Below are 69,669 nucleotides of genomic sequence, written 5' to 3'. Positions count from 1 at the left end.
CTCCCCAAGGCTGTAGATCCACCAGGAATCTTGGCCTTAGCCCTGCATATCTCGGGACATGAGTAATGTCTGCGCTGCTGCTGCTGCTGCTGCTCTGCTCCAACCAATGCCAGGCTGACTGGCTGGATCTTCACCCTCCCCTCCGTGGGGCTGATCCTGCTCCCACTGGAGCCAGCTGGAGCCTTTCCATGGATCTGCCCCACTGCTGTGGTTGTGTGTCCTTGTAGGGCACACGGAGCCTCCTCCCACCGTGCCAGGAGCTCGAGGTTGGGACACGAGGGCAAAGCTTGGAATCCACAGCTATTCCTCAGAGGGGATGCAGCTCCTATTTAAGGAAACAGAAATCCAGCAGGGGGATGGTTTTATGACTAGGTCTGGAATGAGGCAAGGAAAAAATAATGTGAGCAGTTCAAACCAAAGAGGGTGCGTTTTATGCTTCACTCAGCCCAGACCTTGAGAATTCAGGGGTGGCACTGCCAAGGTACAGCCCTAAATGTGCCCCTGGGAAAAGGTTTTTTTCTGCTGACGTTGCAAGGAGGACACTGGGGAGGTCTCACTGCAGAGCCAGACTTTGGTGTTGCAGCTGCTGTAAAAGATGAACACAATGAGGGTCCTGCCCCAAAGCACAAAGCACTTGGAGTTGAAATATCCTGAGTGCCCTTTGGGCCCTTTGCTGGGCCATGGGCTGGTGCAAAGGGCACAGTGAGAGGGTAGAGAGGTGGTGATGGGTGACAGCAGAGCAGTGCTGACATCAGATGGGGTTTCCAAGAGGCAGGAATGAGCAGGGCTTGTGTTTACAGGCTCTGAGGGCTCCTCTGAGCACTCTGAAACACAATCCCACCCTCTCCCACCCTGGAGAGGAATAAGGATTTACAGACTATGAGTGAAATTCTAGTTTGGATAAAACCAACCTTGATGAAAGGGCTCTACATCCATCTATCTGTGCTTGGCCTCCCTCTTCGTCCATGGGGAATATTTTGGGCTTGATTCCTCTTTATGACTGGCTGCCCCTCATTTTGGGTCTGTGTTGCAGAAAACAACAGAGAAAAACAACCCCCTGACCCTGTAAAGTTGGGATGTTGGGGGGGTAGAAAGGCAGAAAAATGTCAACAGGCAGAGAAGAACCTGAAACTATTTCTAATTCATTTTTTTCTCAAGGTTTCAAGGTATGTCCCTCCTGCTTTAAATTTTCCACTTAGTGGTAGATCCTCAGCAGGGACCAGCTGCTTGTTTTTTGGGATGGAATCCTGTTCCCACTGCCAGTGGAATCGCTATGGATTCTCCCAGCACAGGAATTGCAGCAGCTGTGCTGAAATCTGTGGGTTTCACACTCTGCAGGGGGCCAAATATTGGCCTCAGCCACAGTTTTCATTGAGCATTTTATGGAGGGAAACTTTCCAGTTGTTCAAAGGCTGCATTAAAAAATGCTGATTCTGCAGCACTTTTAATTCGGAGCCAAATTTAAGGTAATACTCACCCTGTGCCCGTGTCAGAATCAGCAACATGGATACAAACTGACAAAAGGTTTCTTAATAAAAGCTGAGAAGGGAGGTCAGAGGGTTAAGGAGCTCTGGAAAACAGAAATCCTTAAGATGTATGTCTGGTTGGTTTTGTCTGAAGGGGAAAGTTGCCTTGTCTGAGCTTTTGAAGTGACAGTTTGCAGAACAAAGTCTGCTCAGAGAAAGATGGAGAAAATCCTCATTTCTGAGGATGAAAATGGAACTGAGACTCCACCTCAGGGCACAGGAGACAGCAAGTGCCTTTTGGTTTGGAGGAACTCACCCCTGTGGATTCAGAAGTCAAATACTTGACCCCAAAGAACAAAAATAAAGATTTTTTTTTTAATCAGTGCAAATATAAAAACCACACATCAAGAGGCAGATTCAGTGGATTTCCTGGTGAGGAGAGTTGGTATTTCTCTGTTGATGCCCTGCACAAACCTCTGATGGGCCATTCCTTGTAGAGAACTGGAGTGAGAGTGTTCCAAAATATTCAGGAGTGAGAGAAAATCCCTGCCCTGCCTCCACACAGGGAGCTGATGAGTCCAAGACTTTGCCTCCTGCACTGTCCTTTCCTGAAAATTTTGCTCTTTCCTGCTGCTGTCTGGCCACTTCTCTCCCCCACCCTTGGAAAAAAAAAAAGTTTTCTTGTTTCTCCCTTCACATCTTCTGGGCTGCTTGAACTGCTGATGTGTCAGGATGGACAAGGACATCCCAGCTGGGAGAACATTAAAGGCAAGAGTCCCTTGGGTGGTGACTTTGCAAGGACATGGCAGTGATATGGAGCCAATGCACCAACATCTTCCCCAGCCAGAGGAGAAAAGGTTGGAGGCTCCTTCTTTTGGAGAATGAGCCAATGGTCATTCCTCTTGGATTACAAGTTAAAATTTCTTTTGAGGAAAAAAACATATTTAATTCTTATTTTCCCTTGGACTTATTGTGTAGGAATATAATAGGAGTGTAATTGCCTTAAATCAGACATAGACCATGGAGGAAACAGATGCTTATTCCTTTTAGAGATTAGACAACCTTACAGATGGCTCAGTAGGAACAGAGTAGGAAGAAGACAAAATATCTCATACACATCAAGCAAGTTACAACTTTGCTCAGGAAATAAGTGCATTTTATGACTGATAGAAAAAAAAGTTGTGGCTTTTTTTGTTTGGTTTGGGTTTTGTGGGAGCATTTTTGTGTGGGGGGGTTTTTTGGGGGGGGTTGTGTTTATTTTTAGGTTTATTTTAATGCAGGCTATGGCAAGAGTTCATTCATTTTGAAGCTGTCACCCTCTCTGACCACTGTACTTTGGCCTGCTGCACCTTCTGGGTCTTCCTAGTAGTCTGAAAGAGGAGAAAAGAGGGTTTTTCCTGAAAGTGCATTCAACACATCCACAGCAGCAGCACCAGCAGCTTTCCTTGCACTTACCACTGGAGTTTCTGAGTTCAGGATTTTTCCAGGAGCTGCTGAGCCTCACCTGGATGGACTCCCAAGTCTGAGCACCTGGGGCTGCTCCCCACACTGGATGAGTCCCCAAAGCAGCATTTTTTTTTGTGCTTCCAGAGCTGCCCAGAGCTTAGGAGAGGTGGGAACCTCAAGGCATCCTCCTGGCCTCTGCTTTGGGGGGGATTTTCTGCTTCATTAAAGCCTTGCTGCATTAATGGGCTGTGCGTGAGTTCAGAGCCCGGTGTGCCGAGCCCCTGCAGCTCCTGCCTGCAGCTTGTTAGTGGGATTTTCCAGAGATTAGCAAGCATTGATTCCACTGGGAAGCCTTGGGGAAATGCCATTAATCCCTCCTGGCTGCTGTGCCAGTGGATGCTGCGGGAGGGACCCGGCAGAGAAAGTTTTTCCTATATAAAACTGCATCAATGGCAATGCAGAGCTGGTGGTTAATGGGGGGTTGTTGAGGCAGACACTTCATTTTTGCCTCTCCCAGGTTGGCTGAGCCTCGGAGGCCTCGCACAAAATACAGATACAGACTCAATTCTGGCTTCAGGTTCACTGTGGTAACTCCCATTAACTTCAACAGGCTCAGACAGGTATATTAGAGATGGAATTTTACCTGTATTTTAACTCTGAAGAGTTGTGTGTGTGTGTGTGTGTGGAGAGGGAAAAGTAACCAGAATAATTCAATTTCCCAGACAAAAGGTGGAAAGTACTAAAATTAAGTAGAGGAGGAAATTCAATTTTCTGGTTACAAAACAGAACATTCTTGGTAGAATTAATGAATGAATGTCGAGTTCTGGGCCAGTGTTTACAAACCAAATCTCCCAATTCACAGGTGGGAAGGGACAAGAAAAAGTCTCCTTCCAAATGAGCTTGGAAGTTTATATTTTGAATAACTTTTTACCAGTTCTGCAGGAGTCAGGGATGGGAATGCTGCTTTCAGCAGCCTGTTCTGAGTGCAGGGAGGTTGTCACCGATTTGGTTTCACACCCTGTGAGACCAGCAGAGCTTCACCCCAGGGAAGGCATTATCAGTGGGACATCAGCAACTGCCTAAACAGGGAAACAGGGAAACTTAGAAAGGGAACAGCAAAGTGCCTAAAGAAAGACAAGTCGTCTGGATAGTCCAGACATTGTTTTCTTATCTTCAGCTAAACTGGGGAAGTCGATTTGTTGGTTTGGACAAAAAAGCCCTTTGTACATTGTGGGAGGAGGAGACCCTGGGGGAGGAGAACAATGGGCTTCCTTTGACACCAGGATTGATGACCTTCAGGAAGCCCATGTGGATTGCTCAGTGATTGAATTCCAGCCTTGCTTTATCTCATTATATTACAGACTCTATCATGGGCCTTTAAATGGCCACAATCTCTTTTACCACAGTAATTAAATAACCACTGCTGAGAATAATGGTAGTTTTTTAATGGGCTTTGCAACATCCCTGTGGATCTGCCCCTCCAATTCCCAGGCTCCAGAGGTGCCCAAACCCTGCTGGCAGGAGTCTGTGGGAGTGGAGAGCTCTGCTGCTCCTCACCATTCCCAGCCAGCAGTGGGATGGTTGTTGGCAGAGAAGAATAAGGAATGGGGCAGTGCTGGGTACCATCAGTAATGGCATTGGATTTGGGGCCATTCAGAGCTGGAGAAGACATAACTGGCAGAAAACTCTGCTAGCGAGGCCAGAGGTACCAGCAGCTGCTTCCCAAACCCAGCCAAGCCTTTCTGAACCTGCCAGCAGAACACCAGGCTCGCTGCTCCCCCTCCCAGGTCAGCATCCTGCAAAGTCCAGGCTTCTTTCTTAATGTGCTTTAGGCAACTTTGCCCTTTCCCTTTTTCCTCCTGGTGTTTATTTTTGGGGAGATGCCAACTTGCCCACAGCTGTGGATCTCCTGGCAGACCTTGAGTTGGGGCTCAAGAGCTGCCCCCACACTGGCAAGCTGCTCAAACAGGCCCCTGTGAAGGTCAAAGGAGCTTCAGGGATGTTTCCTTGCACACTTTTAAAAGCCCAGCTGTAATTTCTGGGAGATTTCCCTTTGCCTGTCCCCAGGGCTGGACCAGGAGGGAAACTCTGGGTTGCTGATTGTGGTTATGGGCACACAGCCCTTGGATGCTGAGCCACCAAGGACCTCCCCTTGCACAGACGCTGCTTTTTTGTGCTGAAAGGGAGGAATTCCAGAGATCACAAAAGTGAGAGAACTGTCAGCAAAGAGCCTGTGGCTCAGGGAAAGGGGAAAGGGAAAGGGAAAGGGAAAGGGAAAGGGAAAGGGAAAGGGAAAGGGAAAGGGAAAGGGAAAGGGAAAGGGGAAAGGGGAAAGGGGAAAGGGAAAGGGGAAAGGGGAAAAGGGAAAGGGAAAGGGAAGGGGAAAAGGGAAGAGGGAAGAGGGAAAAGAAGGGAAGGGAAGGGAAGGGAAGGGAAGGGAAGGGAAGGGAAGGGAAGGGAAGGGAAGGGAAGGGAAGGGAAGGGAAGGGAAGGGAAAGGGGAAAGGGGAAAGGGGAAAGGGGAAAGGGGAAAGGGGAAAGGGGAAAGGGGAAAGGGGAAAGGGGAAAGGGGAAAGGGGAAAGGGGAAAGGGGAAAGGGGAAAGGGGAAAGGGGAAAGGGGAAAGGGGAAAGGGGAAAGGGGAAAGGGGAAAGGGGAAAGGGGAAAGGGGAAAGGGGAAAGGAAAGGTAGCTGCAGGGACCACCTCTCTCCTTGGGGCCCTGCCCTGCCCTCCACCTCTGGCAGGGGATTGGGGAGGGCCAATGGGATTCCAGAGCAGTGACAGAGATTTGGGGATGGGAAGGACTTGCAGAGATCCACAGGTTTGTCAATAAAGGCTGTGGGAGGGGTTTACAAAAGATGCTTTCCTAGAAAGAGAACTCAAATTGCCAGAAATTCCTCCTCACCATCACTACTTTGATGTCATAGCAATGTCACACTCTAATTATACTCCATTTTTTCCTGATTTTGTTCAAAATAAAAGAAAAAAAGTTTGTGACTTCTCCAGCCTGTGAGAGAGGAGATGGGATCCATCCCACTCCAGATGTCCCTTGGAGATTATCCCCATCAGACCCCACAAATAACACCAGCCATGGATTGCCCCCTATCACTTTAGATTTCCCTCAGTTCCATTTGAATCAAAAAGTGGTTTGTTGCTATAAATTCATGCTTTTCTTGTTATTTTTTTCCCTGTCAGGTTGAAAAGCTTAAAAGGAGCAATTCATTTTTCAGCTAAAGTTTTTCACTGAACTTCCCCAGTCAAGAATTGGGACCTTTGTAACAGATTTCACAAGCAACTGCTCTCTATTCTTTTGCAAAAAACTCAGATTAAAGGTATCAGTGGCTTAGAATCTCCCCAGAAACCATAAATAACATGCAGTTAATTCCAAGGAAACGTATTTTGAAAAAACTCTCAGCTTTGGACAAGGCTACAGGGTGGTGGGAAAGGAAAGGAAACCCAAGCACAGTCTCCTCTTGCTCCCACTCCTTTCATGATATTTTACCTTGACATTTGTAATTTATCAGATAAATGGTTTGCACCAGATCTGGAGTATTTCCAGTGGTGACAGAGGATGTGCAGCATCCAGAGGAACACTTTGGAGCCTTGTTCCTTCTGTCTTTGGCTCAAGGACTATTTTCCACTGTGAATGACACTCAAAAATAGCTCCCAGGAGATGTTGGGCTAAATATAACAACCCAAAGAAGGTATTTTTATAAAAAATTACCAAGATATTCATTTCCCCCACACATGACAGAGGGAGCTGAGGTGGTTCAGAGCCTTTACCTCTCTCAGAGGCTTTTTTTGTGCAAAAGCTGCTTCCTGGAACCCTGGAGTGGATGTTGGATCTCCAATATTGACCTTCCACCAGTTACTGGTGGGAAAAGCAGAATATTTGGCTTACAAGCACAAGTCCCACATCATTTCAACCCTTGGTAACATCTCCCCTCAGGTCCTTGAGCTTTCCTACACCTCAGGTCCCTCTCTTGGGTACAAACCTTCCTTTGAACTCAGGCTCAGACATGGAAAGACAAATGAGCCTGTGATTCCATGGATCCAAAGAGGGGATCTCTGCCTGTGATTCCATGGATCCAAAGAGGGGATCTCTGCCTGTCATTCCATGGAGCCAAAGAGGGGATCTCTGCCTGTAACTTCATGGAGCCAAAGAGGGCATCTCTGCCTGTCATTCCATGGAGCCAAAGAGGAGATCTCTGCCTGTCATTTCATGGAGCCAGAGAGGGGTTCTCTGCCTGTGATTCCATGAATTCAAAGAGGGGATCTCTGCCTGTGATTCCATGGAGCCAGAGAGGGGATCTCTGCCTGTGATTCCATGAATTCAAAGAGGGGATCTCTGCCTGTGATTCCATGAATTCAAAGAGGGGATCTCTGCCTGTGATTCCATGGAGCCAAAGATCTCTGCCTGTGATTCCATGAATTCAAAGAGGGGATCTCTGCCTGTGCCTTCATGGAGCCAAAGAGGAGATCTCTGCCTGTCATTCCATGGAGCCAAAGAGGGGATCTCTGCCTGTGCCTTTATGAAGCCAAAGAGGAGATCTCTGCCTTACACATTTTCTTCCAACTTCCTCAAGAACTCTGAGCTACATCCTTGGCTTGTCTTTTAAACCCATGTCCTACCTCAGGTCCTTCTGCCTCCATCACAAACCAAACATCAAAGGGCTTTCATGTGAAGACAGTGGGGTTTTTTTTTCACTTTTCTAAAGCAAGTCTTTCCAAGAAATCCAAATTACAAGCCCAGAGAATCCCGGTAATCTCCAGGTGAAGGTCACTGGTGGGTGTGTAAAAGCTGAGGATTTTGGTTGTCTGAGGCTTTAAGTACCTTAAATAAGTCCCACTGAAGGGGGGACTTAAACTTCCATTTTTCTGCTTTGGGATCTTGGATCACAGAGCACACAAAGGGGATGTGTCAGGCTTCAGATGAACCACAAGGGCAAAGTTAATCTGCTTAGAAATGTGCAGCTGACTTGATACAGATTTTCTGGTGCACAGATCAAAGCTGTACACTGGGCTGGCCTGGGTGGAAGGGATGCAGGAAAAAACTATAAAAGGGCATTAAATGTACAAATATTCCCCTATATCTGATAAAGGGATAGGCAAGGCAAGCAGCAGGGAGAGGGGAATGCAGGAATTTTGTTGCTGTCCTGTAACTGCTTCAAAGTGACCCCCCCAAACTGCCTTGAGTAGTTTGCTGCCAACTTCTTTCACCTACTTGGGAAAAATGGGGCTTGGGGAGAAATGGTTTGGCAGAAATGATTCCAGATTGGAGAGGATGGGCTGGCTTTTGTATTCCCTGGGAGAATCCAAAGGGCTTGGGAATCAGGTGACAAGCCATGTGGCTCTCTGAGGTTGTGCTGAAATTAAAGAGGAAAAATCAAACTGGCTTTGTCATAAACCAGGACTCTGGAGCCTTCCCCAGACAGGCCCCTGACAGCAATCAATAACTGGAAAAATGAAGCCAATTGTTGGCAGCAGGATTTAATATCCCTTTGATGTGGTACTTGGCTTTATTTCTGTGCCTGGCTGTCATCTGCTGGGACGAGATCTGGGAGGAGCGAAACAAAATCCAATTTTTGCTGGGCTTCCAATATGAGCAAGTTTGTTTTGTGACTTGAGGTGAGATTGTGCACTCCACAGAGTAACTGCTCAGTCCTCTGTTTGTCCCCCATCCCCAAACCCTTGAATTCCTCTCACAGCTTAATCATAGCTCTGCTTTGACCTGGAAAACAAGATGTGTCTAACGGATTTTTCAGGATTAACTTTTCCAAGGTGCATTATTTAACTCATTACTCCAGTGCTCAGCTGAACTGTCAGATTTGCTCTTTGTTGTGACACTTGGAATAATCTCCAATTAGACACAACAGACTCTGCTGGGAAAGCAGACAGAAAACAGGTAGTGCCCAGTGCTGAAGCTTAAATGGGCACACTGAGCCAAACATACACCCAGGGGTGCCCTGCCAGTCTGAGGGGCAGTGCCCAGAGTTCTGCTGCTCCCACAAAAACAGCTGCCCCCTCTGGAATGGCCACAGTGATTCCCTTGGCTCAGGGAGACGCTGGCACTGCCACTGCTGGGTGGGCACCAGTGGCACAGGAGCATCTGTGGGCTCAGGGCACGCCAAGAAGGGAGGCTCACAAAGGGTGCTGGGGGGTATCCTGGTGCACAGGGGCTCCCCAGGGTGCTGGGGGTGCAGGGAGGGAGCTGCAGCTCCTGGAGCTGGGCATGGATGGGACAATCCCCAGACTCTGCTGGAACCTTCAGGTGACCAGTTAAGTCTGTTTGTTCTGAGACTGTCAGAACTTCATAACACAGAGGGGTTTGGGCTGTAATTTCAGCCCTCACATCAAATGTCACTGTAGGAATAAGTGACAGATCCCTTCCATGGGCACTGGGCAGTGCCAGCCACCCTCCCACACAGCCCTGCAGCACCCTGAGGGCTCTGCCCATGGCCCAAGGCAGCAAACACTGCGGCAACCTCTGCTACTGCAAGTGCAAGACTTATCCCTCTGACTCGCTTTAAACTCGAGTTTAAACACTTTAAGCCAAGTAGGATTTCCCAGTCTCACAGAACTGCTGCTGCTGCAGGCACTGATATTAATCAATGCCACTGGTCCTAATCAGTGTGGCAACAGCTTCATCTGGAATTCAGAGAGGTGAGGAGCAGATGTTTTCATGTTTTGTTTACAAACTCCCCTTTCTTCCCCTCAGGAAAATGTGTGTTTAGTAAATACCTCTGATGACATGAGCAGGTTTTATTGTTCCACTTAAATGAATGTCACCGACTTAATTAGTTACACATTTCCCGAGCAGGAAATGGGAAGCCATTCGAGCTACTGCATTAAACCCCCCTCAGCTGCTGCTTCTTTGCAGATGATTTCAGTTTGCTCCATCTGCCTTTCCCTGGGAGTGGGTTCAGCAGAGAAGCTCCAGGGATGGGCTCACAGAGATGTTTGCAGGTCCTGCTGTCCTGCCCTGTGTGCCCACCCCTGCAGCAGGAGCCCTGTGCCCTTCCCATGCTCAGCCCTCCCTTCCAACCAGGGCATGGCCCTTTGGCCAGCTGGGATCAGTTGTCCTGGATGTGCCTCTTCCCTGCTCCTGGTGCCCCTCCCCAGCTCCTCATGCCCTCTCCCAGCTCCTGGTGCCCTTTCCCAGCTCCTGGTGCCCTTTCCCAGCTTCTCACACCCTCTCCCAGCTCCTCACTCCCATTCCCAGCTCCTCACTCCCATTCCCAGCTCCTCACGCCCTCTCCCAGCTCCTCGTGCCCCCTTCCCAGCTCCTCGTGCCCCTTTCCCAGCTCCTCGTGCCCCTTTCCAGCTCCTCGTGCCCCCTTCCCAGCTCCTCGTGCCCCCTTCCCAGCTCCTCATGCCCCTTCCCCTCTCCTCATGACCCTTCTCAGCTCTTGGTGCTCCCTCCCAGCTTCTCATGCCCACTCCCAGCTCCTTGAGCCCATTCCCAGCTCCTCATGCTCCTTCCAGCTTCTCCTGCCCCCTCCCAGGTCCTTGTGTCCATTCCCAGCTCCTTTTGCCCATTCCCAGCTCCTCCTGCCCATTCCCAGCTCCTCACTAGTGGGGTGGGTGAGGAGCAGGAACCAAAACATCTCAGAACTATCAGCAGTTTGTGGCACAATTCCAGAACACAGCCCCAAACTGGAACCTGTGAGGAAAATTCCTGCTGTCCCAGACCAGAGCAGCCCACCTGAACTCCCTGGCTCACCCTGATCCTTCTCCAGAAGCAAAACCATTCCTCTTTCCAAACCCTCCATCCTCTGTGTCCTTCCAGCCCTCTGGTGTCACCTGCAGCTCAGCAGGTCCCATCCAGCCCTTCACTCCACACTTTGTGTCCAGCACAAGGAGAAGCAAAGCCACAGAAAGAGCTGGAGAGGATGAGCAGATGGGGAGGGGGGTCAGTTTGCTGCAGTTCCTACCAATATGCTCAGAGATAACGAGCATGATGTCCTGCCCATCTCACTTCAGTGCCGTGGTGAAATAAGCTGAGCCATTTAATTAATGAATATGCTTAAAACAAGGAATAGAGGGATAAAAATCACTGAGAGCTGCAGTGATTCTGACAGATGCTGCAAGTAAGGTCCTGTAATTCCTCAGGGAAAGATTGTAAGGAACTGATTGTAATGCAGTGATTCCACAAACAGGCTCAAGAGTTGGACTTGAGGATCTCGGAGGTCTTTTCCAACCCAATGATTCTGTGATTCTTTTGGGGGACTCTTTTTCCTCAATCCTTCACTAAGACTTCATTCAGGGACTTCTGAGACCTCTCAGCAAAAGCTGGGAAGTGTTTTTTTATAACAGCATATAAAAATGAGGCAAGAATAATCACTGGAGTTTGGATTAGTGAGCTGAGACAGGATCTTGGTCCTTGAGCTCCTGGTTGTTGAACACATGAAAGACCCATCCAGACAGACACCCCCAGGGGTGGTGGGTCTGGAGCACCTTCCTGGTGTCACAGACTGACAAAGGACCAGGGCCAAGGGCTTGTGGTCCTTCTGGTCCAAGGTGATCACTGAAATTCTTCAGCTCTGCCCCTGCAGCCTGAGAACAGCACACCTGGAGACCCCAACTCCTCCTCAAAACAGTTATCTGTGATTTATGTCACCTCTGGCTTTTAATCCTCTTCATAAATCAAACCACAGAGTTTTCTGGTTTTTTTCAGAGGGCCCCAGGTAGTCACACAAAGTTCAGGATGAACTCTTGGACTCCCTAACCCTGCTCTGAGAGTCTCACTTGAAGCTCAAAGCTGTGCAAGTATAAACTGCACATTTCTGCAGTGGAAGCCTCGAAGCTCAAGAGTTGCTTGAGAAATTTGCCATTTGAGGATGAATGCAGAGAAAAGTGCTCGTTTTGAGTGAGGTCTGATTTGTTTGGAAATTAAATCTCTTTGCAGTTTGCCAGTTATGGGTAAACCTCCTGTAACCCCACATGGCATTATCATTTCTATTTGGGAAGGTGGTGAAAGCTGAAAACTTCCATTTCCTAATTTCAGAAACTTGTTTTCTTTCTGATTTGATAACACCCTCTCTTTTCTTATGCTTCATTTCTCCCATTTCCAGTTACGACTGACTCTCCCATTACTTCAGGACTATCAAATCCTGCCAAAAGATGAATTGCACACAAATAGATGTTTGCTGCTTTGCTAGTGCTGCTCAGCAGTAACAATCCAAAAGGCATCCAAAAGGCTCTAAAAGCCACTCAGAAAGAGAGAGAACATTCACTTAATTTATTTTAGTGATGCTGTTAGTGTCATCCTCAAATGTCACCCAGCATTTTCTCTTCTCTTAAAGGCAATTGAGGATCTGACTGCAATTCTGTTTGCCATTTTGCCACAACTGTTGGTTTAGCTTGAAAGGATGAGTGTTTTTATTGTGCAGAAAATGTCACAACAGAAACAGAACCCGAAGATCCTCCAGTTCTGGAAACACAGCCCTGCAAACTGGAACTGACCTGGGATTCAGATCCATACTGGAGTCAGACTGGCAGCCACCTTTGCTGAGACACTTAAGAGTGTTTTTTGCAGCTGAAAGGCAAAGGGCTGTTTTATTTTTATTTTTAATCACATAACGTTTAACCTGCTATTGATGCATGGCCATTTCTACCACTGAACATCCAGCTGAGAGCAGAAGGCACTACAAGGACTTCAGGAGACCTGTGAACATCAGCTGGATATCTGAATTTCTCCCAGAAACCCAGATGGCCTCTCCTGTTCTAAAAGAAACATCTCTCCATATTTCAAAGGAAACCTGGAGCATCAGCATTAACACAATATCATTAAAAACTACTTTAGGATGAATTTCCACAAGAGCCATTGCCCTTCCCCACAAACAACCACCCCACAGGAGAAATAAAAGGACTGTTCTGCTGACCAGGCAGCTGAGTGTGTCCAATTTCATCACATCAAGCAGTCTTTCTTCAGGGGTATAAAGTCAGCACAGATGAAAAGGAATTATTGAACAGGCTTGTAATTAGCCAAAGGTTAAGGGCACACACATCCCTTCAAATGATGATGGAAACACACAGTTTTATTTAAAACATGCTCAGAAAAAACCTCATGATGTACATTAAACACAGGAACAGCACTCCAGAAAGAGGTTGGGGGAAAATAAAATGTTTGCCAAGTCTCAGAGGAACCTGCTGGTGGGAGATGTCTCACCTGCTGTGCCACCAAGGAAAGACCCTCCTGAGCAGTTTAAGGGAGAGAGAATTAAAAAGAAGTGAAAACCAGGTTGTTGGAGGAGCTGAGCATTTAGAGAACTTCTGTTGGAGGCAGTGTGGAAATAAACAAATTCTTGTCGACACTGCCCTCGTGCTGCCTTTTAATTGAACTACATAGATCAAGCAGTGCCACAGGGAGGAGGAAAACAAAGCCGGGAGGAATTGCAGGGAGTTCCAGGAAGGAATTAGGGAAGTCACGATGGAGCCAGGACACAGATGTAAATATCGTTGGGCTGGGCACAAGGATGGGATGGATTTCCACAGCAGCTCCTCCAGATGCCTTCACAGATCATTCCCCTCATCAGCCCCCACCTGCTTTTCTCTGTGTCCTGTGTGTCCTGGGTGACGTCCTGGGTGATGTTCTGGGTGACGTCCTGGGTGACGTCCTGGGTGACGTCCTGGGTGACGTCCTGGGTGACGTCCTGGGTGATGTTCTGGGTGATGTTCTCAGTGATGTCCTGGGTGATGTTCTGGGTGATGTCCTGGGTGACGTCCTGGGTGACGTCCTGGGTGACATCCTGGGTGATGTTCTGGGTGATGTTCTGGGTGATGTCCTGGGTAACGTCCTGGGTGACGTCCTGGGTGATGTCCTGGGTGATGTTCTGGGTGATGTTCTGGGTGATGTCCTGGGTGACGTTCTGGGTGATGTCCTGGATGACGTTCTGGGTGATGTCCTGGGTGATGTTCTGGGTGATGTCCTGGGTGATGTTCTGGGTGATGTTCTGGGTGATGTCCTGGGTGATGTTCTGGGTGATGTTCTCAGTGATGTCCTGAGTGATGTTCTGGGAGGCATTCTGGGTGATGTTCTGGGTGATGTTCTGGGTGATGTCCTGGGTGACGTCCTGGGTGACGTTCTGGGTGATGTCCTGGGTGATGTCCTGGGTGACGTTCTGGGTGACGTTCTCAGTGATGTCCTGGGAGATGTTCTGGGTGACGTCCTGGGTGATGTTCTGGGTGATGTTCTGGGTGATGTCCTGGGTGATGTCCTGGGTGACGTTCTGGGTGATGTTCTGAGTGATGTTCTGGGTGACATTCTGGGTGATGTCCTGGGTGATGTCCTGGGTGATGTTCTGGGAGACATTCTGGGTGATGTTCTGGGTGATGTTCTGAGTGATGTTCTGGGTGATGTTCTGAGTGATGTTCTCAGTGATGTCCTGGGTGATGTCCTGGGTGACGTCCTGGGTGATGTCCTGGGTGATGTTCTGGGTGATGTACTGGGTGATGTACTGTGTGATGTTCTGGCCCCTCCTGCACGAGCCCCACGTCTGTACGTGTGGACAACAGGACAACACCTCCACATGGAGCTCCAGCCAGGGCTGTGCAGGGTGTGTGGCTCTCACACAAACCCCTGAGTCCCTCTTGTTGGGGCCTGATAATTCTCCCAGACCCAAACACAAACTCAGACTCTGCCTATGGGACCCCAGAGAAAAACCATTTGGTTACAGGCAGCATTTTACCCACAGTGAATAAAACCCAAATAACCTCATTCCTTGCCCAGAGCTCTAACTGGAGATCCCAGATGCTACCAGATGATAAACAATTATAATCATCATCTTCTGAACAGACCAAAACCCAAAAAGCAACACTTGAGTGCCACTGAAGTCAATGGGAGCTTTGCCAGAGCCTTCAAGCTGGCAGGATTTCACCCAACGTTTCTTTCACATTAGATTTAATTAGTGGTCAGTAATGAGGCACTCTGAAAATTCTCCACATCTGGGGAAAGAGAAACATGATTAGATTAGAGTGTGCAGTTATAATTCACAAATAGGATTGTTAGAACTCATTTTCCTCTGCTTTTTTCTCCTTCTTTGCCAGGAATAACACAATTAAAGCCAGCGACTCCACACAGAACTGAGCTGGGAGAAGGTGGTGGGGAAGGAACCTGCACAGGCTCCTGATTTGGGGCCTGATTTAGGGCTCTCATGGCAGACTGGAGGGAAAGCTGATTAATTCATATCTGGGGCTGCACAGAAGATCCCAAATGAACCACAAGCCACCCAAGAAAGCGCCCTCAGATGGCAAATAAATCAAGAGGAAATTAGTCAAAAATAAACCACCCCTTCCATCAGGTTAATGAACAGAGCCCATTCTTCTTGCCAGGAGTGTCCTCAGCTGAATCAAATGAGGTTGTGCTCAGAAAACCCCAGGTGTGAGGGCACCACAGGGACATGGGTGGGTGACCCACAGAAAGCACCACGGGGGTGACACACACTCTGCAGTGCCATCCATGTCCCACCACTGCCTGCCCAGGGCAAGTCATGGGCTGCCTGAACCCTCTCAGGAAGGTTCTTTAAGCTTTATATTAATTCATCACAACTCTGAGTTCCCACCTGACTCACTGGATCGGCCAGAGCTCTCCTGTGAGAACCTCCAGGGACTGGAGACTGGAGGGAGGACAACACCCAACTCACCTTCTGACCCTGAGCTGCAGGGAAAATATCCAAACACTCCCCCAGAAGGAGCTGGGGGAGCAGTGGCTGCTCCAGAAAAGGGATTCTGGTGAAAATTCACTTTGTGGTCCAAGGATTGGGGGAGGAATAAACACCAGCAGAGTGGGCGGGCCTGGCTGGCCTAAAGATGGTCAAGGGACAAGCTTGACAAGAAAGTTCCACACATTCAAAGAGGGTGATGAAGAGAAGAAGCTCAGAAATCTGGTGCATAATCTTCATATTCCTTGGAAAAAAAAAACCTAAACAAACCAAGTTTTTATTTGAGAATTCAATAGGAAGCTGTTCCTTTGATTGCCTAAGGAAAAATTCTCTTGGTCTTATCAAGCTCCTCTAATATTCCAGAGGGTCAGAAAAGAACTAAGACTACAAACTGAGCTCAACATAATGCTGTGACATAAACCCAGAGTCAGACACGAGCTGCAATAATGGCTGGAAATATGGATTTTGGTTCCATTTGCCTCCCTGGGTAAGTGCTCCCTGGTTTTCATTAGCATTTGGAAGAAATCCTGCTGACTCCAGAGCGATTAGGAGGGGAAGGCAGGAAATGTAGCCTGGATTATGGGATCACTGTCTGGATTAAGCTGCCCAGAGCATGGCTACAACCTTCACTTTCCCAAACACTCTCCACTTGTGAATGCAAAGGGCTGGACACCAGAGTTACAATTATATTATTCTGTCCAGCACTTTATTTTCCCTTTCCTTTCCCACAGGATTACTCCCTTTTCTCAGAATAATAAGCAATAAAAACGAGCAGGCTGTAAAACCCAGTGATGTGGGTGGATTTCCCTCCAACCTGCTTGGATCAGCCAATGATCCAGGTCACAGCTGTGACAGACAGACAGGCTGCAGTCCCACAAGGGCAGGCACAGACTGCCACACTCACAGGAAGGATGACTCTAGAGGTAGTTTTCTTTAGCCAAAATTGACATTTTCAGATTTTTCCTGCCCTTCAAACACCCTTTGTATACCTGGGGGGTGTGAAAATGTGGTATTTGTTTCACCTTCAAACACCCTTTGTATACCTGGGGGGTGTGAAAATGTGGTATTTGTTTCACCTTCAAACACCCTTTGTATACCTGGGGGGTGTGAAAATGTGGTATTTGTTTCACCTTCAAACACCCTTTGTATACCTGGGGGTGTGGAAATGTGGTATTTGTTTCACCTTCAAACACCTTTGTATACCTGGGGGTGTGAAAATGTGGTATTTGTTTCACCTTCAAACACCCTTTGTATACCTGGGGGGTGTGGAAATGTGGTATTTGTTTCACCACAGAGCCCAGAAGTGTTGAGTTTCTAACCTGCACCAAAATGAGCAATTACATCCAGCACCACTGGCAGATCAAATGTCATAAATAGCCTGCCCTGGAGAGATCACATTTCATCCTCATCAAGGGATAATTGTGAATATCCACCAATGTCACATCCACAGGGAGAAAGGCAACTTTGCATTTCACACACAATCCCAGGTGCTGATGAAAACTGCAGTCCCTGTTGGCTGTTTGACACAACTGGGCTTAGGGTGACACTTCAGGCTCCAAAAGTGATGAGCAAATGTCATTCCAATATTTCATATTGTTTCTGGAAAGAGGCACTCTGGTACACAGAATTCCTGCAATGGGGACTTGATCCTTAGAGACACCACAAATCACCTCACATCCTTCAGGACAAACAGAGAGAGACTTCTGAGACAGTCCCTCCAGGTATAAATAAAAGTTTCTTCCTGTACAAACCCAATACATATTCATAAACCTCAATGCATTCCTTGGGAAAACGTGGAATTTATCACCTGAATGTGTCACAGCCTTTCCCTTTCCCAGAACCTGCTGCACCCCGAGGAGCTGTACACTTAATTTTGCTGGTTGGACAATATTATCTCCCAGAATTGTGCTCTGTCAGTGCCTGGCCAGGCTGTGCCACCCCGGGAGTGAATCTCTGCAGAGCCCAGTCCTCTGCCCAGCAGGAGCAGAGCTGGGCAGGATTAAGTGCTGCAGCCTTTTCTCAGCCTCCAGGTCTGAGCACAAAGATGTTTCCCTCCAGCAGCAGGGCAGGGAGTCTGAAACTTGAACAATTGCATCTTTTTCCCTCCAGACTTTTTCACTCCAGTGTCAGAGCTTGCCTGTCCTCCCAATTATTTTAACTCCTGGGAGAGCAATCACCCCTCCTGATGGAAGTGATGCCAAAACTCCTGGAAGCACCAGCATGGCCCAAAAGAATATAAACCCTTCTCCCACTTTCTCTTCTTAATCCCCACTAAATCCCCTTACATTATGCTGAATTAGATAACAGGGAGGGCATTAATATTTCCCCAGATAAGAAATAAGCTGCCCTCAGTTAAACAACCCCTCTTATTTATGGCCCTGTGAGTGACAACCATGATTTAGGAGATGCTGCATTCCCTGCCTGGTTTGCTTTGGGTTTTTTTTTTCCTTTTAAAATATGACTGCATATTTCAACCAAACTTGTGAAGCTGGGGCCAGAAGTTATTAAATGGGAAAAGCCTGCTGGAACAAAGCTGATCCAGAGCATGGATTGAGGAATATTATGTAACTCTAAAATGTTTCCCCAAAGCAAGTGAGTGGTGCCCTGAATCTGTGCAGATGACATCACCGCCTCCTAAGAACTTAATTCCCACAGATCCATTGTATCTTATTATTATTTACAGGGAGAGCACTGGGTGGGATTGTCTCCAAACACAGGCTGTGGGCAGCCATTCAGCTTAGCAAGTGCTGCTGCCTCTCAGGGCTTCAAGAAGTGGCTTTATGGGCTTCTCTCTTCTTGTCTCTGCTGCCAAGAGGTGAATGGATCCCCTTTGGATTCACCAGTTGACCCTTGGAGATGGGTTGGCTTTTCTGAGCAACACTCACCTCTCAGGAGAGTTTTTGAACCAAGGTGAAAAAGGATCTTTTTTGTCCAAAGCAACAGATGGAAACATTAAACCCCTAATTAGAAAAGTACTTTTGTTTGAGCTGATGGGTTAATCAGAACTGTAACTATGGATAGCACAGCCCCAGGCAAAAAGAAATTCATGTGGCAATTCAGCAGGAGCTGCTGATGGAAGAATTGCCAAATAAACCCCTAAATCTGCTGTTCTGAGGGGCAGCTCTGATGGCCCAGCAGGTAAATTAATGGCCAGCTGAAGGTTCAGTGCTCCAAAGGTTCAACAGAATATTCATTTTCCATCAGTAACCACATAAAGGAGGAGTTATGAGGAATCCTTTGTACCTGTTGGAATTAGCAGGATCTGGGATAACTGCCTGTAATCATTTCTTTGATGAATGAACTTTCTCCCCTTGGCAGAGAGCACATGTTGTACTTTTTCTGAACATGCTTATTCCTTTAAATTGTTTGCTCTATCATTGTCTCAGCAAATGGATTGCCAGGAAATAAATACTTATGGTTATTGAATCCGCATATTTAGTCACAAAAGGGCACAATTTTTTGCTCCTGAATAGAAATTTCTTCTTCCCCTGCAATATTTGCTGGGTGTTTTCTTGCAGAACTGAACTCTCCTGCAAATAAGGATGGAGGAGAGACAGCAACAGGCAAAACCAGAGTTTCCCAGACACTGAACTCTCCTGCAAATAAGTGTGGAGAAGAGACAGCAAAACCAGAGTTTCCCAGTCAGACACTGAACTCTTCTGCAAATAGGGATGGAGAAGAGACAACATCAAGCAAATCAGTGTCCCAGTCAGACACTGAACTCCTGCAAATAATTGTGGAGAAGAGACAGCAAAACCAGAGTTTCCCAGTCAGACACTGAACTCTTCTGCAAATAGGGATGGAGGAGAGACAGCAACAGGCAAAACCAGAGTTTCCCAGACACTGAACTCCTGCAAATAAGGATGGAGAAGAGACAGCAAAACCAGTGTCCCAGTCAGACACTGAACTCTCTTGCAAATAAATGTGGAGAAGAGACAGCATCAAGCAAATCAGTGTCCCAGTCAGACACTGAACCTTCCTGCAAATAATTGTGGAGAAGAGACAGCAAAACCAGAGTTTCCCAGTCAGCCCATTGCACACTTTTATTTCTGCTCAGTCACCCACTGCACTGTGTCCTGCTGACACCTTTCACTTCAAATTGCACCCACTGCTCTCAGTCCACCCCAGGTCTCCAGGCTGGTTCTTGCCAAAGGAACGAACCTTCAAGCTCCCTGTTCCCCCCTGCAATTCCAGCAGCCTCGCTGGAAGTGCAGCTGCAAAGGTCTCACAGCCCCATCAGGGAGATGCCGTTCATCATTTCCATCCGCAGCGTTTCAGCCTGGCCAAGGTGCGATGCAGACACGGGGTCTGTGTGTCTGTCCGTGCGTCTGTCCGTCCCTCCCAGCGCTGCCCTGTGCCCTGCCCGGCCCCGGGCGAGGTTTGCCAGCCTGGCCAGGCTGCTCCCCGTGTCTAATCCTGCGAATCAGCGCCGCTAATCCCCTTAACGCGCCGCACATCTATTTTTAATGAGTGCCACCCCCTCGGGGACTTTGGGCTCCCCGTTCCAGATGTGCAGCCTCTGGCTAAGGCTTGACTTTCACTGGGGGCTCTGTAATCCCTCGGGATTATTCACTGAGATTCCCTCTTCTTTTTACATAACCAAAGGGACCTTTCTTATTTATCATCAGGAGCGAGTGGTTTCTAAATTCAGGCCAGAAAAGCTGTTCTGATATTTATCCATTTATAAATACAATATCCTGAACTCAGATAACTGGGCTCCTAATTTTCAGCTTTACAGAAATTGTCACAATTAAATCTCAAATAATAAGATATTTTTTCAACAGATTTTTTGGGGGAAAAAAACCCCAGATTTTACTCCCAGCCCAACCCTTATATAACTCTTCAGGATATGATTCATACTACAATTCATGGGATGACAACTGCATTTTGAAAGACACACACACAGAGACATTGATGTTGTCTGTCAGCATCTCAATTTTCTGGGAAACATCAACTCTCCCTGCCTTCCTCTGACTGAAGGGAGAAATCTGTCAATGTTTTTAAAGTCCAATATGAAATACCTCCCTTGCCACAAGAACTGAGTGGGAAGGGTTTTTTTTTTTCCTGTTCCCTGAAGAACTGTAAGATTTTTGGAAATGTTTCACGTTGTGCATCAGGACAATCCGTCAACACTTTCAAAATTCTCCAGGGAGAGAAATTCAGATTTCTCGTTGTTGGTTCCATGAAGCTGAAAAGTTTCATTCCTGTAATTTGGTAACATTTTGTTCCCATTTGGAGCTTTGCATTTTTGAGATGGTGGTATCTAAAATATTGAAATGAAAAATCATTGCCTTCCAAAATAAGCAGTGATTTTCTTATTTTGACAATGATTTTTAAAATCATTAAAATATAAGAAATTCCTTTAAAAATTTGTCATTCACCAAAGGCAAAGTCGGATTAATCTCAGGTAAGGGATTCTCAGGGTGGGTGTTTCTTTAGGAATCAGTAGGTCTGTGGACTCAGTTTCCTGTGTTAGAATGTCTAAATTAAAATGGTCCACTTGAACAGGAGCCAGAGAGAGCTCCTACACCTTGGCATTGTGTTCCCAGGGCAGTGCCCAGGGGAGGGAGGGCAGCTGGCTCTGCTCTCTGGTTACTGAAGCACTCGTACCTTTCTACCCAGCAATCCTCCAAATAGTAAATGTTCCTCATGGTTTCATTCAGGAAAATGCTGCTACATGATTTTATTTTATGGAAGTTGGAAGTTTACGGGGATAAAAGTTGTATTAATTTTGACTGACTCACTAAAGTGAGGAATAGCCACAAACATCTGCTCCATCACCATCCAGTTTGGCTTTGCTAAACTCCTGTGTGTGTTGCAGTGAAGAACCACCATCTGTTGCTGAGGACTTGCCCTTTCCATCTTCTGTGCCTCTGCTAACAAGGTCTAAAAAGCAGGAAAATCCAGAGAATGACTTGGAGGAGGAGCAGGACCAGCCAGAGCTCAGTGGAAGGTGTCACATTGTGGGTCAGAACATGCAGGAGTCACTCCCAGCCACCCCCAGAACTCAATGAGTGTTCTTGGAGAAGCTCTGGCTGGGGAGCCACCCCACAAACATCTGTGATATTTGCCACATTCCTCCTCAAAGGGCCACGAGGACATGGGGCGTGTTTGGAGGAAGGGAATTGGCTCATCTGAGCAAACAGGGGGGTGAGACCCAAATGAATCCAAACCATGAAACAGGAAGAAAACCAACCTCAGTTCTGCATCTCTCGGTATGTTTGTGTCATCTGGCTTATATTTCTACTGTGAAAGGTAAACTGTAAGATCCACCAGCAGCTTTTTCTGGCTGCTTCCAGCTCTGTTGGTATAATTATAATGGATTTGGAGAATGCACAGTATCTCCCAACCTTCCCAGTCAGGCTCCAACCCAGCACAGCTCATGGGTGAGAACAACATTTACCAACACAGGCCAATTTTGGGGGTTATGGAAGGCCCTTTGTCTTGACCAGCCAAAGATTTCCCCCTGTGTTTTAGTTCAGCCTCAAACATTCACTGTGGATCCTGCTATTTTCATTTTCCATCAATTTTGGTCAATAATGGACCTCAAAAATTAAAAAAAAAAAAAAGAAAGAAAAATAACCCAGACAAAATCCTTGGCAAATTGTCTCCATAAAAACACCCTGTTGCCCAGACACTGAATTAAAAATAAACCACATGCAAGATAGAAATAAAGGAACAATCTCTTGCCTTCACTGTTTGTTTTGTTCATATATTGGCTGTGTGTTGTGCAAAATATTATTATTCACCCCACCCCAACACTATTTCTCTCTCTCAGCCCTGAAGGGCCTTGGGATTTCAGCAGCCACTTCTCCCACAGTTGTTTCAGCCTTGCAATCTCCCTGCTAAGCAAATGCACCTAATCCAGTGACAGATTGGGCTCTTCCTGGGTGGACAGAAGGAATAATCAAGTGGAGGGCAGAAAATCCCAGACACCCATCTGACTTTGCTGCCAGAGCAACCAGACAGTTCCCTCAATGACAGGGACATGTCAACAGACAGCACTGGAGTGGTGACTGTGGGCTCAGCCCTGTCCTGACACGGGGCTGGGCTGGGCCAGCTCAGCTCTAATCTCTCAGCTCTGTGCTCAGGCAGGGAGGGAATGCAAAGCTGTCCTGCAGGATGATTTTTGGGGCAGCAGAGATGGGGTTGGTCTTTATTTCACCTCTCACCCTGCGTTTCTTTGGTGGTTCAGGGGGATCAGGAGTGGAGGGCAGACTTTCTCCCTTCTAGTTTTTCAGAGGCTGATTCTTTTTAAAACAAGGTGTGGGTCAGGGGGGTACAGCTCTCTGACCTGGGGCTCCCACAGCAGCACCCCCAGAGCACAGGGAAGGCCAGCAGGTCCCTGCTGGGAGAAGCTACAGCACCCTGCTACCAAACTCACCCTTCCTTCCCCTGTGGAATTCATGAAAACAGGACTCTGCTCCCTGTTCTGTATTTTCTCTCATCACAATGAAGCCAGACCACGAGGTGTCTGTATTTCTGCTCAGAAATCCTCCCTGTGTTAGTCAGCAAGGGCTCCCAAACCCTGGGTGGGGAAGCTTCTGCCTCATGCAGATGATCAGACACAGCAATGTGCAATTCCAGCCCCTTCTCAGCACTCAGGGGCACCCCCAGAGGAGCTGCCTCTCCTCCCAGTCACCCACAACAAGAGAATTTAAGCTGATCTCAACTGATGAGCTCCAAAACTTGAAGTCTTGACTTTGTTGGAATAGGTAACAAAGCACTCAAGAGCTTAATGAAGCCAAAGCTCATCCCAGTTCCCTGTTTTCCAAGTCAAGGGCTCTTCCATCTGTATATGTAAACAAGAGATGGTTCCTCCAGGTAGAACTTCCAGCCTTCAGAGCCAACAAACTGCACTTACCCAGGAACTTCCTCTGTCCTCCAGGTGAGTGAGTGCAGCAACAGGTGAGCAGATCCTTCTGCTGTTCCCAAATCCAAACAAATTCCAAAAATTTAACATGTTGTCTTCCCCTGCTTTATAGTCACTGCTCTAAGTGAGACAAATCACCTGTCCAGAGTGCCTGGATGGAAGGGAATTAAAACATAAAGGCAAGGAATGTTCAGAGGAAGGGCCTGGGACCTGCAGGTAGAGGGGTGATCCTTAATCCCCTGAGATCCTCCCAGGCTCCAGCTGCCCTGCAGGGAATGAGGGAGGTCAAGGCCTGAGCAGCAGATCTTTGGCACCTGAGACATGGTTTCCTAAAAACCAAGTTGAAAAGATTTTCTTCTGGCCACCACCACTCTGAGTGAACATCCACCTTCCTGCCCATGGCCTGCAGTTTGTGATGTTGTCTCCTTGTGCCTGGGTGGTTGTAGGTCTTTGCAGCCTGCCAGATCTCCCCCTTTTTTCTATCTCTGTTATCTAGCAATTTAAAAATAATTTTAAACTGTTTATTTAGCATAGTGGCACAGAACTACCTTTTCAGCCAAGAAATTACAAATATTTCAAGAGATTTTTGTCTCCCTTGTTGTGTTTTTCATTCCCTCATCAGCAGAGCCTTGCTCAGTGCCTTAAGGAAAAATAATGTTGCAGAGGTTTCTGCATCTCTCACTTTCAGATTTTTTTCCCCCACTCGTTTTTCTCTATCCCACGTGATTTGTTTTTCCTCCTCCTTCTCGTTTTATTCTGTTTCCTTTGATTTTCTGTCTCCTTTATCTCCTCTGGCTCGAGCTACAGGTGCCCTGCAATGCCCCCCAGCTGCTTTTGCTTTGCCAATCCCTGCAGGGAGGGAAGAGCAGGAGGGGAGGGAATGCTGCAGGTCTGGAATGGGAGGGAAAAGGGAAAGCAGGAGCCAGAGGTGGCAACCTGGGAGGGGCAGAAACACTGAATGGAGCTGGGAATTACAACCAGGGAAAGTCAGGGGGCTGAGGGTGAAAACTTGCAGTTAATTCCAAGCCTCCTGGACTCCTCACTCCCTTAGGATCTCCCAAACTGAGTTAAATCCTGTGATCCTCAGGCAGGCAACGTTCCCACTGCCTTGCACTAATCATCCTGCTCTCCTCACACCTCCTGGAGATGCATCAGGCCCTCTTTCCACGATAAAGAAATGATTTATTCCAAACTGACACACCAGATGGACTCCAAAGAGGTTCATTCCAACACCCATCCTTTATTATTATTTTTTTTTTCGAGGCAACCCCAGTAATAAAACTAAATGCCAGGGGCTTACAGAAAGCAAGTGTTTGATTACATTAACAGCCAGCTTTGCAGCCAAAAGTGACAACAAATTAAATAGCCATCTGAGATGTTAAATAACAAAGCCATGAATGCTGCCACAAACTGCCATCTGTGCCTTGCTCGGGGAAGGTTCAGCCCCCAAAGGCACCGAGCACCTTCTCCCAGGGCCAGCAAAGGGGGGAAGGAGAGGTTGGTTTGCCACAAGTGGAGGGGCAGCACAGCCCAAGAAACAACTCACAGAATGAACCCTGAGCTTTTTGACTGCAATAAAGGCAGAAAATCAAGTTGAACATTTAATATATATGTGAACAAGCATATCCTTAAGTAAGGCAAGTGATGAGTCGCTTCCAGTTTGCACTGGTAGGAATAAAGTCCTGCAGCAGACACAGACAGTCTCTACTACTTTATAACAGTTAATATTAAACCTGGAGCAATAAAATGATGGTAATTCAGAGAAAAGATTGGGCATGAATTTCTCCCATGATTGTTTTAGCAGCCCCCACGAGCAGGGCTCCTCCTGAAGGGTGATTTCATGTTTCTGAGGTCCACGAGCTCCCTGGGTAAAGTTTGCTCTGCACAGAGAAGTGGTTGAAGAAACATCAGTTCTGACACACCAAATGCCACTTCTGGAGGTCTCTCAGCTCACTGTGCAGGTGTTCAAGGCCTTTCCACAAGAGGCAGCTTTGTGTGAAAGTATTTCAGCTGAAGTCATGCTGCTGAATCCAGGGAAAAGCAGAAATCCTGAGGTTCTCCTCAGGTGTGAATGACCTGCCCAGCCTGGGAGTAGCACTTTTATTGTACAGAGTATTTGCTTTTCCAGCACACAAGATTAAGCCAAATAGACAATATTCTCAATTTTATTTTCTACTCTTCGGTGCTTTCCCCTCTTTAAACTTCAGGTCCAGCTAGTTGGTGGTTCTAAGAGTTTTAACCCATATTAAATAAAAAAAAAAAATAAATTCAACACTAAGATTTCATTGTTGCAATGAAAAGACTAAAAAGGGATTCTTAATATACAGAACCAAGCAGGAGATGCAAGAAGAGAATATCTTCATTTTTTTATCAATGAGGATTAATAATGAAGATTAATTTGTGATTTAGTGGCAGGTGTTGGCAACACTTTGTCAAGCACCTGCTCCATCCATATGAAACTCTGGTGGGCTTGTTTGATTTGCTCACAGGAATTTAAACACATGAACAACCTCCTGAACAAGAGCTGTGTGTAGCTTCTGATCTGGGCACTTGCCAGGCTGGTGGCATTTCAAAATTCATCCCCTTCCCCTCGTTCTGGCCCTCTGAGATACTCCCATTGGGATGAAATCATAATCCAGTCCTTTTGTTTTGCTTCCAGAGAAGGAGGAGGGGGGGAAACAAACCATTATTTTTTTGATTGGGAACACATCTCTGGAGCAGAAAATACTTCTGATCTACCTCGGTTTTTTTGGTCTATTTTTCCATTTCATGACTTAAATCTTGATACAATATATGAATAGACACAACAAAATCCAATGGGAGATTCAGAGCAGTGAGAAAACTCATCAGCTCTTTGGGTGACCACAAGCTGTTGCCACAAGGTTTAGTAACTGGATATCTTGTTCCCTGCTTGCATGTCTGGGTTTTTTTCTTTCATTTATAGGTGTTTTATTAAGCAGACAAGAGTGGTCAGAAATATGAACCTTTCCCTTGATTTCAAGCAAGAATTAACACCAAGAAATAAAACAGATTCTTCAGTTATTGCACAGGCTGAGTGTTGCAGGTCTCTTATAAATGTGCAGCTCAGAACTCTGAATTCAGAGCAGAAACTGGAGCTCACTGTGGCACATGGTAAAGGGGAGGTGAATAATTTCATTAATTAACTTCTGCCTTCCTCACTATCCTCCCAAGGAACAGGGGACAGGACTGGAGGAAATGGCCTTAAGTTGAGCCAAGGGAGGCTTAGATTTGATAGTAGGAAAACATTTTGTCACAGAAAGGGTTGTCAAGCATTGGAAGGGGCTGCCCAGGACAGTGAGGGAGTCCCAGCCCCTGGAAAAAACCTGTGGATGTGGCACCTGAGGACACCTGAGGACGTGGTTTAACAGTGACCCTGGTGGTGGTGCTGGGTTGGTGGTTGGACTTGATCTTGGAGGCCTTTTCCAACCTTAAAAATTCCATAATTCCACAATTCTGCTGCCCCTGAGCAGCACCAGGGATGTCTGAGCATTACAAATCAGAATAAATGCACCAGAAAAGTTCCTTCTCCTCCGAACACCTGGAAAACCCCACTTAGAATTCCATCAGGTTGACTGATGACCACCCCTGGAGCACCAGCCTGGCCCTGAATGTCCCATTATTTGCAATTCTGCTTGGGTTCAATGACAGCTTTAGATGCTTCTCTCCTTTAAAATGACACTATACCAGATGACCTTTTAAAAAATGTATTATTAAATAAAGAAGTTATTGAATTTGTTGTAAATTTAAACGCTGTGACCACTTTGCCCTGAGCCTCACACAGAGACAGCTCCAAATGTTACACCATGAAAACACTCAGAATGTTTTAAAATTCCTCATAGTGGCTTTTTTTGGTTCTGTTCAGTGCTGGATAATTCAAGGTCCTGATTCACACCCATCCAAGAGGCACCACAAACCCACCTCCAGTTCTCAATGGGTTGAGAAGTCAATAATGTCACCACTGTTATTACTGGGGGTCCTCTTAAAAAAATAAAAAAAAATAAAAATACACATTTACAAATGTAACAGAGACTTTGTCACATTCTCTCAGACTTTAAGGCCTTCATGACCAAACATCCCAACAGTTCAACAAACATCACCCAATAATACAATCTCTACAATGGGACTATTTCCAAGCAAGTTGGAGCTGCTGGGCTCAGGCTCATGACAGGCTGAGGGATGGGCAGAAGTTCATGTTCCTTTTCTTTCTTTTCAGACACAAATATAATCCTGAAGATACTGAAATATTCACGATAATAAATATTTAAATTCTTCCACTCTGCTGGTCTGGATACTTCTACCTTCACCACCCACCCTCTAACAAAAAAGGAAAGGGAAAAAAATGAGAGTTTTAACAAACTGAAAACAGAGTGACAAAGAAAAAAAAAACATGTTCAGCAAACACAGGGGAGTGTTTGGGAAAAAACAGTTTTAGCTGAGCATTGAAAAGCATTCCCAGTGAAAAAGATGAATATATCACAAAGGTATGACAATAACAAATCCCCTTTCTCACCACACAGAGAACTAAGGGTCAGGCTCTGCTCATTTTGGAGACCTCAAGGGTTAGATGGAAAAAAAACAAACCAGGGAACACATGAAATATATTTTAAGAACCACTAGAGAGAGTCTAAAATCACTTCTTCTCTTTAGCTATTTATTAACTGAGATACCCCAAATCCCCTCCCACACTCACCAAGTTCAGGCTTTGTACTTTCCAGAAACACCTGAGTTGGAATTACCCACAAATCCATGAAAAATGTTGAATTTGATATCCTGAATATAGAAAACACATGAGCAAACATCTTCCAGATAAGTTATTAAAACCAAAGAAATAAAGTTTATCCAGCTCTATAAACTTGAAGACACAAGCCAAAAAATCCCAAATAAATAAAGGCCTTTTAACCTTGGCAATTTTATTTTTCAATGCAAACCCAAAGCATTCCAAAGAAATGGAGCATTTCTTTCATTCCCAGCCATGTGAGTGATGCTGAATTAATGTGGGTCTCATTTGAGGGGGTTTCTCCAATATTAGGCCTTTGAATACAAGTTTTTGGTCCTTATTTTTTTCTCCCATTCCCTTTCCTGTAATTCTGGGGTATATGAGATTAATCCTTTAGCCCTTCAAGGTTTTATTCACCTTGACAGAGCAGGTCAGGCTCCACAATCCCCAAAATTTGCAGGGTGATCCATTATGATCAGCAACAATAACTCAGATTTCAGTGGGAAGAATTAACCAAGAGCAAACAACTCTCCAGAATGACTCACAAATGCAGTTCTTAAATCTGAACTCACAGGGAGGAAACTGCCCCAAAGTCTGAAATTTTGGGGGTAATTTCATGTGGGGGGATTTTCCATGAACATGAAATAAATTCATTTTTGGGGGGGATTTTCCAGCAAGGTGGTGTGTGCAAAGCAAAGGGGGTGAGAAGCCTTGTTACACAACTCCCTTTCCTCACGTTTCCCCTGACAAAATGCTTAATATGAGCACAATCTGCCAGTGTCACCCACGTGCCAGAGCTCTGCATCTGTGCCATCTGAGCCCCTAATCTGCCTCTTTCATAAGATAATTACTGAGAGAGGCATTAACGTGAGCCACAATCACAAGGGCTGGGGCTTTGCTGGCACCTCCAAAGTCGAGTTCACACCTTGCTTTGCACAGAACTTGGGAGGTGGAAGGATAAAATAGGGATTGAGCCTGAAATGTGGTGCTTGGGAGCTGCCAGTGCAGCCCTTGGGGTTGGTGGGGCTGGGAATGATCCAAAGAGCTTCCCCTGATTTCTCTGGTTAATAAAAGAACATTAATTCTCCCAAATAATGTATCAAAATAGAAGATATTGTGGAGTATCTTAAATGTCTTCAGAGGGAATTCTGACACTGGAGTGTCACACAGAAGTGATTTCTGCACTTATAAATCAATCCTGAAGAAATATTGAAGAGAAAATTCTCCATTCCTGCCCAGTGAGATCCACAAATTTCTTAAAGGAACCAGAGCAGTGATTTTGCCTCCTGCATTTCCCAAAGTCAGGTGGGATGGATCATTCCCCATCTGTGGCACATCTGTATCCTACAGTAGCTGGGGATATTTATTTACACACACAAACATGTCTAATGCAAGTAATAAGGATTAAGAAATTAAATTATATGGTAGAGGCAATCAAAAATTCTTATCAAACATGCCTGAAAATGGTCCATACAAAAATGGTCTATACAGAAATGATCCATACAGAAATGATCCATAGAAAAATGATCCATAGAAAAATGATCCATACAAAAATGATCCATACAGAAATGATCCATACAGAAATGATCCATAGAAAAATGATCCATACAGAAATGATCCATAGAAAAATGATCCATAGAAAAATGATCCATTCAAAAATGATCCATAGAAAAATGATCCATACAGAAATGATCCATACAGAAATGATCCATACAAAAATGATCCATAGAAAAATGATCCATGCAGAAATGATCCATACAAAAATGATCCATAGAAAAATGATCCATACAGAAATGATCCATACAAAAATGATCCATACAGAAATGATCCATAGAGAAATGATCCATATAAAAATGATCCATACAGAAGTGATCCATAGAAAAATGATCCATACAAAAATGATCCATACAGAAATGATCCATACAAAAATGATCCATACAGAAATGATCCATAGAGAAATGATCCATATAAAAATGATCCATACAGAAGTGATCCATAGAAAAATGATCCATACAAAAATGATCCATACAGAAATGATCCATACAGAAATGATCCATAGAAAAATGATCCATACAGAAATGATCCATACAGAAATGATCCATACAGAAATGATCCATAGAAAAATGATCCATACAGAAATGATCCATAGAAAAATGATCCATACAAAAATGGCAGTGAGGAAATGTTCTTTATGCATCACCTCCTGCATGGAAATAAAATGCTTTTGAAATGACATAAATATGAGGTTTTGGTCCCATTCCTCACTCAGGAAAAAAGCTGATCTTTGCCAAGGAAGGCAAACCCTGCAATTCCTCAGGATGTTTATCCCCACGTATCCTGTGGCTGCCCCTGCTGGTCCAGCCCCAGTGCTGCTCTCCTGCAAACCAATGGCCATGATCAGACACCAGCGGTGCCACTGCCCTGCCAGGGGTGGAGGAGCCCCAGGCTCAGGTTCCACCACTGTCAGGGGGCACAAAGACAAGGCAGGAGGGATGGGAGGGGCTGGAAAAGAGCAGGATCATCTGCTGGGCAAACTACACCAAGCAGGTGCCTCCAAAGGAACACGACACCGCTGGAGATGGGAGGTCTTTGCTGACAGATCCCTGGAGCTCCTCTCCTGGGATGGCTCTTTCCATGGCTCAGTCAGTGGTTCAGTGATGATCTGGGGCTCCTCCTGAACCTTCTGCCTGATGAAACCATCACTAAGATGTCTGGCAGCAGCAGGACTGTGTGAAAGGGAGGGTTAAGAGGCTTTGGGAAGAGAATTATTTCCTGTCATTAAATGTCAGGGGAGAAAAGTGCCACAAACTGAGCAAACCCAAGACTTGCAAACTCTTCCTGTCACTTCAGCTCTGCTGATTCCAAACAAAAATGGTCAGTGCACAGTGTTGAACAGGGGGCTGAGGTGTCCTCAGGTTTCTGGACCTTTCTCCTGTGGTTTGGCAAAGAGAGGAGAGCTCTGTCCTGCCCCAGGACAAACCATCCATGGCACAACCATGAGCTGTGGCTCCTTCCCAAACACTCTGCAAACATTCCCACTTGGTTCCTGCGGGATAACTCCCTGGATTGGGTCATTTTAGGAGCCCAGCTTTTCCTCCTCTGAAAGCCTCAGGCATCTGTCATGGATCAAAATGATCCAGAATCAACTTTAATAACAGATAAGGAAGAAACAACTTAAACCCAACAAGATTAGCAACGAGACTGAACATGATGCAGCAACTAAAAATATTAAGATTGACAGAACTTCCATCCATGACTGTGATCATTCCACTTGTGCTGTAATAACGTTATTATTTTGCACAAGTGAACAGTTTAAAAAAAGAACAATAAATATGCACTTAAATCAAGATGTGCCCATGCAATAAAAACATTTCTAAATCCCTGCCCTGATTTTCTGCTCACTTAAATCTCTCTTTGCTGCTGTAATCCCATGGAATACAATGGCTTTGTTCTTTAGGGGATAAAATCAGAGGCAGAAAGGAAGTTACAACTGGAAATGATTCTGAAAAGTCACAACATGTCAGAGTCAGAAACCGGGAATAGTCTCAAGTGTTCCCAAAGTGAATCCATCCACAAAGAAACTTGGCTTTTTTTCCTCCTCTTGTCTTTATCTGAAACAATTGTCATAAGAAATAGTGAAAAAAATCACTTTTCTGTCAATTATGTGTTGAACTGTGAGACAACAAACTGGGGATATTACAGTTTCTCCATAAAAATCATCAAAGAATAATAAACACTGTTAATAAAAAGCCAACCAGCACATTTTGGGGCTTTCTCAGGAGTACAGAAATGAGTCAGTCATGAGGCTGTTTATGAAGAAGCCACACTCACACTAAAGGATGATTTAACTGGTAGTAAAAACAAAAGGATGGAAGGTTCTATTTTTTATCTTTAAGTCAGCCTAAACAAACTAAACTGGTCTTTAAGTCAGCCTAAACAAACCAAACTGGTCTTTAAGTCAACCTAAACAAGTTAACTGGTCTTTAAGTCAACCTAAACAAACCAAACTGGTCTTTAAGTCAACCTAAACAAACTAAACTGGTCTTTAAGTCAGCCTAAACAAGTTAACTGGTCTTTAAGTCAACCTAAACAAGTTAACTGGTCTTTAAGTCAACCTAAACAAACTAAACTGGTCTTTAAGTCAGCCTAAACAAGTTAACTGGTCTTTAAGTCAGCCTAAGCAAACTAAACTGGTCTTTAAGTCAACCTAAACAAACCAAACTGGTCTTTAAGTCAACCTAAACAAACTAAACTGGTCTTTAAGTCAGCCTAAACAAACCAAACTGGTCTTTAAGTCAGCCTAAACAAACTAAACTGGTCTTTAAGTCAGCCTAAACAACCAAACTGGTCTTTAAGTCAGCCTAAACAAACCAAACTGGTCTTTAAGTCAGCCTAAACAAACTAAACTGGTCTTTAAGTCAGCCTAAACAAACCAAACTGGTCTTTAAGTCAGCCTAAGCAAACTAAACTGGTCTTTAAGTCAGCTTAAAGAAACTAAACTGGTCTTTAAGTCAACCTAAACAAGTTAACTGGTCTTTAAGTCAGCCTAAACAAACCAAACTGGTCTTTAAGTCAGCCTAAACAAACTAAACTGGTCTTTAAGTCAGCCTAAGCAAACCAAACTGGTCTTTAAGTCAGCTTAAAGAAACTAAACTGGTCTTTAAGTCAACCTAAACAAGTTAACTGGTCTTTAAGTCAGCCTAAACAAACCAAACTGGTCTTTAAGTCAGCCTAAACAAACTAAACTGGTCTTTAAGTCAACCTAAACAAACCAAACCGGTCTTTAAGTCAGCCTAAACAAACTAAACTGTAGCCAAATTTATCTGGAGAAAAGGGAAACATTTGCTGATTCTGCAACACAAACATCACAATCCCATCCCCTGAGGGGCTCAATAAAGGGCAATCTTGAGTTCAGGAACACCTTGTAGGGTGGTGGGGATGGAGGAGATGATCACAAGGACTTTGCCAGCAAGGGCCATTAGGAACTCAGCATTCTGTGTGCTGGGGGCAGTAATTAAAAATCGATTTTTCAGAGCCAGATTTCACAGAAATAGCAGGATAAGGGAGGGTTTGTGTCTCCAGGTTGCATCTCCCAGCAGAAGAGCTTCCCCCTTGTAAATAAAATTCCCTCCAGGCTCCATACACTGGCACATAAAATCCAAACACTTATTGAGCAAACAGTAACTTTTTATTAGGGCTGTCAATGTAATGAAATTAAAATCTTTTTAAAATAAGGTATTTTGAATCTTTTATAGCGTTGTGCAGGTTCTGACTGCAAATCAGGACTCTGCCCCGACTCCAAAAACACCCCGTGGTGGGAATGCAGCAGGACAAAGCAAAGAATTAGCAGTGGAATTTCTTAGGAAAGGATGAAGTTCAAACACAGAACCATCAGCCAAATAATCCACTGCAAATGGCTCCTGGAAGGAACTGCAATGAAAGGACTCATTAGTTAAGATGTGTTATTATCAGCCAAAGACTTTCACTGCCTGAGGTGAATTGGAAGGGGAGACATGACCGATACTCTTGTTCTTACAGACTTTCTGCTCAGCTTTGTTTCACTGCAGCCTGAAACACTCTGCTCTGGCCTTGGCCTGAACACAGATGGTCCTTCCTTTTCTCGACAGATTTTGCTTGTCACGTCCATATGAACATTCTCTACTCCCAGTTCCAGGCCAGCATCCAGCAGGACTGAAAGGAACACAACAATCCTGGGCTGAGGCAAACAGGATCTGCTCCTTCACTTACACGTGTCAGGCAATTGCCCAATTAGTGACAATTATGAGAATTCACTTGAGAGCTTCTCAGTGAAACCAAAGACCCAATTTTGCCTTGAAAATGGGAAATATTTTTGTATGAGACAAACTGTATGGACTTCAAGGGTGAGATTTCTGAGACAACAACCATCTGTTTGTCCTGTGTTTGCACCAAACAAGAGGGTGTTCAAGTCTTGGGTTCTTCAGCTCTGCTGCAACACCACTGATGACCAAGTAATAGAAAACCCAATCTTGGCTGGGACACCAGGGAGCCAGCATTGATTTCTGGACAATATTCAGGTAAGAAACACTGGGCTTGGATGGAAATCAAAGAGAAATAACACAGCAACAACATCATGGCAAGGTGGGTGCACTACAGAGGTGGCTGTAACACAGTTCCCTGAGAGCTGGAATATAAATGATGAGCTAACATCACTTCCCATGCAAACAATAACACCCCTGCAACAGTGTGATAATTAGAAGCACTACCAGAATGGAATCTGGAATGTCCTGGTCCTTCCCAAGCTCTGCAGCCAGCCAAGATATGTTGGAGTACAAAGCCTCACAAAGCTCTTCCTTAAAATTAAGATCTCATCCTAAAACCAGGAAAACATTAGGCCACTTCTTATTTTTCTAATCAGCTTTAGTTCTTTCCTCCTTCTTTCATCAGTAATGAAGAACTTACAGTCCAAGCTATGCCCTCCCTGCCCTTGGGTCCCCCTCGGCTCTTGGCACTGAACTCTGCCTGAACTTTGTGATCAATTGTGTTGACGAGGCAGAAATGGGCAGTGATTGAGCTGCTCTGCTGGCAGGATCGCTCCCCAAAGCTGCAGGAGAGCAGCACCCTCACACCAGCAGCAGTTCTGCCCCCCAGCTCCAGCAGGGACCTGGAGGTGCTGAGTAAAGCAGCAAAGCACAGTGTTTTCCTTAGTCATTGTTCAGAGGAGACTGAGCTTAAGACATGCCCTCTGCTAATCCTGGGTTCACATCACCCCAAGCACTCCCTGGTTTTATCAGCTGATGCATTCACAGAGGAGAGAAGGAAACATCTGCACTGATTTCCCAAAACATCTGCACTGATTTCCCAAGAGGAGAGACCAGCAGTAACACCCTGCACTGTCACCCAGGGAATGAAAGGATGCTCTGCACTGCCTGGTTCTATCCCCACCTGACACACTGAGGGAAACAGGCTGGGGAAAGTTCCTCTGGAAAGGCAAATTACTGCAGAAATAGTGCAAAGGGGCAGCACAAACAGAGCCCAGAAACAATCAGAGTGTGCAGGGTGGTGGGAACTCCTTCATGTATGACTGGCAACCAGAGTGTCCTGAAGGACTCCACCAAGGATGAGCCCAGGGAAAGCTCACTGCTACTTCTGCTGTCTGGGTTCCTTGAGGAGCTTATGACAATTTGGGTTATTTAATTCTAATCAGAATCTTTTCCTATTCCTAATCCCTTCAGCAGATTAAATATTGCTGGAAGGAAAATCGACACCCCCACACAAAGCCTGGGCTGGGCCCTGGAGTGCCGTTATCTCCTGGGGGTCACAGGGTGGGAAGACAGGCCCTCTTGGCCAGCTACACACCCAGGAGGGAAGGACAAGAATAGGAGAGAGTCAGTCTCTTGGAGATCTCTCTCACCCTCTAAGTAGTTTCTTGTTCTCTGCTATTGAAATAAATAGTCTGGGATGAATAAAATTCAAATGAGTCTCCTTTGTTCAGTGAGATGGAGCTGCTCCAAGTGCTGCCATTTACTGAAGTCCTTCCTCATCACTGTTAGAAAGGAAGGCTCTAAACAGTGACATCTTGGAGGCTGAATTTGTTCTGGGCACAGACTGTGAATAAAATGTGTGCACTGATGTAAAATTCCCAGGGATTTGTTGTTTCTGCAACCCATGTCTGACCAAGGGACCTTCCCTGTGGTTAAAAGCACTTCCACTAAATAGGATGATAATTTCTGCTCACCTCGAGCAAAGGGGGGCATGGAGACATGTTTATGGTGTTGTTTCCTTGTGAAATGGTTAAAATGAAGTGCAGAAATTCTGACTTGGATACATGGAGAAATATTAGAGCCACAAGGAGCCTTGCAGTTCCCTCCCCTCCCTCGCTTGCTGCCACACATTTATATGGAATGAACTGCCTGGGTATTTCCCAAGCAAGCAATAAGAGGCCAAGTGGTAATTAAGTTCTTTCACTCAAGCATCAGGTGTGTTTGGAGCCAGGGCAATATCTCAGCATCTCCTGTACCTTTCATGTCCTGTTGGTTACCAAAGGAGCAATGAAAAGGGCCACGGGAGTGAGGTGTAGATGAACGTGAATTATTGAAAGGGACGAGGAAGACAGAGCTGCAGGAACAGCAGTGTCTGTCACTTAAGCTCCAGGTAAGAGGTCTGAAAGCACAAATGAGAGCAGTGAATGTGAGAATGCTCTGAGTGGTGTTTGTGCTGCTCAATAGAGAGTAGGGGAGGTTATTTTACAGGTTACAGCAGTGAGTCTCACCCTTACTTGAGCCAAGGGTAAAAAATCCTCCTCCCCAAACCCACCCTCTGCTGCTCACACCAAGGGCTCTCACTCACCCAGAGCAGGCACTGGCTGCCAACACCTGCAGGACAAAACTGCTGGGAAAGCTCCTGTTCCTTCAGGAGCCTCCTCTGTGCTATTTTATTGAAGAAATTTTCTCTCCTCTACTCCAGGCATTCAGCCTGAAATTTTAGATTTTTCCTGAATCATTCATAACTTCCATGGTTTTAAATTACTTTGTCTACTCTGCTCCTCTCCAGTTCTGCAAATCTTTTTCATACAACGAAATCCAAAGCCACAGGAGCTGAAAAGGTAACACTATTCCCATTTCATCCATGATCCATTGCATCTTCCCTTTAATGATCTCTATGAGCACCTTCTGATTAGTTTGGTGGATGGACCACACGAATGGAGTGATTTTACATTCTGCTTTAAGCTACCTCATCATATCATAAACCCAAAGACCATTCCTGCTTTCCAGACTCTTGCTTTTCATTGCACTCATCTCTCTCCCTATTTTCTTTTTTAAATGGCTGGTTTGGTTTAGATTAATCCCCCACAGAGGACCCATTTCCTCAGGTTCAGCCTGATCTTATGAATGCCACCATTTCCTCTCTGTCTCTCTATCTATCCTGCCAGACACTTCACTTGATTTTATCTTTAATTAATTGATCTTTGGAATGTTTACAACAAAAGCTGGGTTATAAAAGTGACTCCCAGATCCATTCCTTGCCCAATCACTCCGAGTCTCACCTTTGCTCGCTCAGGATGCTGATAATATTTAGACTATAGTGAGTGAAACTCTCCCTGATTATCCTTCCCCTCTGGCCTTTCAGCACTCACAGCTGGTACATCCTCCTGACTCTGTAGGATGGGAGGATGGAGGGAATGCAGGGGGGGAGCAGAGTGACCACCCTGCAGAGGGCAATGCCCACAGTGCCCCAAGGAGCATTCCCTCCCCAATCCTGTGCCATGGCATGCCAAGCCAGCTCTCTGCAGTGCCTCCCAGCAGCCCAAACGTTCCCTGCACCAAGGGGGCAAAGCAACCAGAGGGCAGGGAAAAGTGGAAAAGAGCAGGACAGGAACCTGAGCAAGCCTTTAAGCAGCAGGGAAGCTTCTCACTGCTGAATTCTGACACCCTGGGGGGTCTGTCCTGGGGCTGATTTCTAAATAAACAGGGAAATGGGTTGTGGGGAGCAAAGAGGAATCCAAAAGCTGGCTCTGGATTCCTTCTGAAATAGGAAGCTGAAAATGGCCCTGGCAGAGAGGTGAGCACTTGGCTCCTCACCTGCTGACGGGCTTTCCAAAAATGTTCAGTGCCAGCCCAACAAAGTCACCCCCAAAGCAGAGGGTGCAGTTTCCAGAAGCCACACAAGGAGGAGAAGTTCTCTCCTTCCCTCTCAAAGGGCAAAGGGGGCAGTTCTTCAGGGGATGGGGATCTTTCACACCTTTGCAGGGACTGCAACACCAGCACGTGGCCTCTTTTCTACTAGTTCAGACTATCATGATCAAATCATAATATTTCTGTATTTTAGCCTGGGCCAGGCCAGCATTTCATGCATTAAAACAGATACAGATCTCAGCTAAGTTGTTAAGAAGAGCTCAAGGGTACTTTTCAAGAAGTGGGTGGGACAATATGCACAACAATGTCTTTTACATATTGCTTTTAACACAAGGTCACAAGGCTTGGGAAGAAATCTAATTGGAATGATTTTGCTTTGTATTTAATGCATCATAAATGGAGAGCTGGATTTGTAGGGTAATTTGTTTGAACAATATGGCATTAAGAAAACCCAGATGAAGAAATCAATCTCACCACCAACAACTAAAAAAAAATAATTCACAGCCGTTCCTTCACTAGTTTTAAATGATTTGAGAAATAAATTGTAACAGAGAGGAGGGGAAAAAACCCAACAACATTCAGTATTCAAAGCCACCTCACCTGCTTAGCAATTCAGCTTTTAATCTGGCAGTTCCTCATGGCAGCTGATGGGATTGTAACACTGCTTTTCCTTCTGTTTGAAAACTGAAAGCACTGCTGGCTGCATTTTATTCTTTAAATAATTAGTCTTTCTAGTAACTTCCCCACCTGCTACAAAACTGTCTCCTCCAGCACAGTCAGTTGAGGGTGATCTCTCCATATCTCCTGTTCTTCTCCCCAAATGGGAGCCTGTGGTCACATCTCAGTATCACAAACACAGTTTTACAAGCCCACTGGAGCTGCATTTATTTGATTTATGACAAGGAAACAGAGACACAGAGATATTAATGCTGTGCCTGGGATGACAAAGAATTCCTGTGTGTGTAGTTGGACAGCCCTGGGAGCTGGAAAAGCAGCAGCACTTACAGAGATCCCCATCCCCACCTCGTAACTACAGGGCACTTGAACCATCTGGTTGAACATTTCTTCAGCTTTTCTTCCTAGAAAATTAACACCACCTTCTTCTGCTCATTTCCCTCCTCAAATTCTGAAATGGGTGTTATTTTTCCCTAACTCCTGGTGGCACAGGCACAATCTCTCTGTTACCTGTCCCTGTCCAGATGCCCTGCAGAGCTTCTCTTTGAAGCAAATCTTCTCTCTCTTAATCATCTTAATCTGTTACTGACTGTAGAAATGCATGAAAATGGTAAAAAAACCCCAATTTTGTTGGTCAATGCAGTCAAATATCCCTTTAGAGGGTCACATGAAATAGTAGAATTATCAGTATGGCTGTGCCCTGTACTGTATGTTGGGTATTTGTGGTATTTCAGTGATCCTGAGGTGGATAACTGAAATAATTCTTTTAATATCACTTATGAAAATTGTGTGATTCATAAATGCCTTGGAATGGACATAAAAAGCACTCAGTAAAAAAACCTCCTTTATATAGTTTCCAATTTTTATCTCACCGAAGGATTTACATCATCGAGATGTTTTCAGCTCTGATGGAAACATCAAAATGCACAGTCCAAATGTGCCCACAGAGTATGGGAGAAAATAAGGTTTGTACTCTTGAAGAAAACTTCAACCCTCAGCAACAACCTCCTGGGCCTCTCTTTCCAACCCCTTGGCTGCCAAATTCTCAGGGAGGGCAGAAAGGCCAAGCAAACCCATTCCAGATGTGCACACAGTTAAACAGAGGTGTCTTCAGAGAATCATAGAATGGATTGGGTTGAAAAAGACCTCTGAGATCATCGAGTCCAACCCTTGGTCCAGCTCCAGTCCCTTTACCAGATCATGGCACTCAGTGCCACAGCCAAGCTCAGTTTCAAAACCTCCAGGGATGGGGAATCCACCCCCTCTCTGGGCAGCCCATTCCAATCCCTGAGCACTCTCTCTGCAAAGAAGTTTTTTCTGCTCTCCAATTTCAATTTCCCCTGGCAGAGCTTGAGCCCATCGTGCCCCCTTGTCCTATTGCTGAGTGCCTGGGAGAAGAGACCAACCCCCAGCTGGCCAGAACTTCCCTTCAGGCAGTTCCAGACAGTGCTGAGGTCACCTCTGAGCCTCCTCTTCTCCAGGCTGAACACCCCCAGCTCCCTCAGCCTCTCCCCACAGCACTTGTGCTCCAGTCCCTTCTCCAGCCTCGTTGCTCTTCTCTGGCCCCACTCCAGCCCCTCAATCTCTTTCCTCAACTGAGGGGCCCAGAACTGAACACAACACTCAAGGTGTGGCCTCCCCAAGGCAGAGTCCAGGGGAAGGGTCACTGCCCTGGGCCTGCTGGCCACGCTAGTTTGGATCCAGGCCAGGATCCCATTGGCCTTCTTGGCCACCTGGGCACACTGGTGGCTCCTGTTGAGCTTCCTGTCCCTCAGTCCCCCCAGGTCCCTCTGCCTGGCTGCTCTCCAGCCACTCTGTGCCCAGCCTGGAGCACTTCCAGGAAGGGAACGTTGTCTCAGGTTCCCATAAAAGGTTTTGTCACCTCAGAATGCTCCGAGATGGCAGCAAAGCTCCTTCCTCCAATGCTCAGCTTGTGTGTGGTGCTCAGGGTGGAACTGACCCCAGAAGTGAGAGCAGGAGGGGTTTGTTCTCCAGCTCAGGAGGGACTGGAGGCTGCTGGCACAAGTCCCACATTCCCTGGGCACACCCCACCCAATCCAGCTCTTGCCAAGTGCAGAGGGTTAGAGTTAGGGTTATGGTCAGGGTCAGGGTGAAGGTGAGACTGACCCCAGAAGTGAGAGCAGGAGGGGTTTGTTCTCCTGCTCAGGTCAGACTGGAGGCTGCTGGCAGAACTCCCACATTCCCTGGGCACACCCCACCCAATCCATTCCTTGCCCTGTGCAGAGGGAATAGCCCTCAGCTCCAGGTCATGGCATTCAGCTCTTCCCATGCCACACATTTTCATCCCCTAAAACCTTTTAAACCTAAAAGTCCAGCCCTTATGCAAAATTGGCACAGGGATGATTATCCATTTGAGATTCCTTTCCTTAGGCACTGACCATTAACAAGTATAATTTTCTAGAGAGTCCAAAGGAAATGAGCACAGAAAACATGAGGAAACTCATCCAAAGGTGGTTCAGGTTCAGCCTTCATGCATGAAAAGGAGTGAAAGGGCACACAAATGTGTGTTACACACCATGGACCTTATTTTACATTTCCATTTACATCCTCTGCAGGGTCCATTTGCTTCAGTGGTAACTCACCTAACAAGAAATGGCCCCTTTTTGGCTTTCATCAAACTTGACAGAGAAAAAAAAGAAGAGACTTTCACAAAGACAAGGATGACAATGAGGAATAAAACACTGGGTGTTCCAGGACAATTTGTGGCCCCTGGATCACAACTGGGGCTTCCAAGGGCAGGGAGCAACTGGCAATATATTATAAAAGTGCTTAACAAATCCATGCTCCCCATGGCCTGATTTAACACATATTCCTGGGAATTGCAGCATTATTCTCCTGGAATCAATAATGCTGCAACTTGGTAAGACTTGAATAATGAAGAGGTGAATCAAGTGCTTTACTGTCAATTTAATTATTCACACGAATGAGGCATTTGGCAAGAAAGGGTATTTCTGTTGCTCCATAAAGACAAATTATGGGGAAATAAACAGGGGCATGAAACAAACATTGTTGGAGTGAATAAAGTGTTGGCATAAATCCTTAAAGTTTACCTTGCAATGTGCAGTGTCATAATGAAATGGAGAAAACAAGGCTAAGCTATTCTTTATGGCCCATGAGTAATACAGGGATGTGAAAAGATGCTGCAGTTCCATGTAACAAGGCTGTTTAAATCCAATTAATTCCAGAAGTGCCAACCACCTGTGAACACAATGGAGGCATTTAAACGAATTTTGGAGTGTTAAAATGCTCTTTTCAATCCCATGTAAGTTGGTCTTTTTTTGCTTTTCAAATAAATGGAAAAATTGTTTTATTTATCGTGAGCTTTCACATGGCACAAACAGAAAGAACCTGGGAAAAGCCAGGCCTGTGAATTGGCTGAGGCTCAGAGGAGAATTACAGAGACAACAGGCAGACAACAGGCTGTGGCACTCAGCTGAGAGAAACAATATCCCATAACTTTGTGATGAAATTGCACCCTCTGACAATAACTCAGCACTGGGCTAATCTCAGCCAATGAATGAAGACAGTGCAGGTTTGTAAAATTAATTTATTTGCCTTATATTTTTGGTCCCTTTTTTTCGAGTGTATTGATATTTCCTTAAATAATTATTTTGATTTACACTTTTGTTTTCCCTCTGGCTCTCGAAGCCTGAAATGCATCTCGTGCTACAGATTCCAGGCAAAGCAATTACCTCTTTATTAGGCTTAAGTGTTACAAAAAACCCAGTTGGGAGGAAGGAAGATTGACAACAGTGCCCTTATTAAATTCCATGGCCCATGTCTGAGTGTTCAGCCTCCCCCCCTTGTGAGACTGACCATTATACACAGACATCATTAGCCTGGGATGTCCATCCAAGCACACACAGACACAAACAAACTATTCTGCTCTTTTTCTGCTCTCCTGACACAGAAATATTGTCAAGTCAGTAGTGCCTGATCAACCCAACTCAGCAGAGCCTCAGGTTGCTCAGCATAAGGACATCTCCACAGGGTCACACCAGCAGCCACCATGGACATCATCTCTCAAAAATCTTGGGCAAAACAGACCAGGAAAAGCATTTACATTGTGCTAAAATATGTCCCTGCTGCCCACAAATCTGTGGGTTGCTGGTTTTCTGTGCCAGGCATTGGATCTCCCTGGGGGACCTTCCCTGGGGGACCTTTCTCAGTCCTTTTCTGAGCACTTCACACTTTTGGCCATCACGACATCATGTGCCCATAAATTCTACACTTTTATTAAGTGTTTTGTGGAAAAAAAGGGAAAGAATCTCTGTATTCTCTATTTATCTGTTGCCTGATACAGAATTCTGGAATTACTGCAGAGAAAAAACAGGGGAGAAGAAACCACAGGTGAGCAAGGGAAGGAACATCACTGTCTTTGCCATCTCCTACAGCCTTAACTATTATCAACACCTAAAGGCCAGTCCTGAAAATGATTTAATGACTGAACTTTGCAGGAACAACCTGCTCACTGCAATGGGTATCTGCAGCAGGTTCTCCTGGGTGTTCCACAGGGACAGGATTTGGGGAAGCTCCACCTCCTTCTGCTCAGCTTTGCTCTCAGCAGCACCTTGTCCTTGGACAGGGGGGATGAGACAGGCAGGTCCAAACCAAATCACAGCAAAATGGCCAAACAGCCAAGGGAGGGAAACAACAAAAAGGAGACAGGAATGTCATTCGTGTCAGCAAAAAGAGGAACCATATGGAAACTGCACTTAAGGCATCAAGGGTTTGTAAGGAGTTGGTGTGACCAGATGGCTGAGGAGCAAGGAGAGAGCAATTCCAGAAACTCTGAGGGAAACAGAGAACTGAGAAAGAGATTAAAGATTGTGAACTTCATCTTGAAAAGGGCAAAAGGAATTTAACTGCAAAACTGCAGCAGTAGTTATGAAAATTTAAAAAAAAATGTGGGAAAAACACATCAGAACTGAGGCAGGAATTTGCCTTTCCCACCAGGGGAGAGATCACTTTTGAGGTGGCAGCATTTATGGTTTTAGATGCTCCACTGCTGAGGAGGATCTCACCAGCCATGGCAGCAGGTCCAGGGGAGCAGAAGCAGAGACTGGCCAGGGTGCAAGGACAGTTTTGGGGGCAGTTCCATGAGCTGGGTTCAGAGCTGGGTTCAGGATCAGGATTCCTCAGACACTAAATTAAGTATTTCTCTTTTGTGCCTTCATCATCTGCAATCCAGATAAAAACATTTCTGTCCTTTCTCTGCCTCATTTATGAAGTCAGAAGACTCTTAAGGACTGTCTGACAGATATTTGTATGATTCTAGTCAGCAGTGAGGTCCTGAGCCTGCTACAGATCCAAAAAAGCAACTATTGGAGTACCCAGTATTGAAGTCTTAAAAATTAAAATACATGTATTTCTTGATAAATAATTATAACACTCAAATCACTCAACTGCACATAATATTTACTCCTTGTTTTGGATTTTTTCACCTTCTTGTCAGCTGGGTGCAGAAATACAACCTTTAACAACACCCCACAAGGGCTTCACAAGGTAAGAAGGAAATGCTAATTGCTTTTATCCTTTTGTGAAACGATCCATCCAAAGTTAATTAGAAGAGGTTTGTTTTTCCTTTGCAAAAATAATCCATAAGCAAGACTGCCAGGCAGAGCAAACTGCACCCTGCACAAAGGTGGTGGGATTTCAGTGATGTTGAGCTGAATTCAGCTGCCCTCAGGCATCTCTCTGGTCTTCCTCTGTCGATGGCATAATTAGGACTTGAGTCAAAACCCCAGTGGTGAAGCCTGATAAGAAGTTAATCTTCTGGGCACCACGTGGGTCAAGGAAGATGTGCCCAAAAGCCCAATTAGCAAAGGTTTCCTGTCCGAGGCTGTGCATTTGCTCAGCACTGCCCAACAGTCTCAGCACCCACTGGGGAGGGGAGGCACAAACCCCACACCCATCACAGGGTGAGGGGCACCTGCACCTTGTTCCCAACGCTGCTGAAAAGCATCCTGGTGAGCCCAGCTCCTCACACTTCTCCACATGAGCTTCACAGTCACAGAGGGGATTTGGGAGCAGAACCTGACCCCGGGTTTCCTTAACCCTCTGCCTGAGGCCAAGGAAGCAGGATAAGTGTGAAACTCATGTCATCCCAATTACAGGCTGAAGCAGCTCAAGCCCCACTGGCTGTACAGAATCCAAAAGCATTTCAGAAAGCTCAGCTCCCCTACACCCATGCACGAGAAAAGGGAGAAAATTATAAGCTTTGCTTTCCCATCATCTGGAAAGAGGAAAGGAAAAAGTTCTCGGCTGTTGGAAAAGCACTGCAGATGTGGGAGAGGGAGGGCTCAGACCTGTGCTTTACATGCCAGAGACCTTCTCTTTTACAGGAGGAAAACACTTCCCTACCAGCCAAAGGAACGCTGAGGCACAGGGGCCATGGACCCAACAAAGTCCCCTTTCCATCTGGGCATATTAAAGAGCAAATCCCAGTTTCACGAGGGATGCAGGTCATGGAAACTACTCCTGAGGAATTTAACTGGTGTCTCCAGCCCAAGCAACTGTAGGATGACTATGACAGAAGGAGTTAATAGACACTGAAGTTGTTTCATTAAGTAGATTTGCCAGAATTTACTGATTATTAAACCTCATTAGTCGGGCACTTGTACTCCCTGTTCTTCCCCAGTTGCTGCCTGCTGGATAGACAGAGGGATGCTGGAGAGATTATTTCTAAGCCCTTCCCCCTTCCCTCCCCTTCCAGGACCACATTGACAGTCCCGGGGGAAAGAGAGGACAGACAGGGCAGGATCCACCAGCTCTCCCTCAGCAATTCCAGCAGCAAGCCCAGGAAAGAGCTGCCCTCGGGCCACCGTCTCCTTTGCAGGGATCCCTCGGGACAACACATGGTACAGAACACACGCGGCTGTTTCCCAGGAAAGGAGAGCAAGAGGAAAAGGAGAGAACCTGCCATCTCCAGAGTGCTCTGGTGATTTCCCCCAGGTAACCAATGCTGTAAAGCATCCCCAGGTGTTGGACTGGACTGGAGCTCAGGGAGCAGCTGCCCTGTGGGCACGATGTGCCCTTCACTGGCGGGGCAGGCGGGCACCCGGCACCGGCACCCGCAGCGCTGCTAAGGAACTTCGGGGAACTTTCCCGGCAATTTCTGCACTTCACTGGCTCGGGGTAAGAATTTTTAATAAATTTTAATCTTTAGAGATTAGGAACAAAGCCAGGGGTTTGTTCCTTAAAGGGGGAAGAAAAGGAAGAGGGGAGTGTTTCATTTGCTTCCCACCTCCCTGCTGATGAAATTCTCTCTGTCTGGGTAGCAAAGTTTTCTCCAGGGTGGGCAAATGGTCCCTCTGTCTTCTCAGGAATTTGCAGTGACACGAGGTCAGGTCGATAAGAATAGTCCTCATTTATGCAGCACTTTTCCACTTGAGGCATTTTGTAACCTTTTAGTCGTTAATCCTTGCGATGCCCCCAAGAGGCAGAGCCGGGGGCAGGGAGGGAAGAGGAATCCCCACCCGAGCGGTCCAGTTAAAGCAATCGGGAACTTCGCGTCCAGCTGATGGCAGGTGACTGCCCACGGCGTCCCTAAGAGCTATTAAGCAGCTTAGTTGAGTTCGCGTGTGTTTAAGGGTTTATGGAAATAAGAAAGCAAAGCGACAACCGCGGGAAAACAGCGATGTGAGGCTGACTGAGATCTCCGGGAAGAGCCCGACCTGTTCCCCTTTGGATCCGCGGGCACCAGACCCGGTGCTAATTATGAATGAGGCTGTAGCTCCTCTGTGCCTGTGTTGCCAGACAACCAATGAGGCTGCAAAGCAAAGCTCATTCGCAGGGGCAGCTTTCAGGGAGAAGCACAGCGGTGACTTTACTTACCAAACAGGCACTCGTTAATTGTGGGATTTGGGAAAGTAGCCGGGAACACCTTTTGTCTTGCACTAATCTCTGCTATGTTGTCTCCTCCTTCCCGGATGTTTTGGCTGACAGATCGCGCTGCTCTGATGCCGTTTCGGATGTCCCGGTGAGAACTCTCAGAGATGCCTATTCTCTCCAGAGGCAGTGACCAAGACTATAGCAACATTAGCTACAACTCCTGTAATTCCCTGAGCCACTTCATTCCCATCTGCGTTGAAACCCCTTCCGTCAAAGGGGTCCATTACCAGCGAGCCAGGAGGATTTACCACCCCGACCAAGCCTCTGCAGCTGACCTAAAGACAGAGATCATGATAAATGTTGGAGGCATCAAGTACCTGCTGCCTTGGAGTACTTTGGATGAATTTCCCCTGACCAGACTGAGCAAACTCAAGTTGTGCAGCAGCTACGAAGAAATAATTCAGCTGTGTGACGACTACGATGAAGACACCCATGAGTTCTTCTTTGACAGGAACCCCAATGCTTTTGGGATGATTGTCAGCTTCCTCGCAGCAGGGAAGCTGATGCTCTTAAGAGACACGTGTGCCTTGTCTTTCCAGGAGGAGCTGAGATACTGGGGGATTGAGGAATCCAACCTGGAGAACTGCTGCTTCCGAAAACTGTTCCAAAAACTGCAGGAGCTGGCCGAGATCCGCAAGGAAGAGGAGCTGCGGAGGAGCAAGGAAGCAACGTGTGTTTTGGATGAGAAAACCAGATTTGGACAGTTCATGAACAGACTCAGAGATATGGTAGAAAATCCCCAGTCAGGACTCCCAGGCAAAGTCTTTGCTTGTCTCTCCATTCTCTTTGTGGCCACCACAGCTGTAAGCCTTTGTGTCAGCACAATGCCAGACTTGAGAGCTGAAGAGGACAGGGTAAGTAAGTCCTTTTTACCTGGCCTAAGTACAGAATTAATGAAAGTCTGCACCAGAAAATGCAACAGTGGCTTAAATTAGTTCTATCACTTTCAAAGGGATATTATATTAGGAATAATGTAAACAAACATGGTACTAATCTTTTAGCTAAAGTACAAGAAAGCTTCTGGACAGTACAGATATTTCAGATATTTCAGCTCTCCTTCTTAGGAAGCAGTTGCCAGTGTAAGATTAACTTGTTAGCACTGAGACTCTCAGACTGACACTGTGGAGTTTTCAAGATGCTTTACTCTCCAGTTAGAAGAAATGTCTCACTTGGACACATCAGCTACAGAAATATCTCCCCCTGACACCCTTCCTTTTAAACCAGCTGAGTGTCATCCCTTGTGATAACAGAGTGAAATCTTTAAAGAGGAAGAAATCTTCATTAACTGATACTGTTACAATGTTACATTTCAATAGTTGCAGAAAGATTAAAGGATGAGAGACAGATTAAGCATTTCTGCAGATAGTGATACTTAAAAGCTGTGCCTCCTGCTAACAGGATTCTGTATCTGTCCACATATGTATGTACATATTGCAGGAGTAAAGCCAAACCCTGGCTGAAGTGCTAACTGCATTTAAACCCTTCTCAGATAAGTCACCCACATTAATTCAGGGCAAATAAATCAAGCCTGTATCATGCAAGAAGGATCTTCTCTCTACCATTGCTGTGAATATTTCAGCATTTAAAAGATTTATTCTTCTAATAATAAAACAGAGGAAAGTAACAATCCAAAGTTATTGCAGATGTAGTAATGCCCAAATTCATCAAATAACCTTGACTAATGTCTGCAATGAATCCTGCCCTTCATTTGCAAACTGCCCTTTCAAAATTGCTGAGGAAATCCGTGTGAAATAAACTCCCTGCCCCAACCACTGCTGGAAGATCAGGTGCTCCTCAGAGTATCATATATTGGTGAATAAAGTCATCTTTACATTTACAGCACAGCACAGTGTGCACAACACAAAAATCTGGGTCTATTTTCCTGCTCAAGCCATAAGTTGAAGCAGCACCTTCCTGGTGATGATGTGTCATGATATTTGATGTCCTGGAATAAAACTAAAGACTGCCCAGGAGGCTGAAATCTAAGATTGTTCCCTGCTCCATTTTAACCCCTTGAATATTCAGTTCCACTTGCACAGGGAGACTATAACCTTTCAGAAATAAGCCTGGTGCTCTTGCAGCCTCCCACAGCTATTACTTTTTGGCAGGAAAAACTGTTCCAATGCTTCTTTCAAGGAAGTGCTTTAAATCTGAAACATCCTTCTTAGAGATGTACAAACATTCCAGACTCTGCTCCAGCAAGTGCTTCCCACTAACTCTGTTAATGGAAGGAGCTCGATGTCTTTTATCTTCATTTCCCAACCACTGCAGCAAAAGCTTTTATAAATAAATACTTCCCAGGATAAAGAACAAGCACATGATGTCTCAGAGCTCAGAGAGAGGTACTAGGTTGTTTTAAAAATAATGAACTGTAATTAGAAGGGGCAGCATGCTGGGGGTTCTCAGTGTCTCTGGGAGCTGCAGTGGAGCTGCTCTTCCTGGATATATCCCATAAAACATGCCTGGCATTACTGCTTGGAGATCTGAATATATCTCTGTTTTAAAAACAAGCAAACTGCTCTGGAAGGAGCTCAAAAGATGGAATGTTTAAAGTGCAGAGGAGAGGATGAAGGATGAACTTGAACAAAGGACCACATTTGTCCAAGTATTTGGGAACATCCCATACTTTAAACTCACAGCCTAATGCACTTTGTCACTGTGGCCCAGGAGCACAGAACAGAGTATTAAAAGTCCTGTTATCTGAATCAGGTGAAATTATATCAGAGAAAACAGAGGGGAATACACGAGACAAAGCACTCCTGGTTTGTGGAAAAGCAGAGAAGCTGAACTACTGAAAGAGGAGTTCTCCCATCCCTGAATTTCCATCCCTAAATCTTAGCCTGTAACACCTGAGATTTTCTAACTGGGAAGTCAGAAAAGCATCTTAAGTAGAACTGGACAAATAACTGCATGAACTTAATTGATTAAAAATAGTACTTGGCTGCAGCTGAGTCATACTTGGGCAAATTGTAACTCCACGTTGATCTGTAACTCAGGACTGCTCACTGAGCTCGGGAAGGGATGCCAAGCTGGGATCACGTTTACCAGCAACCAGGGACAGGCATGCAGGGTCTGGAATTCTGGCTTTGGGGGCTGAACACAAAGATGACTCGAGATCTGTGTGCTCAGTGACAGCAAACAGCTGAATTCCTTCACAAAGTGTCTGCACAACCTGTAATTCCACTTCTGAATTCAAAGATGCTCCATCCTGAGCTTTGTTCGTTCCTGAGTTAAGCTCTGGAGAAAGGTCTGTGGCAAATGTGCTTATAAGTACTGCAAGGATCCCTTTCCCAATGTCACTAACACTGGAAATTGAATTTACCCATTCTGAAATACAAACGAAAAAAGGATTTACCTCTGCTGCATATGTACCACTCTAGGGTCCTGTTCCTCCTCATCACAGACACATTAAAGAGTGAGAACTGGCTCAAGCAGAAGGATTAGAGTCAAAAACAAAAAGGAAAAATAATTCAAGGTGACTTCCACTTCACTCACTCCGTTCAGAGGCTGCTGATCCCACCCTGCAGGCACATCCAATCCCTTGTCCTTTCAGCAGCTGCTAAACCAGGTCTGCTCAGAGGGGAGAAAAGCTGCCTGGGCAGGCAGAGGAGCAAACAGGAGTCCTCAGCATCCGAGGGAAAGTGCAAACTCCGGGCTGTGGGAGAGGGATGGCAGGGAGCCAAGGGAAGAGCAGCTGCATCAGGGAAGCCCAGTCACCCTGGCAACCAGAGGGCAGGGAAGGAGCCACCTCCTGGGCAGCAGGAGGGAGGGGATGCTGAAACACAGGAGCACAGCAAAATAAAGGAGGAGTTGTAGTTGACACCATGGACACACTGTAGAATATGTCAAATTCTATTTAGGAACCTCCTCATTAGAGATATGGAAATAAACCCAAGATTTGGGCAAACAATTCTGTGCGTCTCAGATAAGCACCTGCCATGAATCCCAACCCAGAGGGAACAGTCCCAGGAGAAGGATGCCAAAAGTTCAGGAAAACTGTAGGGCAGCAAAGGAATAGCTCGAGGAGTGATCTCAAGTTTGTCTGACCATGAATAAATATACAAAGGATTTTATCATATATGAGGCTGAGGAAAGAGGAGTCATTATGTTATTTAGGCATAAACCAACAGAAATGTCACGTTCTCCAAGGGCAATATATCCTTGTCCATCCTGTTTGCATCTCTTCTTTAGGGAGATCAAACTGTCTTTGGTAAAGAAGCAAATAGAATATCACCAAAATACAGTAATCAAGGCACATAAATATGTAAAGACAGAGGGAAAAAAAAGCATATTTGGGGGTAAACTGTTGTTGATCTGAACAGGCAGCCTGAGGAAACTACAGATCTGATTCAGAGGATCATAACATTCAGGATATATAGGATATCCTATATTCTATAGGACACTAAAGCTGAAGGGACAAAATACAGCAGTTTTGCCTTAAATGAAGGAATTAAGATCATCCCAAAGGCAGAAGTCCCATCAAAGTCCCCCAAAAGTCCCAGTCCCACCTCAGAGTCACAACCAGGATCCAAGAGGTGTGACTGGAACAGTCACTGCCCAGCACATCCAACCCAAAGGAAAAACATCCTCACACCAGAGAACCACAGGATAAAAGCACTGCAGAGGGAGAACACTCTGAAGGACTCTTGGGATTTTCCTTAGGGTGAGACATTTCCTTTAATGAGTCCCTAAAATTGGTGTCCTCTGGAGAAATGACTCAGCAGAAAGGATACAGCAAAGTCTTTGCTTCAGGAAGGCAAGAAAATTGAGGGCAGGGGGGGAGAAGAAGAAAAGGAAACCACAGATATTTCCATTCCCTGACCTTGTTACTCCTGATTCTTGTATTTGCTCTTAAGTGACTTTGAGAGCTTGTAATTGCTTTAATTATTGTATAGAACCCAATGAAACACAACCCACAGAAGTGCAACCCACTCTTGTCTCATGTGAAGATTTTATCTTGAAACTCAGAATATTCATTTTTTTAAAGCTTCCCTTCCTGGAGTCACTTTGAAAACCTAATTCCTTTTAAAAGAGGAAGTTTTCAGTCTCTGGTTGCACTTAGAATCCAGAAAACAGGAACAAGTGAAAAGAACCTGGTACTTAACATAGAGAACCACTTTTAAATTATTTCTTTTTTCATTCTACACCATCATTCCTGAGGTCCTGACTTAGGGTTTTTCCATGTCTGATGTTGCTGCAGTTGTCTGTGTGACACTGAAGGCAGAATATTTGGCTTGCACACTGGAGGAGACTGCCAGCAAACACGTTCTCATTCAAAGTGGAATAATTTTACTTTACAGGAGGAAAAAAACCAATTTATTTGCCTTGCAGAGAGAAAGAAAATCCAGTGCTCATTTCCAAGTGTAAGACTCTCAAGGCATCTGTGTACAGTCCTGTCTATAAATACACTGCTCTCTACAAATGACTGGAAATTACTTGGAATAAAACAAAGCTGGATGTGCTTTGGGTTTATTGCCTTGGCTCAAGCACATTATTCTGGGTTCTTACCAGGTCACCTCCTGTGGACACTCCCTCTCCTAAATTATCGAGGCATCTTTCTACAACTCTGATTTCTTCCAACCATTTTGAGCAGCAAGGAAAGAATTGCAGCATTTTAAAGGAGGGAAATGTGCTTTGCTGGAGCATCAAACCCCTCCTGGTTCAGGTGTGCTCAGCACAGCAGAATGCAGCCAATTTATTTGCTTTGGGGACTGAATGAGTTAAATTAATAATGATTGAAGAAAGATGAATTAAGAAGCCATTAAATCAGAGTATTCAAGCCTGGGACTTTGATATACATATATATATATATATATATATATATATATATATATATATAGTATTGCTTTTATGGGATCTGCCTTTTTGCAAATCACTTCAGTAAGTCCCAAGGTTTGACCTTGAAATTTCCCTGTTATGTTCAGGCTCTGATTTCATAGTTCTACATTAGAAATAACCTTTTTCCAAGCATTTGCAGACAGAATTGCAGGTTTCAGCATCTCAGATCTCTTATGTACAACACTGATAAAGCTCAGAGTGCTTAAGCCCTGCTCTCCATGACCCAAGAGGGCCCTGCAGGGGTGGCCACTGCTGCATTGCCCAAGATCACAGCATTAAAAATAAATAACCACCCAAATTTGTATGTGCTTTAGGAATTCCTCTTTGAATATGATGGAAATCTTTGAGGATTCTCCAGTTTGCTGCTGCAGTCAAATTCAGTCTGGTGTTTAAATTCTGAGCCAAAATAAAGTAAAATCATAGAATGCTTTAGGTTGGAAGGAACCTTAAGGATCATTAATTTCAACCCCTTGCCATGGGACACCTTGCACTGTCCCAGGTTGCTCCAAGCCCCATCCAACCTGGTCTTTAACACTTGCAGGGATGGGGCAGCCACAGCTCCTCAGGGTCTAAGTTCTAATTATAAAATCTAATTGTGAATTGCACTGCAGCACCAGGGCTGGGAACTGCAGGTGTTGTGTTTGTTCCCACGGTGTCAGCACCTCCTGTTTCCCTTAGAACAGATTCAACCACACTTGGGAGCTCTTGTAACCCTGCACTACACAGGCACAGCAAGGAGGAGTTTCTGCTCCAAAGAACTTGCAATGGAGTGAGAAAAGAAGCAGAGAAGAAACAATAAAAGGGCAAGTGATTTGACCAGCAGCAAAACTGTCAATTGAAGGTCATCCTCCCAAGCCCCAGATAAATACTTTGTCATTTTGACTACATTGCTCTTTGCAGTTACAAAATTAAGTCTGTTAAATTTCTCACTAGAAAAACAAGGAAAAGATCATTCTCTCACACCTTTCCTAACACAAACACTTTGGAGGCACCAACTGGTTTAAATCAAATTCAGAGTCTTCAGATTGATTCTCACAGTATTTGCAGAATAAGGACCCAAGCTTAAAAGTTAATTGAAATATTTTTAGTTACACTTCTGCCCCAGAGGACATAATCATGTGTTGGACACAGAGGTAATAATTTCTTTCTCTGCTCTTTCTAATACAATCCCAATATTAGTTCAGTTTCCTCAGATGTTCCAGTTGTAGTAATTGTTTCCCTAAGTCCAACCTTCTTTGCCATAAAGCAGAACGAGTGGGAACTCGCTGTGTGCTCAGAATACACAGCACTCCTTTAACAAGCTCATCATCCTCTAAATCAGGTTACAGTCTCTTTCTCAGCAGGCTGTAACCTTCTGGTTTTATTGCATCAGTCCGAAGCCATAAATCCCCGCACTGAAGTGATCCATAACACGGGCTTTGCAAGCTCTGCCGCCCCATCGTTTGATTCAGCAGAGCGTGGTTTAATTATTCACACGGCAGCGGCAATGCGGCCGCCGTGATTCAGCAGTGCCTGCAGTGCTGCGCCCAGCCCGGGCTCGGGGGGGCAGGGGCACAGCTGGCACGGGCCTTCCCGACCAGGGCAGCACCCACCAAAGGCAGTTCTGCCCTGGGTCTGTGCTCATCCTGCTGCTGACTGCGAGGAGAGCAGCCTGGAGCTGTTGGGGACCTCCGTTCCCTACTCCGAGGTCCTGGTTGGTCTCTGTGCTGCCCAGTCAGACCTGCAGCCTCCTCCCCCTGTACCCCACTGCCCTGGAGCTGTGGGCAGGCAAGAGCAGGAACCAAAGGCTGGTTTTCACCTTGCCATTAGCTGGTATTTCTTTCCACAGAGAAGCTGCAGACCTGGATGTGCTGCCCAGGTGTAACCTTGAGAAGTGAATGGCAAACTTGGGCACAGAAGGCAGAATTCCTGCTGGTTTTGCTTCTAAATGCTCCACGTGGAGAGCAGAATGTTTTGGCCAAAGGGCCAGACAAGAGGAGAAACCAAAGGTTGCTTTTCACCATGCAATTAGCTGGTATTTCTTTCCACAGAGAAGGTGCAGACCAGGATGCACAGCCCAGGTGTAACCTTGAGAAGTGAATGGCAATCTTGGGCTTAGAAGGCAGAATTCCTGCTGGTTTTGCTTCTAAATCCTCCACATGGGAGGCTGAATGTTTTGGCCCAAGCACCAGGCAAGAGGAGGAACCAAAGGTTGTTTTTCACCTTGCCATTAGCTGGTGTATTTTTTCCCCAGAGGAAATTGCTCAGGGAGAAGCTGCAGACCAGGATGTGATGCCCAGGTGTAACCTTGAGGAGTGCAAAAGGCTGGAAAACAGTCCCTGCCCAGGGAATGGCAATCTTAGGCTTAGAGAGAGAAATTCCTGCTGGTTTTGCTTCTAAATCCTCCACATGGAGGGCTGACTGTTTTGGCCAAAGGGCCAGGCTGTGAGAAGAGCAGCCTGGCTGGGATAAGTGCTGGACAGAACAAGCTGGCAGAAGGCAGGTGGAGAGCCACAATACAGGCTGATCCCATCTGCTGCCACTTCAGTGGCCACTGGCCTCTGTCCACAAAACACTGTGAGCATCAGGGGAAGGATCTGAGCTGCACTGGGCTGTGCCAAACCAAACCTGGAGCTGCCAGGGTAAATTCAGCAGATGGGAGCCGTGACCTTGTGTCAGCCAAGGAGCCAGGCATGTTTCTGGTGTGAAAAATGATGTTCTGGCAGCCTGTCCCGTGTCTAGAGAGTGCTAAGAAGGTCCAGATTCTGTGTTTAAGGAAACTCCTTTAGGACTCCAAGCAAGAACATCAAGCAGGTTGCTCTGTGCTTTATTTGGAGGCTGTTTAGTCCAAGTGACTGAACAGCAGAACAGCCTCTACTCAGGGCAATCACTGCTGCATCTCAGGCAGGTCTGGCTGGGAAGAGGACTCAGACCCTTCCAGTCCATTGCTCATTTGTTTGATGATGATGAGCCAGCTGGTTTCCAGCAACTTACCCTGGCAATAACAGTGTTTGCAAACAGAGGTTCAATCACGACTTCTGGCAGGGTTCAAGGGCTTTTATCAACTTGGCTTCATAAATAACAGGAGCTGCTTTTCCCCTCAGTGTGCTGTGCAAGCAACATATCTACATATTGCTGATGTACATGTTCATTTCCACTCCAGAGCCCTGAAAATGTAAAGCTCTGAAAATGTAAAGCTCTGAAAATATTAAACTATCTATGACATGAGTTTGAAATAACCCACACACTGATCAGGTAGTGCTTAGTAGCAAAGTGTTCTACAAGCACCGGAGGAACTTTTGCCCTTTAAGTAGGAAATAGATTATTTGACACAAGAAACACTTAGAACCACTGACACCATCCCCAGTAGAGTTCAGTGGCAACACAGAAAGGAGATAATGAGAAATGCTGTAGGTTTGCTTGTTTTACATCTTGGACTACACCCTGTTTATGGATTGTGTGAAATCCCAAGTTACACTCCAGAGGAAACAGGTTCAGATTGCTGCCAATAAACTTCCTCTTGGATTCAGTCACAGCAAGGGCACAGAGTTGGTGCCTCCCCAGTTCTGTCCTCAGACAGCTGCAGCACTGCACTCCCAGTTTAATGGGAACTGCAGGGCTTCTTTCCTCACTTTACCCCTAATTAAGAGGCACTAAAAGGTAAATACACATGGCAAAAAGTATTGGGGTAAATCCTCAGCAGTAGGAAACCAATGGATAGATCAGGTAATGATTCCAAACCAGCTTTTTTTTTAATTATAAAGTGTCTCAGAGTGCAGACAAGTGGGACACAAATAGGCAGCACAGAGCAGACCCTGAGGAAAAAGAACAGTTCCTTGGTGTTTATCTGATAATAATAATAAAGTTTTCCTTGTCTAGAACACATAACAAAGTGAGCAGCATCTGAAAGCCAAGGTGGAGAGATAAGATATATATTCCCCCGTGGAAATTCTGGCTCAGTCTCCCTGGGCAATACTAAAATTATTGATGGATGTAAAGATATTATTTTCACTAGATGAGATTTATATCTCTTGTAGGTTAAGTTAGTGCTGCATAACTCTGAGATCTGATTTAGTTTATTATCCTAGACATCATTACACTTTAATTAATGCTTTCTGGTAAACTAGGAGGGAAATGTATCTTATCTTGTGAGTGGCACAAATCTCAAGCACGTTTAGCTTGAATTCACAATTAGTGAATACATTTCTTTTTTGTAAACTCCCCCATGTAATTGAGGCCTGAGATTGAGCTGTCACAGGTGCTGAACTCCTGAACCCCAGATCTTTTCTGCAAAAGGTACTCCAAGAAGCTGCAGTAACACTTACCAGAGTCCCACAGTTTCCACTAGTACAAATATTACATTATATGTACAATCTACATTTTGTCTCTACATAGATTCAACCTGCTTAAAATTTTTTAAAGAGTGTACAATAAACCCCAAAAATTGATTGGATTCTTTATCACAAGCTGAATACAGGTTTGACTCTGTAACCTGCAGCTCACCCACACTAAAACTGCATGGCCAGACTTCAGAGAAGAGCAACTCATCTTCATCCCACAGCACAGCACCTTCAGCTCAGCAGCTGAAGAACAAGGAGGGGATGGTTTAGATGAGACATTGGGAAGGAATCCTTCCCTGGGAGGACACTGTGGCTGCCCCATCCCTGGAAGTGTCCAAAGCCAGGTTGGACAGGGCTTGGAGCAACCTGGGATAGTGGGAGGTGTCCCTGCCCATGGCACGGGGTGGGACAAGAAGAGCTTTAAGGTCCTTTCCAAACTAAGCCATTCTGTGATTCCATGAAGTTCTGGAGTGGAAAAAAGAAACCAGAAGACTTGTCTTGGTCACCTCTTTCCTCAGGCACTGCCCTAACTGGGCTCAGTACTGCTGTTCTTACATTTTATTATGAACCTATTTTTCCACATCTAAAGAGAAGTTAACAGAAGTATCCTAAAATGAGCAATTTCACTGTAACACTATAAACTCCAGCTCATCAGAGAGCACAGGAAATAAGCCATTTTCTTCTACAGCAGAAGGCAATAATGAAGAGGAAGCTTGAATTGCTTATTATCTCTGGTGCTACAGGAGTTGGAAACAGCTCCTTTGCTTCTTTGAGGGGGTTTATAAATTAAAGAAACCACTCAATATTTCAGGCATCAGGCTCAGGATAAATCTCTTTACATACAAAATATTGTTTCCTTCACTGCTGAGCCCAACGCTCGTTTCATACGTAAGATCAATGCCAGGCACTCATTTTATTCCATTTATCTCATATGAGGCAGAATTTCTGCTGGAGGCAAGTTCCATAACTCCTGATAAATACCTGCATTGTTGAAAAGTAAATCTGCAGGATGAATCAAGCATAAAGAGTTATATACTCACCCACCAGTGGCTCTGTGAGAGCTGCTCTCCCACCAGGGTTGATGAAGGTTTCAGTCCTGATTGATGCTATCAGAGCAAAACATTTAAAAGATGTTGAAAATGCCCACCCAAAATGTGCTGTGGTCAGTTATAAATAAACCCTCATTTTCTCCTCTTGTTCACTGTCAGCACCACCCCAGCCTGGAGCTTTTAGTCTGGGGGCAAAACTGCAGGCAGGAGGAGGAGAAAGGGGTCAGCCACAAAGTGGACTCAAAGATCTGAAAATAAAGGCTCAGAATTCTTCTCTAGTTAATGGTGAGGAGTTTGTTGTGTTTTGTGTTGGCCAAAAATTTCCCAAATGTGTCTGCTTTGTTCAGAAAGGGGAAATATAGAGAGGTTGTCATGGCACAGAAATTTCTTTATTGGCCATTTAGGCAGAAAACCCCTCTCGTGGATCAGAGTATTTGGCCATAATTTGACAGTTCACTGAAAGGAACTCCTGGGGATGTGGTGTCAGCAGCAAATTTGAAACCTCTCCCTGACACAGAGACATCATTATTTCAATAAGAACTCAGATTTGAGGTCAGTATGTTATTCTGCCTATTCTTTGGACAACAGCTGTGAGTGGAAAGTAAGACACTGAGTTCTAAAAACCCTCAAAAATATTGGGAGGAACAGAATTTGGCTTTGGTGCTTAATATTTCCCCCCTCTTATTCCAAGATTTGCTGCTTTTGAACAGGATGTTCAAAAAGACCAAGAAAGGGACTGACATTAGAGAGGGATATTCTATATAAATCATATAGTGTGGGTTACATAATACACACAAATGTTCCTAATGTATAAAACATCCCCATACAAACACTTTGGGTGAAATTTGCCTCCCAGTGTGGACTCAACAACATCTTCTCATTGAACACCACAGTCAGACACTGGTGTTGCCACTCTCTTGGTTGCTGTAGCAGAAAAAGGGGCTGTGGTTTCACAGAATCACAAGGAAACCTTCCTGAAATTCTTTTGCAAGGTACATAAAAAAGACAAAATGTTCCAACAGGGGAGAACTCACCGTCTTTTACATCCACAGCTATGCTCAAAGGGAAAAGAAAATGCACAGCAGCATTCCTGAAAAGTTTGATTTGAAGGATGGTTGTCTGAAAAAAAATGAAATACACATTTAGGGAGCTGACAGCACAAACTGCCTTCTCTAAATATATGTAACTTTCTGTGGGGAATACTGAGGCAACTGAGGAAGGAGAGAAGGAAAAATCTCCCAAGCAGTTCTTACAATGAAATTTCACACTCAATTCAAAAAACATTCTGGATCTTCATGGTTAAAACTTCCAGCAAACAAAATTTCTTTTCTTCTATTTTCCAAGGAAGGAAGAGCAAAAGTTATGTGATGATCTGAAAGAAACATCGGCTGTGAACACATAAAGGGAAATAAATAACAGATGTACTGGAAATTCAGCCCAGTTAACAAAAAATAAAATAAATCTTGATGGCAACAATGAATAATTCACAGGCCACATGAGTAGAGTGACCACAGGCAGGTCTGTGCAGGGTCCAGGCTGCACTGCACAAATAATTCAGAGCTCAGAAAGAGTGAGCAATGCAGAACACAAGTGCTGATTGCAGGCAAAGTGCTGCAGCCCAGTCAGCAGCTCTGCCAACACCAGGGCACCCCAGCCCTGCCCACAAATGGAGCCACAACCTGAGCTCTGCCAGGGCCAAGCCTTCAGCAAGCTCAACAGGAGCCAACACTGTGCCCAGGTGGCCAAGAAGGCCAATGGGATCCTGGCCTGGATCCAAACTAGCGTGGCCAGCAGGCCCAGGGCAGTGACCCTTCCCCTGGACTCTGCCTTGGGGAGGCCACACCTTGAGTGTTGTGTTCAGTTCTGGGCCCCTCAGTTGAGGAAAGAGATTGAGGGGCTTGAGCGGGGCCAGAGAAGAGCAACGAGGCTGGAGAAGGGACTGGATGTGGCACTGAGTGTCCTCTTAAACACCTCCAGGGACAGAGAATCCAACATGTCTTGATACAACCCTACTGTGATCACCAGCCCAGGGCACAGAGTGTCCAACAGTGGGGTTGGATCAAGGGTTGGACTTGGTGATCTCAGAGGTCTCTTCCAACCCAACTGAGAAGAGAAGAGCAACGAGGCTGGAGAAGGGACTGGAGCACAAGTGCTGTGGGGAGAGGCTGAGGGAGCTGGGGGTGTTCAGCCTGGAGAAGAGGAGGCTCAGAGGTGACCTCAGCACTGTCTGGAACTCCCTGAAGGGAAGTTCTGGCCAGTGGGGGTTGGTCTCTTCTCCCAGGCACTCAGCAATAGGACAAGGGGGCACGATGGGCTCAAGCTCTGCCAGGGGAAACTGAAGTTGGAGAGCAGAAAGAAATTCTTTGCAGAGAGAGTGCTCAGGCATTGGAATGGGCTGCCCAGAGAGGGGGTGGATTCCCCATCCCTGGAGGTTTTTCAGCTGAGCTTGGCCGTGGCACTGAGTGCCATGATCTGGTAAAGGGACTGGAGTTGGACCAAGGGTTGGACTTGCTGATCTCAGAGGTCTTTTCCAACCCAATCCATTCTATGATTCAGTGCCTTGGAGGTGTTCACTTTTAGAAGAAAATCATGAACTTGACAGTTTATTGTGCAGAGACGAAAAGTCCCCAAATGGTGTTGCAGAGCTAAATTGTCCTGAGGGTTAGAGAGGGTAAAACACATCCCTAAGGGAGATGGTACCACTTTACCTGGGGAACCTCAGCTGGCCAAAGCCATAACCACAGCCTGAACAAAGAGACTTGTTGCTTCCAGGTGCAGCAGGAATTCTAACAAGGTACACTCTGGAAAGCCAATTCCACCCTGCTCTACTCAGATTGCCTCAACATTGGTAGTTAATTGGTAGTAGAGGGGTGTGTTTCCTGCAGTGCTTTTAATCAATGTTGCTCAGGAAATGGCTGAGAATGGCTAAGACAGTAGGAGGAGCTCTTCCTTGGAATTGCTGAATTCCAGAGACAGGCTCCCGGGAAAGCTGCAGACAGAATCATTCTGCAGAGGTTACAAACAAGCCTTTCACAAAGCAAAGGGCCTGCAGCTATTCCTGAATATCACATGGCCACTCTGCTCTTCCCAAAAAGGTCCTTTATCCACACAGATCCTCTCTCATTGTCCCCAGTTTTGCCTAAACATCTTCAGTTCTGAACAGGTCAGAGATACAAGTCCCTGTTCAGCAAGAACACAAGAAGACTCTCCAACCTTGCTAACCCTTCGTGTACCAAAGTGGCAGCTGAAAAGAACTGTTTGCTAAATATTGACTTACAGGCTGCAGGCCAGGGCTTTATACAGAGATGAGCTTCATTTATTTAGCCTGGAAGAAACAGTCTAATAAAAAGAATAAAATAAATAATAATTTTATAATAAAATAAGGAGGCAGATAATAAAAATAAGGAGGCAGATAGATCTGTTCATTCAAATATTCCACATGCTCGTTATTCTCTGTACACAATGGGAAAATGGCTTTGATACAACCACCTGCTGCTGGGATTTGTTTGTCTCTGACACCAGTGACTCAGGCAGATCTGTGTTGCTTCTCCCCTGGTGTTTTTGGTTGCAGGTTCACAGACTGTTCTTTTATTTATGCCTCTCTTTGCTCTGTGTCAGGGTGAGTGTTCCCAGAAGTGCTATTACATCTTCGTCATCGAGACCATCTGCGTGGCTTGGTTTTCCCTGGAGTTTTGCCTCCGGTTCATCCAGGCAAGGAGCAAGTGTCAGTTCTTCAAAGGACCCCTGAACATCATTGACTTCGTGGCTATTTCCCCCTACTACGTGTCCCTCATCTTCTCCGAGGACGACTCGAGCGAGGAGGACGACAGGCCGAGCAGCAACACGTACCTGGAGAAGGTGGGCTTGGTGCTTCGGGTTCTACGTGCCTTGAGGATCCTGTACGTCATGCGCCTTGCCCGGCACTCCCTGGGCCTGCAGACCTTGGGGCTCACAGTGCGCAAGTGCACGCGGGAGTTCGGGCTGCTCCTGCTCTTCCTGTGCGTGGCCGTCACGCTGTTCTCCCCCCTGGTGTATCTGGCTGAGAACGAGTCCGGGAGGGTGCTGGAGTTCACCAGCATTCCCGCCTCCTACTGGTGGGCCATCATCTCCATGACCACCGTGGGCTATGGGGACATGGTGCCACGCAGCGTGCCGGGCCAGATGGTGGCTCTCAGCAGCATCCTCAGCGGGATCCTCATCATGTCCTTCCCTGCAACGTCGATATTCCACACGTTCTCCCACTCCTACTCGGAGCTGAGGAAGGAACACGAGCGCCTGCAGGCGCGGCTGAACAGGGCGAAAAGCGCCAACCGCTCCGGGGAGAGCGACACCTTCAACGAGACAGACAGCCTGGTCCTGGAGGAGCAGGCATCTCCCATCAAATACATCTACACAGGCAACTGAGCCAGGCTCTGAGCACTCCCAAAAGCACAGCACCAAAACACACAAAGCAAAGCAGCAACACGGGGCCCAGCACTGTTATCTCCTCTGGCGTAGCTATGAGCAGCACTCGACCCAACACAGCCAACTCCAACAAATCCCCACAGAGCTGGAGGTTGGGAGAATGTCCAAAGTCAGGGTTTGGTTAATAATAATTACTCTTTCTTGTCTATGACTAACAAGAATAAACTTGGTCTCTGTCACTTGTGTATCTTCAATACCTAATATTGAATGAGTAACAAACAGACCAGCTTCTGTTGGCACAAACACACTTGCTATTTTATTTGCCTTCGAGTTTCCAATGTTCTTGCAATTAATATCTTGAGCCAAGCATTAGAAATGCATTCTTTGAGGGCTGGTGTTGTTATACAAAGCTCATCCACCAGGCAGACAGATAAAATCTCAACTCTGTATCTAACAAGCTTGAAATGACATGACTGTGTGCGAAAGCTTTCAAAGTTTGCCCGTAGCCAGATGATCAATAACTAACAAACTGCACTGCTATTGCATAAAAACACAGTGTTTGCAAGAGCATTTGCTTGAAATGCACCTGCAGCCTGCAGACTGTAAACTTATCCTAGTGACAGCAGAAGTCTTCAAACTTCTTTTTCATATACTCATTAAAATAATAATGAGGAATAAAAGAAGCTCAGGCTTATCGACCATATTAACAAGTGTTGGTGTTCTCTTTTCCCCTGAATGGTGATGGTTTCTCTGGAAGGAAGATAAATAACAGATTTGTTGAAAATAAGATGAGAGCTCACAAATATCCAAAGGTATAAATAGTAAAGAATGAAGTGAAGTGGGAGTGATTTCCTAATGCCAGTGGAAGATGTCCCATTTGGGATGTCCAAGTTCCTTCCAGAAGGAAGCCATGCAGAAATCAACAATGCTGCTTCATGGGATAGTGGGGATGGTCTTGCACAATCTGAGCCTTTGGCTGATGTGAACACAGTCAGTGAACCCAACACCAAGCCAGGAAGGGCAGGTGTGCCCAGCCCCCTCCCTGTGTGCCCAGGGCACTGCCAGCTCAGAGCACAAACAGAGCTGTCGATACCCTCGGGACCGTGACACGCTGAATTTTGGGCATGTATTTAAGCCCTGAGATTAATCAAGGTCTAAATTAGTTTTTAATCAGATTTTCAGCTTTCATTATTCCATTTCTTAAATCTCCCCAAGGTCCCCATGACTTTGTGGTGAAGTGACCTTTCCCTGGAACCAGCTTTTGGCAGGCACTGCCCTGGCACAGCATGGGGCAGTTTGGGAGCCCAGGAGGCACTTCCAGGCACTGCCCCAATTCCCACCTGGACACCAAACACAGTCACTTTGCAGAGTTCTGCAGGCATTTGGTGTTCAGAAAGTCTCCTCCCTGAGCTGCACAGCTCAAGCACAGAAAAGCACAGTTGTTGGCACAAGGGCCATGACGTGCCTGGGATTAATCTCTTGGGTTATCTTGCTATTGACCTTATGATTTAAAGCAGAGGCACTGCAGCAGATTATACATGGGATGTTCCAACACAAGTGGAACAAGTTGACATTAGATAACAGGCTTTTATATTTGCCACATAAATGGTGGAATTTCTGCTGGTTTATGCAAAGGTCCATCTGACTTCTTTTATTTTTCCACAATTAGGTATTGGTTTTGTTGGTTTTTTTCATGTGTTTTTTGTTGGATTTTTTTTTTCCCCAGCAATTTTCTACAGTAGAACTGCTGAGATGGTAAACCAGACAAAATCCCACCCTCATCTGGAATGACCCAGACCTATCCAGGGCCCTATAAAAGGTGCCTACTGGGACACATACCCTGATCCAGAATAGCTGCACATTTTAACAGACATTTCTCCTCATTGACACACACTTTGGAAATACAATTAATCAGGTAGGACAACTGATTTGGTTTTTTTTAATTAAAAATTTTCTTGTTAGTTCAGGAGTTGGTTCAACATGGTCTCACAGAAAATCAGCCCAGCCTGTTGTTCTAAATTTGTAGATGGCTGGGAAAATATTGGGGATTTTACTGCTCAAGTACTTCTAAGATCTTCAAGTCCAACAGGGTCTGCAGTGTAGGTGGGACTGTGAACATCAATGTAGGTGGGACTGTGGACATCACATGTACCCAGAATCACAGGAACCCAAACCCTGACTCAGTAAAGTGTTTAAACTTGTGTAAATTGTTCCAAAACACAGCCCAAGAATGTGCTGAAAGGTAAAACAAACAAACAAACCAATCCCCAGCATATGACAGGGAGGTCAGTGCTTGGACCTTCAGCAGCACCAGGACCATCACACATTCCTGGTTCCAACTGTGTCCTCCTCCCATAGCTGGGCCTGGGCTGCAGCAGCTTCCACAGAAAACGTCCTGCATGATTCACTGTGGAACTGGGGAGGGGAAAAACATGTTGAGAGGAACATTTAGTGCCTTTGTAACTCAGCTGAGTAACAAACTCAGAACAAGCAGTTACAATTAGCAGATATCGTCGTTGCCAAGATCGTATCATTTCACAACCAGATTAATTAAAAGAGCAGTTTGGATGCCTGGCACTCAGTTTCTCTCAGTTCAAAGCCTTTTTTCCCCTGAATCTAAATCCCAGAAACAGCAGAGGAGGAGCTCCCATCACCTGGGGGAAAGCACATTGTTCAGCCCTCACTGATGCACTATTCTCTTTTTATGCTTCTAATTGGTACCCTGACACAGCAACAGCTCCTGCTGTTGTAGAGAGCTGCAACAATCCCCACCAGGCTGCTTTTTGGGGGATTTAGTGGACATCCTGCTCTGCAACTCAGCTACAGCCACAGACCCACATGGAAACACCACCCAGGACCCTCCCAACTGGTCTGACCTGCAAGCAAAGCACATGGATGGGTTTTGACATGGGCTAAATGCACATTTTTGAGGATGTTGCAACTGCATTGAAGGCTTGAAGCCTTTGCTCTGCTCTAATTCCCATTTCTTCAGGGATTCTGCAGGTTATTCCAGGTTTCCCTGCAGCCCTGGTACCTCCCAGCTCCTCTCCAGGGGTTTCTCCTCTTTGACTTTCCTCTGGCACAGCAGCATCACAGAAGATGGACAGAATATTTCAGTAATGAACTCCTTAAGTGGCACAGGTTCAGTACTTTTATTTTAACCTTCTGTTAGACCCCCACAAGTTGCTTCTCACCTGTCTTTGGCAATCTGAAGTTTACACCCAGTCACCAATATTCATACTATAAAGTTACTTCCTTTATTATTTAAGTCACACACATTTATTGGAGGGAATAGTACATGATTTTAGGAGCAAATTTCAAAAGAATTCACTGAGTGCACTGCACATTCTACGCATTAATTATAGCAGAACTTAATTGCATTGATCAATAATTTTGTTTCAAACACACCCCAACAGTATTTTGCAGGGATTTTTATCAATTAAGCACATCTGCTGACAGAAGTTACACTCAGCATGACCCTTCTGGGTTTATTCCCAATATAAGATTTTTTTTCCCCCCTTCTTTTATTCAGAAAATTCTTTTCATACATCGCAGCAATCCATAAATAATGATGAAAACCTACAAGGTCAGGGAAAGAAAAAGCACAGCATATTCCCTGAGGAAGCACTAGAAAGTTTTAACTTCTACAAGTAATAAATTATCAGCCACATGTTCAAGTTAAAACTCAAAAAAGGCCACGTTTTCATAAGTGGAATCTGGTTTCTGCATGGTAAAAAGTGAGATATTCCAGCACATTTTATTTAGAGTATTAAATTTCTTATTCTGAACTGTTTCTTTCTGTAGCAAAGGGTCAGCTGAGCTTCATGAGGCTTTAACCCCCCTCCCAAGTGCCAGCCCTGGCACAATATCCAGCAAAGCCCTGACAAACAGGCTCCAGACCTGGTTAGGAACCTCCAGCTCTTCATTTTTAGTATTAGGATGAAAAATAATACTCTGTGTTATTTTATTTTTATTCCTGGATGACTAAATTGATACAAGAAAAAGATGAAGAGAAAGAAAGAACTGAGGTGTTTGTTTCTCTCCCCCTGTGCTCCTGTTTTTTTATCATTTCACTTCTGAGAGAAGATAACCCTCAAAAACTCATTTTCCCCAAAATTCAGTGTCCCTGTAGTTCCCTTATTCCAGGGAAAATGCTCATAGAGGGGGAAAAACCCAAACCAAAACTACTGCACTCTAAGGAAGAGCTGCATTCAGAATAGTCCAGAAACCCCCAAGAAAATCCAACTAAGCAGAAGTGCTCAAGGAGCACCTGAGCAGATTATTCCAGTGGATTCAGGAAGAGGGATACAAATCCAGCCTGGATTTCCTCATTTCCATACTTGATTCTTGCCATAACTCCAGCAGCTGGAAAGATCAAGCACATGCCCAAAGAGAAAGGGCTGGACAAGGCCCCTCAGGGGTTTCTCTTCTCAAAGTTACAGCCTGTTATGTCATCAGTAATAAGTAATAAAAACATAATCATGCTGAAACGCTTCCAGTCTTAAATGACAAGCTCTACTGCTTCATACCTGACCATTTGATTTAAAAAAAAATCATTTAGGACTTAATGTATTAGCACAGAACTCCAGGCAAGCATGTAATGAAGTCATAATATCTTCTGAAATTTCCTCCTTTCCAGTTCCAGCATTCAGCCAAACATTCAGCAGTGGGACAGTAACTACAAAGTCAGCAGGTTTTGTCTCAGCTTCCTCAAAATAATTTTATCCAAAAACTGTGACTATTCTCAGTAAGAATAAATAGAGTGATACAGAATTTCCTTGTGCCTGAAGCTCAGGCAGGTGAGGTACAACTCACACTGACCTTGAGGGTGATGAAACCTCTGTGAGGATCCAAGGATGTTTCTCCTGATTTCAGACCAACAGCTGAGCATTGGCTGCTGTTCCACTGTTTGCCTTTCCCTCCACATCCAGGCCAGACAGGCAGGACACAGAGCAAGTCCTTGCCCAGGGCCAAAGCTTTGTTTTCACCTGCCTGCTTGGGACCCCCACATCAGGAATTGTTCCTTTGCTATACAAAAAGTCATCTCATTAAAGCCATTTCTTATTAAAATTCATAACCTTAAAGGTACCGTGTGAGAAACACTAAAGATAATTGGATTGCACTCATGAACAGAGAATACTAATAAAACAAAGAAAGTGCTTTGATGTCCTTCAATCAACAGCTCCTGTCCTTTAAGTGTCTTACACAGTCTTTTAAGAAAATAGCCATTAACATTTTCTAATTAAAATTTCACTTATAAATGACTGTTCTTGAAGTCCCTTCACCGGGACAACAAAGCAGGTAACAATGCTCAGACCTCATGCCTTGAGGACCTGCTTCTCCAAATTACCTCAGTGTTCATTAGGCTGATGTTTTACTTCTCCCTGCCCACCCTGAGCCTTTCTGATCACCAGATCAGTCAGAGCTCCACAGCAGATCAGTCAGAGCTCTCCTACCTCTGACAGACTCTTGGATGAGAATTCCACAACAATCATCTCAGCTCCAAGAAACTGGAGGAGATTTCAAAGCTTCAGAGAGACAAAAAGCTTCGAGCTACTCATGATTAAAGAACAAAAATATGAGCAAAGCTCCCTGAATAGACTCCTGCAGCACAGTTACTGTGTTTTCCATGGGATATTTTTAGGGAGAGAGGGTGAAACCACATAGGCTGAAAGCACCTCTAGCTGTGATTCCTCGTTCATACCTTGAATGGTGCAGGATTTAGAACAATCATTTCCAGAGCTGATCAAGATAACACTGTCAGCTCATTAGGGTGGGAGTATTCATGCTTAAATAAATTAAACTAATTTCATGCTGATACAAAGATACCCAAGGAAAACTGAAGGTCAAAGAGGTTTGTGCCAGAAGTGATTCAGAAATTGTGAGATGTCCCAACGGAATTAAGAGCTCCATTTTGTCTTCAGAATTACACATTTCTGAATAAATCTGTGATCAAGTTTCCAGTCTCTGAGTTGTTACTCAAGTGTCATTAAAACAAACAACCCCCAAAATACACAGAGCAAGAATATTGGAGGGAACACTACACAGAAAATAAATCAGTAAATCAGTTTCAAATTATATCCAAATAGAGCCAAATAGACACAACCTCAAGCCTTTGTATTGTCACTCTTATCTATACTCCTACCACTGCACACTGTAGTTTTACATATATATAATATTACACCAAACACTCCCATTTCCAAAAAGAAGGGAGTTTTATAAGGTGTTCAGGGATTTCCAGGATGGCTGATTCTGGTGGGAAACAGGAATAAAAAGGATGCAATTCCAGATTCAGTCTGTTTCCAACAAAGAGAAAAGGATCCACCAAAGGGTCACCAACACCAAGGAACATCCCAGCGTGGAAACTCTCAGACAACAGTTGTGTCCCTGTGTATGAGGCAGAATAAACTTCAGTTATAACTACAAGGAGGTGCTGAACCTGCTCCTCAAGGGCACATTTATTTGAGAGAGAAGTTGGCACAGTCAGAGCTGTTTGCTTGCTCAGCTGTGGCTAAACAGCCAAAGCACTGCTGATATTGATGTGATTCTCTTGCTTTATTCAGAACAAGCAGCCAGAAAGTCCTGGAGCAGCACCCTGAACACAACGGGCCAGCTACAGCACTCATTTCTCATCCCTGCTTTTCTGCTGAATAATCAAGCTTGTGTTAGCTTGGGAGGTTTTCCTCTTCTAGGACGTGGTGGGGAAGCCAAGTGGCTTCCAAGCTGAACACCCTGCACAGGGCTGAGCCCTGCCAACATCTCCCCAAGGAAATGGTCCCAAGGGACTGTTGTGCACCACTGGGGCTTAGGAGATGTCAGGGAAGCAGGGCTAGAAGAAGAGGTGATTTTTTTTTTCCCCCAGGAAATCTGTGGGTTTGCCCATAAGAAATGGCTGCAGGAGGGCTCTGCAGAGGGATCTGGATAGACTTGAGAGATGGGCTGATTCCAATGGGATGAAGTTCAACAAGGCCAAGTGCAGGTCCTGCCCTTTGGCCACAACAACCCCCTGCAGTGCTCCAGGCTGGGCACAGAGTGGCTGGAGAGCAGCCAGGCAGAGGGACCTGGGGGGACTGAGGGACAGGAAGCTCAACAGGAGCCAACAGTGTGCCCAGGTGGCCAAGAAGGCCAATGGGATCCTGGCCTGGATCCAAACTAGCATGGCCAGCAGGCCCAGGGCAGTGACCCTTCCCCTGGACTCTGCTTTGGGGAGGCCACACCTTGAGTGTTGTGTTCAGTTCTGGGCCCCTCAGTTCAGAAAGGATATTGAGGTGCTGGAGTGAGTCCAGAGAAGAGCAACGAGGCTGGTGAAGGGACTGGAGCACAAGCCCTATGGGGAGAGGCTGAGGGAGCTGGGGGTGTTTAGCCTGGAGAAGAGGAGGCTCAGAGGTGACCTCAGCACTGTCTGGAACTGCCTGAAGGGAAGTTCTGGCCAGGTGGGGCTTGGTCTCTTCTCCCAGGCACTCAGCAATAGGACAAGGGGGCACGATGGGCTCAAGCTCTGCCAGGGGACGTTGAAGTTGGAGATCAGAAAAAACTTCTTTGCAGAGAGAGTGCTCAGGCATTGGAATGGGCTGCCCAGAGAGGGGGTGGATTCCCCATCCCTAGAGATTTTTAAACGCAGATTGGCCGTGGCACTGAGTGCCATGATCTGGTAAAGGGACTAGAGTTGGAC

The 69,669-nt window shown here is 45.5% G+C and overlaps 2 protein-coding genes across 2 annotated transcripts; one reads left to right on the top strand and one right to left on the bottom strand.

Annotated features, from left to right (window-relative positions):
- Nucleotides 1-13,338: 13,338 nt before the first annotated feature.
- LOC139677347 (fap1 adhesin-like) lies at nucleotides 13,339-21,224 on the bottom strand. The gene is made up of 2 exons (XM_071567220.1): nucleotides 21,184-21,224; nucleotides 13,339-14,392 (listed from the first exon to the last, which is right to left on the bottom strand). Exons 1-2 carry the CDS (start codon nucleotides 21,222-21,224, stop codon nucleotides 13,339-13,341), a joined length of 1,095 nt encoding a protein of 364 aa, XP_071423321.1.
- Nucleotides 21,225-45,159: 23,935 nt separating this feature from the next.
- On the top strand, nucleotides 45,160-62,700 carry KCNG4 (potassium voltage-gated channel modifier subfamily G member 4). Its single transcript, XM_071567740.1, has 3 exons — nucleotides 45,160-45,631; nucleotides 46,442-47,241; nucleotides 61,212-62,700. The coding sequence occupies exons 2-3, from the start codon at nucleotides 46,492-46,494 to the stop codon at nucleotides 61,995-61,997; spliced, it is 1,536 nt and encodes a 511-aa protein (XP_071423841.1). The 5' UTR covers nucleotides 45,160-45,631; nucleotides 46,442-46,491; the 3' UTR covers nucleotides 61,998-62,700.
- The last annotated feature ends 6,969 nt before the right edge of the window (nucleotides 62,701-69,669 follow it).

This window comes from Pithys albifrons, chromosome 12 (assembly GCF_047495875.1).
Source record: "Pithys albifrons albifrons isolate INPA30051 chromosome 12, PitAlb_v1, whole genome shotgun sequence".
Lineage (NCBI taxonomy): Eukaryota > Metazoa > Chordata > Aves > Passeriformes > Thamnophilidae > Pithys > Pithys albifrons.
This window is presented reverse-complemented; position numbering and strand designations above follow the sequence as displayed.

Coding starts and splice junctions, on each gene's coding strand:
- LOC139677347 (XM_071567220.1), bottom strand. CDS start 21,224: ATGAGGAACATTTACTATTTGGAGGATTGCTGGGTAGAAAG. Junction 14,393..21,183: donor GAGGATTGCTGGGTAGAAAG/GTACGAGTGCTT, acceptor GGGCTCGTGCAG/GAGGGGCCAGAACATCACAC.
- KCNG4 (XM_071567740.1), top strand. CDS start 46,492: ATGCCTATTCTCTCCAGAGGCAGTGACCAAGACTATAGCAACATTAGC. Junction 47,242..61,211: donor TGAGAGCTGAAGAGGACAGG/GTAAGTAAGTCC, acceptor GCTCTGTGTCAG/GGTGAGTGTTCCCAGAAGTG.